A 71,918-nucleotide genomic window follows, 5' to 3' on the forward strand; every position below is an offset into this window, starting at 1 on the left:
GATATGATCTCCATGTATAATACATAAGGGGGGGATATGATCTCCATGTATAATACATAAGGGGGGTATGATTTCCATGTATAAATACATCAGTGGTTCATACAGTGAACTCAGTGTAGTTATTCACCCTGAGGTCATCACAGGGGACAAGGGGGCGCTCTTTACGTCTGGAGGAAAAGGAGCAAATTGGTTCATGCTTTGCTGGATTTTTTGCCTTCCTCTAGATCAGTGATGGCGAACCTTTTTGAGCCCGAGTGCCCAAAACTGCAACACAAGCCAACTTTTTTATTTCAAAGTGCCAACACTGCAATTAACCACTTGCCTACCTGGACGCACTGACAGACGGCACTGATCGGTGGCACTGCTGGGCATCATTGATGGGTCGCACTGATGGGCAGCACTGATGGGCGACACTGCTGGGCACTGACAGGTGGCACTGCTGGGCAGCACTGACAGGTGGCACTGCTGGGCAGCGCTGACAGGCGACATGCTGGGCACTGATGGGTGACACTGCTGGGCACTGATGGATGACACTGCTGGACACTGCTGGGCATCATTGATGGGTGGCACTGATGGGCAGCACTGATGGGCGACACTGCTGGGCACTGACAGGTGGCACTGCTGGGCAGCACTGACAGGTGGCACTGCTGGGCAGCACTGACAGGCGACACTGCTGGGCACTGATGGGTGACACTGCTGGGCACTGATGGATGGCACTGCTGGGCATCATTGATGGGTGGCACTGATGGGCAGCACTGATGGGCGATACTGCTGGGCACTGACATGTGGCACTGCTGGGCAGCACTGACAGGTGGCACTGCTGGGCAGCACTGACAGGCGACACTGCTGGGCACTGATGGATGGCACTGCTGGGCATCATTGATGGATGGCATTGATGGGCAGCACTGATGGGCGACACTGCTGGGCACTAACAGGCGACGCTGCTGGGCACTGACAGGCGACACTGCAAGCAGTTAATCTCACCTCTGGCAGCGTCGGTGTGGCTTCCAACCCAGCAGCTCATTCCCATCCACTCTGAACACGTTGCCCCTGGCCCGGAGCAGTGTGGGAGCAGTGTGGGAGCCTCTTCCTCTCTTCCGCGCCAATCCCCGGGTACATCACCCCTGGTGCCAGAGCCGCATTGGAGCCGTTTCCTCTCGTCCACGCCCACCCTGGCCCCAGAGACATGTGGGAAATGTAGTTTGATGGGGGTCCAGTGTGGACGAGATCTGGATGGCCGGTCCATGCACGCTCATCATGCTCTTCTTCCTGGCGTGCCCACTGAGATGGCTCTGCGTGCCAGCTCTGGCACGCGTGCCATAGGTTCGCCATCACTGCTCTAGATCAACTGTGGGTATAGAATTATAACTTTTTTTTTTTTTTTAATGGTTGAACTGGATGGACTTTTGCCTTTTTTCCACCAGACTAACTATGTAACTATGTAAGGTTCCTATATAGCACTGTCAGTTTCAGCAGCACTTTACACATTTATATTGTACATTCACATTGGTTCCTGCCCTCAAGGGGTGTACAATCTAAGGTCCCTAACTCACATTCATACAGACACATACTAGAACCAAATTATTTACCAGAATTTCTTTGAAGTGTGGAAGGAAACCCATGCAGGCACAGGGAGAACATGCAAACACCAGGCAGGTAGTGTTGTGGTTGGGATTCACACCAATGACCCTAGTGCTGCTAGGCAGAAGTGCTAATCACTTAGCCACTGTGATGCCTTTTCTGCCTATCCCTGCTCTTAAAAGGACAACCAGAGGAAACCCAATACCGTCATCATCCTTTCGTCTCTAGTGGCTTCCCAGTAAATATTTGGGCACTATATAAATCAGTCCTAACAATTCCATGTCTTCCAGGTAGAAAAGATACAACATTGTTTTTGATGATGTGTGGAACATGTAACATGTCCCTTCCAATCACTGTGCGGTTTCATAGAGGGATAGTCAAGAGCAACTTTACATGCTGCAAGGAGCCCTCCTGCATTCCACCTCAGCCTACCAGTAAGTATCATGGCTTTAACTAGCACCAGGTATCCCCAATCAACTATCAAGGCCATGTGCAGTGTATCTACAACACCCCTTCACCCCAAACAATATTGATTGATATTTACAATCAGAACAAGAAAAAAACAAAGAAGAAATTCTTAATTCACAAATCACAAGACCTTGAAGCCAAACGTCTGGTTTCCGGGCACCCACCCCTTTTAGAACCTCTTTTGTTCTTAAAGCCCCTCCCCCAACAATATTTAATACATTTTGTTTATGTGTTTTCTAGATATCCTTAGTCCGGTCACTGAGTCCTGGGTCAGGTCAGTAGTGGGTTACTTTTTGATCTTCTCCCAGCAGTGGGTGGTCTTAGAAGGTGCAGAGAGTGAGAGTTAGAGGACTGATGTGGTGATGTCAGTATCTGATGTAATGCCCTCTACTTCAATACACTTTGAATGTAGGACACCATGGTGTGAAGGTGGGTCTGCTATACTCTACACTCACAATATTTCCTCAGTCTTCCATGTTGAATGATGTTGAGTGCCAATCAGCTTGAAAGACTGAGGACATCTTGTGGCTGGGAGGAGGTAATGCAGAGGACAGCTCCACATTAACTTTTTCACATCTAGCTGGTGCTTTAGCATAAATACATTAATGTACTTTAAATCAGATGTGTTGCCTTGAGACAGCAGGGCCAGAACCTGACCTTTTTTCAGAAACACAACACATAGGACAGTCGTTCCAGTGACAGCGGTCTGAGATGGGATTTCCTTATCTCTGGAGAGTCAGAAAGTTTAGGAAAATCTTCCCAATGCTAAACAGATGGCAAAAAAAACCCTGGCAGGGGTTCTAACCATTCCCTACAAAGGTTTTGGCTTTAGATATACAGTACTTTAACATGTTATATCTATGTATTTAGTATATGTATTCGCTTTGCTTTCAGTTGAACCTGAAAGAACTGCCCCTAAGGATGAGAAGATTAAAGGAAATGGGGTAACCTGCAAGTCCTGCTACACCAGTGCCAAAAGCTGTGACTGCAACACTGTTGTGAATTGCACCGGACAGGAGTTGACCTGTATACATCGGAATATAATAGTGACAGGTACTCTTGGTACTTCTCATGTTTTTAGGGTCTATTAGAAAATGGGGAATGCTAGAAATGATATAGTCCTTTTCAGGCACTTTCAGATTTATGCCTGGTACAGTATATCAGTGCTCCTGGATATAGCTATCAAATGTTGGCTGTGTGTTCCACATTGCCAGAGACAGGAGTTGAACACTATAGGCCCTTCTATCTGTATCGCCCCATGTCGACACCACGGTCACAATGGCAGGAGTAGCAGTGAGGGAATCAACTAATCTACAACAAAGCAGAGCAGGGGCTGGAATTTGCTTCATTAGGGTACTATTAACAATTATCCCAGAATGTACAGAACATGTATAAAGGAACATGCCGAAGAGGTTCCATCACATCTCACTGCTAGTCCTGTGTCAGTACGAAGTAGGGCCCATTTTACTGACTAGGAGGACATGGGATTATAGGGCCCCAACCAGGGGCGGACTGACAACTCATGGGGCCCCCAGGCAATAGGGGATCATGGGGCCCCTGTGTCATTGCCCAAACTCAAAAAAGCCTATTAAAAAGGTACCAGGGGCATCTCATGGGGCCCCCTACTGACCCCGGGCCCTCGGGAAGTTCCCAAGTTTCCAAATGGTCAGTCCACCCCTGGAACTGATGTTCTTTTCCTCTCCTCTCCTTTCCTTTCCTTTCATTTTCTTTCCTTTCCTTTCCCCTTTCCCTTTCTTTTCCTTTTCCTTTTCTTTCTCCTTTCCTTTCCTTTCCTCTCCTTTCCCCTTTCCTCTCTTTCCTTTTCTTTTTTCCTTTCCTTTTCCCTTTCTTTTCCCTTTCTTTTCCTTTCCTTTCCCCTTTTCCTTTCCTTTCCTTTTCCTTTTCCTTTACCCTTTTCTTTCTCCTTTCCTTTTCTTTTCCTCTTTCCTTTCCTTTCCTTTCCCTTTTCCTTTCCTTTCCCCTTTTCCTTTCCCATTTCCTTTCCTTTCCCATTTCCTTTCCCCTTCCCCCTTTCTTTTCCTTTCCCCTTTTCTTTCTCCTTTCCCCTTTCTTTTCTTTTCCTTTCATTTCCTTTCCTTTCCGCTTTTCTTTCCCCTTTCATTTCCTTTACTGTCTCTTTTCCTTTCCCCTTTCCTTTACTGTTTCTTTTCCTTTCCCCTTTCCTTTCCCATTTCCTTTCCTTTCCCATTTTCTTTCCCCTTTCCTTTCCTTTCCCATTTCCTTTCCTTTTCTTTTTCTTTTCCTTTCCTTCTCTTTCCTCTCCTTTCTTCTCCTCTTTCCTTTTTTTTCCTTTCCTCTTTTCTTCCTACCTTCTTTTCCTTCCATTGTTTCTTTCTTCCTATATGTGTTCTGATTTTCCCTTTTTCTTTCTATTTCTTAAGTGTTTCTAGCTCCTGTATCTTTTCAGAATCTCTGGTGAATGTGAATTTGTGTTAGCTAGGGTAGGACAGATTTTATTCAAGAGCACATTATGGAAAGTCCTCTCAAGGACCAGCATCTGGCCTGAACACTATGTATGGCCCACACCTCAAAAGCTGCCTGAAGCTCAATCTAGCAGCCTGATACAGTACTGTCCTATCTTTATGTATTTCAAATATGGCATTTTTCTACCCTCTTAAAATCATTTTTTCTATTTTCTCTGCAGGTGAACACAGCTATGTAATGGCAGTTCGAGGTTGTGCTACTAACCAAACCTGTAAAGCTCCTACCCCGAAAAAAGATGTAAAGAAACAATTTACAATAACCTCTGATTATTCATGTTCCAGTAGCAATGTTCTCCTTCATAGCCCATTATTGTGGGTCCCTTCCGCCATATTCCTTTCGTTTTTCAGGCCCATCATGCTCTGATTAGTCTTTACCACTACAATGTGGTCTACTGAGACCTCTGACAAATCTGCTAAGTGGTTTAAAGTATACATGCTGACAGAAGGAGGGAGCAGAGTGATGACTTGGCCAATCTGTTGCTGTTCCTTAACTGTCCGATCACAGACTGGGAGCAGGGAAGTGACTTGGCTGTATAGCTTAAAATGTATCACAACCCAAGAACAAAAATAATAAAGTATAATAATATATAATATATACCAGTCCTTCAATGTGGTGGCTGCATTATTTTCCTTTTTTAGTACATATTCTGCAAGTACAGAAAAATAAACTGTTGATTACAGAAATCCAGTGTCCTTATAACTTCCTGTGCACCCAAATGGAATCTCAAACAATGTTATCCTTCCAGGCTATCTTCTGTGAACTACATAACAGCTCCAACCTATATAATGGAAATGAGGAGAGGGGTTGGTACTTGTAGTTCAGATTGGGAGTGAGCAGCCTAGGGTGACAATGCTGCTTCTCCATAGATACAGTGTAATGAGTTAACATTGTCCCCTTGGGTCAGGAAGTGCATTACTGGCAGGGTCAACAAGTGAAAATAAAGGGGGGGGAAGCCTGAAAAAGAAAATGAATGCAGCCACCATACTGCATTTTTGTTTTTGGGTTTAGATATGCTTTAAAGTAAAGATAAGAATTTGTCTCCATGACCTAAAGAATTGAAAGCTAATGAAGGCAGACCATGAACCAGGACCTGGGGGGGGGGGGGGGCAGGAGGGGCAGCTGTGCTGAGCACAGTTTTTTGTGTTTGGAGGCACCACTGGGCATCAGCTCATAAAGCACACTCAACTGAACCATACATGAATGTGGAAGTCCCAGTCCAGTACTGGTTCCATTGCTGTAATATGGTGGAAATAAAGGAGAATTTGAAAACTTTTCTACCTACCGGATGGGGAGCTGTAATTGCTGAACAATTTTCATCTTATTTAATAATAAAAAAATAAGATTCATAACCTGGGTTGGAAGTCTTATTTTGTGACTACTGACATTTATTAATAAAGGTCACACAAGGCATTATCATTATGTGCTATGGAAAGCCAAGCTAGAAATGATGGAATTCTACAAAGCACAGGTGCTCTTTACAAAGTGGAAGTTAAAAGTGGAAGTTAAAGTACTTTTTTTTTCCATCTGTAGAAAAGCATATCCTTCATAAGTGTGCCTAACCTTGTCCTTAAAGTAACCCATATTCCTGACATACTGTATCGAGCACCAAATTTTAGTCTTGATCTTGGTAAAATTTCTATTGGGTTGCAATGGTGGTACCACGATAGGATGGCAGTAGCTTTGCCACATCTGGTGTCATCAAGGCTCAGAGTACGTTGTGGAGATGGAACTCTTCCTTCGAGGCATCAGTTCCTCTCTTCCTTCTGTCAGTAGCAAATAATGGAGTATTTTACTATATCACAGAGTTACAACCCATATTCCTAATATACTGTATCGGCACCAAATTTTAGCCTTGATCTTGGTAAAATTTCTATTGGGTTGCAATGGTGGTACCACGATAGGTTGGCAGTAGCTTTGCCACATCTGGTGTCATAAAGGCTCAGAGTGCGTTGTGGAGGTGGACCTCTTCCCATGAGGCATCAGTTCCTCCCTTCCTTCTGTCAGCAGCAAATAATGGAGTATTTTACTATATCACAGAATTACAACCCATATTCCTAATATACTGTATCAGGCACCAAATTTTAGCCTTGATCTTGGTAAAATTTCTATTGGGTTGCAATGGTGGTACCACGATAGGATGGCAGTAGCTTTGCCACATCTGGTGTCATCAAGGCTCAGAGTACGTTGTGGAGATGGAACTCTTCCTTCGAGGCATCAGTTCCTCTCTTCCTTCTGTCAGCAGCAAATAATGGAGTATTTTACTATATCACAGAGTTACAACCCATATTCCTAATATACTGTATCGGGCACCAAATTTTAGTCTTGATCTTGGTAAAATTTCTATTGAGCTGCAATGGTGGTACCACGATAGGATGGCAGTAGCTTTGCCACATCTGGTGTCATCAAGGCTCAGAGTACGTTGTGGAGGTGGAACTCTTCCTTCGAGGCATCAGTTCCTCCCTTCCTTCTGTCAGCAGCAAATAATGGAGTATTTTACTATATCACAGAGTTACAACCCATATTCCTAATATACTGTATCAGGCACCAAATTTTAGTCTTGATCTTGGTAAAATTTCTATTGGGTTGCAATGGTGGTACCACGATAGGATGGCAGTAGCTTTGGCACATCTGGTGTCATCAAGGCTCAGAGTACGTTGTGGAGGTGGAACTCTTCCTTCGAGGCATCAGTTCCTCTCTTCCTTCTGTCAGCAGCAAATAATGGAGTATTTTACTATATCACAGAGTTACAACCCATATTCCTAATATACTGTATCGGGCACCAAATTTTAGTCTTGATCTTGGTAAAATTTCTATTGAGCTGCAATGGTGGTACCACGATAGGATGGCAGTAGCTTTGCCACATCTGGTGTCATCAAGGCTCAGGGTACGTTGTGGAGATGGAACTCTTCCTTCGAGGCATCAGTTCCTCTCTTCCTTCCTGTCAGCAGCAATTAATGGAATATTTTACTATATCACAGAGGTACAATCCACATGAAAGACCCCAATGGGAATGGGAACTTCAAAATATGACATCTCCTCCGTCTGGGTCTAAGACAGAGGTGTCACTATAAGGGCATGTTTTGAGAGGCTTTCATTAACTTTAGAATTGCTTCTCTACCCATACAAGTGATTGGGAATACAAAAGAAGCTGAAGCAGCTCAACAGCAGGTCAACGTCTGGTCAACTGAATTTTGAATGAGAAGCATCCTAAACTGATGTTCAAAACATACTGCACTTGCCCACTGAAGATGGTCAACACAGGCCCTAAAAATGTCTACGAGTTGGGGATCGTAGATTTTTGGCAAATGAGCTATGGTCACAAGCTCATATTAGGTCAATTTGATTGATCTAATATGGCCATGTGACCATAATAGGTCAATGATGTCATGAAATCCTTGCCCCCTTGTATACATGCCACTGTAGAGTAATTAGGACACTACAGGCAATGACAGCCAACTCGTAGGTTTGGCCCGAACTCAGTTCTGACTGTGCCCAAACTCATCCCTTGTCTTGAGCAGGAGTATGTGTCCAAACAGGAGAAGTTTTATTCTCCCCTTCAATGGATCACAGTCTACCTTTGTCAAAGCAATGAGGAAAACACATATACCCCTAAATCCCACCTCCAAAACACTCACTAAGCTATGGTGTCACGCAGTCATTTAAAAAACTGCAGGTTGAGGTAAATGTTTGCAAGGAAGAGGTAAGAGCTTGCAAGGATAAACAGATTCGCCTTAGTACCAGTCAGGGGCGGACTGACAACTCATGGGGCCCCCGGGCAATAGGGGATCATGGGGCCCCTGTGTCCTTGCCCAAACTCAAAAAAGCCTATGAAAAAGGTACCAGGGGCATCTCATGGGGCCCCCTGCTGACCCCGGGCCCTCGGGCAGTGCCCGAGTTTCCAAATGGTCAGTCCGTCCCTGGTACCAGTGCAGCGTGGAACATTAGAAAATTTGAGACTGGATGATGCCTGAAAAAATATGGCTCTGTCCTTCTCCACCATTTGGGTCTAAGCCAGAGGCACCACTATAGGAATGTGTGTTGGTGGGCATTTTTTAACTTCAGAACTACTTCTCTCCCCATTTATTTATTATTATAGGTACTTATATAGCACCATCAATTTACACAGTGCTTTACATATATATTGTACATACACATCAGTCACTAACCCTCAAGGGGTGTACAATCTAAGGTCCCTAACTTACATTCATACATACACATACTAGGGCCAATTTAGATAGGATCCAGTTAACCTACCAGCATGTCTTTGGAGTATGGGAGGAAACTGGAGTACCTGGAGGAAACCCACACAGGCACAGGGAGAACATGCAAACTCCAGGCAGGTGGTGCCGTGGTTGGGATTCAAACCAACAACCCCAGTAGTGTCAGGTGGAAATGCTAACCATTTAACCACTGTGCTGCCCAAGTCAACTCTAGGTCAGCTTCCGACCCTTCTTCACCATTTGGGTCTAAGCAAGGGGTGTCACTGCAAAGGCATATGACGACAGGCTTTTGTCAATTTAAAAACTACTTGTTTCCCCATACAATTCTATAGGAATGCTGGAGCAGCCGAAGCAAGTCAACTGCAAGTCAACTTCTGGTCCTTCTCCACTGTATGGGTCTAAGCCAGGGGTGCCTTTGTAAGGGTGTGTGTCAATGGGCTTCTCTTAATATAAGAACTGGTTCTCTCCCCATACAAGTCTATGGAAATGCAAAAGCAGTCAAGCAGGTCAACATCTGGTCATACTCCACCACTTGGGTCTAAGCCAGGTATTATAAGGGCGCGTGTCAACAGGATTTTTGTTAACTTTGAAATTGCTTCTGTCCCCATAAAAGTCTATAGGAATGCAAAAGAAGCTGAAACAGGACAACTTCTTGTCTTTCTCCACTGTTTGGGTCTACGCCTATAAGGGCATGTGTCAACTGGTTTTTTTTGTTAGTTTTAGAACGTTCCTCACCATACAAGTCTAGGAAGCAAAAGCAGCTGAGGCAAGTAAACTGCAGGTCTTCTTCTGGTCAACTGAACCTGCAATTGATTCTGAATGAGAAGCATCTCAAACTGATTTGCAACACACACTGCACTTGCCAACCAAAGATGGTTGGCACAGGCCCTAAGAAAGTCTATGAGCTGGGGATCATAGACTGCGGACACATGAGCTATGGGCACATGGTCATATTAGGTCAATGTCATTGACCTATGTTGACTATGTGACCATATTAGATGATATTATGTCAAGGGGAGTACTATATTCTCTATCGGTGGTAATAAATACTTGGAAATGTTACACTTTCTTCTTTACGTTGCATTCATGCACTTCATACCAAAACATATAGCTGATGTTAGGTCCACTCTCATCAAATACACCCCCCCCCCTTTCCCCAGAAAGATACTGTACCAGCTACACTAACTTGGAAAAATAATTTTGAGGCCATTTTAAGGATTTCACTCTCTGCTGCCTCTTGAGCTCTCCCTCCCTAGCTGCATCATTCCAAGAAGCCAACGCCCTGAACTTAATTAAAAGGACAGTCAACGAGTCCAGCATCTTCTCTTCATCCTCTTCTGCAATCATGGGGAGCTACGTTCTTCTATTCACCTGCATCCTCTCCACTTTGTTGGCCACCGGTAAAAAACTTTACTGTTACTTATTTTATGTCTTGGAGAATGTGTGACGACCTGTTGCCGTGCCGAGCCTTATAGCTGCAGTTCTGAATTTTAAAAGATGAACTAACGTGAAAGGCATCTTGCAAAGATCTTTAACCCATGCATTGTATCCCCTTATTCCTGATACTAATTGATTTTGAATTTTGCAAAGACTGACACTTTTCTTGAGCTGCTTATGCAAAATTTGCTTAAAGAAAATTAACTTTTTTTTTAAATTTGTGATTTTTTTCTTTATTTGGGGTAGTCTATTTTTTAAATTAGGGTTTTATTTATAAATGTTTTACACAGTTTTTAAATGAAATTTAATTGTAAAAAAAATTTGAATCCTGGGTGAAAGTTGTGTGCTACTTGTTGTGTTGTTGTGCTAAACAGACCCGCTTAGAGTTCTTTGTATGTTTAACCCTTTTCTGTATGCTGTTGCATACGTTTTTTTGTTTTACTTTTTTTCACAGTTTTTTTCTTCTTTTTGTGAAATAAAGGGCAATATTCCACGCTAAAATATTTTTCTATTAAAGGTAAACACCCCAAAGCCTATTGTTTTCATGTTCTAAAACAAGGGTGTGTTTGTTCCTATTTGGGGCAGTTTCATTAAATTTATTTGGGGGTCTAGTTATAAATGGTTCACACATTTTTTTTAAATGCAGTTTAATTGAATATGTGAATTTTGGGTGAAAGCTGTGTGAATCTTGTTGTGCTAAACAGACCCGCTTAGAGTTCTTTGTTTGTTTAACCTTTTTCTGTATGCTGTTGCATACTTTTTTTGTTTTACTTTTTTTCTACAGTTTTTTTCTTCTTTTTGTGAAATAAAGGGCAATATTCCACGCTAAAATATTTTTCTATTAAAGGTACACACCCCAAAGCCTATTGTATTCATGTTCTAAAACAAGGGTGTGTTTGTTCCTATTTGGGGCAGTTTCATTAAATTTATTTGGGGTCTAGTTATAAATGGTTTACACATTTTTTTAAAATGCAGTTTAATTGAATATGTGAATTGTGGGTGAGAACTGTGTGAATCTTGTTGTGCTTTACTTTTTACTTTACTTTTTTTCACAGTTTTTTTCTTCTTTTTGTGAAATAAAGGGCAATATTCCACGCTAAAATATTTTTCTATTAAAGGTACACACCCCAAAGCCTATTGTTTTCATGTTCTAAAACAAGGGTGTGTTTGTTCCTATTTGGGGCAGTTTCATTAAATTTATTTGGGGTCTAGTTATAAATGGTTCACACATTTTTTTTAAATGCAGTTTAATTGAATATGTGAATTGTGGGTGAGAACTGTGTGAATCTTGTTGTGCTAAACAGACCCGCTTAGAGTTCTTTGTATGTTTAACCTTTTTCTGTATGCTGTTGCATACGTTTTTTTGTTTTACTTTTTTTCTACAGTTTTTTTCTTCTTTTTGTGAAATAAAGGGCAATATTCCACGCTAAAATATTTTTCTATTAAAGGTAAACACCCCAAAGCCTATTGTTTTCATGTTCTAAAACAAGGGTGTGTTTGTTCCTATTTGGGGCAGTTTCATTAAATTTATTTGGGGGTCTAGTTATAAATGGTTCACACATTTTTTTTAAATGCAGTTTAATTGAATATGTGAATTGTGGGTGAGAGCTGTGTGAATCTTGTGTGAATACATTTAAAAATAAATAATAAAAAAAGACCCTCAAGTGCTATTTGTATTTTTGTTTTTTAACCTTTTTTTTATGTGTGCTGTTGCATGACATTTTTAAAAAATTTTTCCACTGTCTTTTTTTTGGGGGGAAAACAATACTTCAAACAAAAATGTTAGTTTATTTTACAGGGGTACACCCTCAAAGCCTAATGTTTCCAGATTATAAAATAAGGATGTCCTTATTTGTATTTAGGGAAGTTTAAAGTGGTTGTAAAGTCTGAAGCAGGGGCAGACTGACAGCTCATGGGGCCCCCGGGCAATAGGGGTACATGGGGCCCCTGTGTCCTTGCCCACACTCAAAGCACACCCAAAAAAGCCTATAAAAAGTACCAGGGGCATTTCATGGGGCCCCTTACTGACCCCAGGCCCTCGGGCAGTGCCCGAGTGCTCGAATGGTCAGTCCACCCCTGGCCTGAAGGTTTTTTACCTTCATGCATTCTATGCTTGAAGGTAAAAAACCTTCAGTACCAGGGGCGGACTGACCATTTGGAAACACTGCCGGGGTCAGTAAGGGGCCCCATGAGATGCCCCTGGTACCTTTTTATTAGGCTTTTTTGAGTTTGGGCAAGGAAACAGGGGCCCCATGATCCCCTATTGCCCTGGGGCCCCATGAGTTGTCAGTCCGCCCCTGTTCAGTACACATCTCCCACTGCAGCCTCCCCCAATACTTACCTGTTCCCGATCCAGCAGTGTGCACGAGAGCAGCTGCTGTCCAAGCACTTTTCCTCCTCATTGGCTTAAGGTGGGAATACACGATTAGAAAATCGACTGATCGGTCCTCCGAGGACCTAGAGGTGTTCGTTCGTTGGTTGAAATCGTGGCCCACATTAACCAATCTAAAAAAAATCGTTCGTCGGGCAATACGTAGTGCTGATGTCTTCCGTACAAGTGGAAGTGATGCGGTGTGCATGTGACCTTGTAGCCACGCCCTTCCGGCCAGAATGAGCGATCTACACAACGATTAACAGCAATGAGTATAATATTGTTTATTACATGACCTATATACATAAATAGTGATACATAAAATATAATCTGCAGAATTCTGGTTTCATCATCTCATTAGGCCGATCTACTTTTAACATTTGGATTTTTTGTTCGTGTTTACGAAGATTCCTCGGACATAACCATCTGGGCCATCTTCTGGTTCCGTTCATGCGTGATAGCGCTTGATAGATTTTTTTCCGTACGACCGTCATACCACCGCGTAGAAAATCGGTCATTCGTATGCGAAACCACTAAATTTTTCACTGTTGTTCAACCGGATTTTTTCCTTCACAATATCGTTATCGGTTAAAACATCCCGCTCATCAACGAAGAGGAAAATAGTTTGATCAGGGGTTCTGTGAAATTTTTTGGACAATTTTCTTATTGTGTGTACAGGGCATTAGAGATGGCAGCGGGATCCAAGTGAAGGGAAATCTCCTCAATGGGTCACAGATGGCGAAAAAAAAATCTGACAGGGGCTATAACCCTTCCTTGCTCTGTCCTAAATGAAAAAAAAACATTTTCCCTATAGTTCTACTTTAAGTAGATAACAAGACCTGGTATTCCCATTGAAGACCATAAATTCTGCAAGCCCACCAAAGCCAACTTGGATGGTTAAGGCACACGAGACGGCTAATATAGTTACATAGTTAGTCTGGCTGAAAAAAAGACAAAAGTCCATCCAGTTCAACCATAGAAAAAAAAAAAGTTAGAATCCTACATCCACAGTTGATCCAGAGGAAGGCAAAAAAAACCCAGCAAAGCACGATCCAATTTGCTCCTGCTGGGGAAAACATTCCTTCCTGATCCCCCGAGAGGCAATCGGATATTCCCTGGATCAGCTTTACCTATAAATGTTATATCCAGTTATATTCTGTGTATCCAAGAAAGAATCCAGGACTTTCCTACAGCAATCCACTGAGCTGGCCACAACCAACTCTGGAGGGAGTCTATTCCACATTTTCACAGCTCTTACTGCGAAGAAACCTTTCCGTGTTTGGAGATTACATTTCTTTTCCTCCAGAAATAATCCAGTAATAATATTTATAATCCAATACCCACAGTTGATCCAGAGGAAGGCAAAAAAAAACAGCAAAGCATATGTTTTACAAATGTGGAGAATCTTGAAACAGGTGCTCAGCAATGAATTTGCTGTGATCCAATCATTAGCCCCTTTTTCGTTGCGTTTCACAAGAAAATGTTGGGGATTTTTTTGTGACTAATTCTAGGCATTGCTATATATTTTACATAGTTACATTGGTTCATCTTGGACCAAGGTAACTATGTACTATATACCACACCTGGCAGGTGCCCTGGATGCTGGAAATCACTGAAGTAGGCACCGCTATTATACTTGCTTCTGGGTCCCACGCTGAGCAGCTGCACTACCATTTGAGAAACCGCCCGCTTGGCAAAAGCTCTATTCAAAGACCGCTTTTCCTGTCTCTGAATGAATGGATGGGGGAGAGAAAGAGAGGGGTGGTGACATCACTCATCCCTTTGATAACGTGCTGGTGCACGAAACATGTCAGGGAGGAGCCTACCATAGTGACGTCAGACGACCACACGGAAGGCCGGCGGCCATTTTAGAAGTTCTTTAATACATGTGAGTGCTTTTGTATTTCCCTACTCTGCTGGACATTGGATTAATAAAATTACTACACTATCAGTACTTCATCTGTCTCTGGCTTGGTTTATACGAGCCTCTAAGGTGGAGATTTCCCCAATTCTTTATGTTACTGATCTGATGCTTGCTTGAAGCTGTCCCTGGGAGCAGTCCTGTGAGTGACTGGAGTTGCCTTGTGTGCTTATGGTGTGCCAGATGACTCTGCCATCCTCGCCTAGACCTAGATGACCACTTTTGTATATATATATACAGTCAGGTCCATAAATATTGGGACATCGACACAATTCTAACATTTTTGGCTCTATACACCACCACAATGGATTTGAAATGAAACAAACAAGATGTGCTTTAACTGCAGACTGTCAGCTTTACTTTGAGGGTATTTACATCCAACTCAGGTGAACGGTGTAGGAATTACAACAGTTTGCATATGGGCCTCCCACTTGTTAAGGGACCAAAAGTAATGGGACAGAATAATAATCATAAGTCAAATTTTCACTTTTAATACTTGGTTGCAAATCCTTTGCAGTCAATTACAGCCTGAAGTCTGGAACGCATAGACATCAGCAGACGCTGGGTTTCATCCCTGGTGATGCTCTGCCAAGCCTCTACTGCAACTGTCTTCAGTTCCTGCTTGTTCTTGGGGCATTTTCTCTTCAGTTTTGTCTTCAGCAAGTGAAATGCTCAATCAGATTCAGGTCAGGTGATTGACTTGGCCATTGCATAACATTCCACTTCTTTCCCTTAAAAAACTCTTTGGTTGCTTTTGCAGTCTGCTTTGGGTCATTGTCCATCTGCACTGTGAAGCGTCCAATGAGTTGTGAAGCATTTGGCTGAATATGAGCAGATAATATTCCCGAAACACTTCAGAATTCATCCGGCTGCTTTTGTCAGCAGTCACATCATCAATAAATACAAGAGAACCAGTTCCATTGGCAGCCATACATGCCCACGCCATGACACTACCACCAGCATGCTTCACTGATGAGGTGGTATGCTTAGGATCATGAGCAGTTCCTTCTCCATACTCTTCTCTTCCCATCACTCTGGTACAAGTTGATGTCGGTCTCATCTGTCCATAGGATGTTGTTACAGAACTGTGAAGGCTTTTTTAGATGTCGTTTGGCAAACTCTAATCTGGCCTTCCTGTTTTTGAGGCTCACCAATGGTTTCCATCTTGTGCTGAACCCTCTGTATTCACTCTGGTGAAGTCTTCTCTTGATTGTTGACTTTGACACTCATACACCTACCTCCTGGAGAGTGTTCTTGATCTGGCCAACTGTTGTGAAGGGTGTTTTCTTCACCAGGGAAAGAATTCTTCAGTCATCCACCACAGTTGTTTTCCGTGGTCTTCCTGGTCTTTTGGTGTTGCTGAGCTCACCGATGCGTTCCTTCTTTTTAAGAATGTTCCAAACAGTTGTTTTGGCCACGCCTGATGTTTTTGCTATCTCTCTGATGGGTTTGTTTTGTTTTTTTTTCAGCCTAATGATGGCTTCACTGATAGTGACAGCTCTTTGGATCTCATCTTGAGAGTTGACAGCAACAGATTCCAAATGCAAATAGCACACTTGAAATGAACTCTGGACCTTTTATCTGCTCATTGTAATTGGGATAATGAGGGATTAACACACACCTGGCCATGGAACAGCTGAGAAGCCAATTGTCCCATTACTTTTGGTCCCTTAACAAGTGGGAGGCACATATGCAAACTGTTGTAATTTCTACACCGTTCACCTGATTTGGATGTAAATACCCTCAAAGTAAAGCTGACAGTCTGCAGTTAAAGCACATCTTGCTCGTTTTATTTCAAATCCATTGTGGTGGTGCATAGAGCCAAAAATGTTAGAATTGTGTCGATGTCCCAATATTTATGGACCTGACTGTATATATATATATATATATATATATATATATATATATGCACATATCTTTTGCGCTTCTGGTGAGTGCATTCATATTACTGGCCCACACCATAGAGATCACCAGCACAGAGCACGGATCACCATTATGCTTGGACTTTATTTGCATTTATACCAAAATACACCCTTTAGTCACTTTATATTAATTTACTATATTTGTTGGATACGTCATTTCATGACGACTCACTATTTAACACTTTATAGCGCTGCATTGCGCCCACTCCATTTATTGTATTATTTAATTAGTGCTATAATTATTGTTGTTTATCATTGATTTTTTAGCGCTGCATTTATATATGTATTGGATTGTTTGGAGGTTCAGAGGTTTTACCTTTTATGTCAGCTGCTTTTCTGGTCTTGCGCTCGAATACAATTTTACAATATACGCTCTCAACTTTGTCCAATCAGAGAACGCTTAATTAATTTAAAAAATGCTAAGCTTTCCCTGAATGGTGCCCATACTGAGCGGCTGACCTCCTGTGTTCACAATGCATCAGGCTGGTTACTGAGCACAGGACCCAGAACCAAGTGGAGATCACTGTAGTAGTGGTCTAGTAACAGTGTCTATTTCAGTGATTTCCAGCTTCCAGGGGCATCAGCCAGTTATGGTATATACCAGCAATGGGCAAACTACGGCCCGCGGGCCGTATACGGCCCGGCGGACCTTTTAATCCGGCCCGCGGAGCGTGATAAAAAAAAAAAACAGCCAGGGCAGGCAAACATTGGCTGTCAGGATGTGTGTTGGCGGGGCAGCGTGACGAACGTGAGGGGAGGGGAGCTAGGCTCCTCTCACAGTCCGCCCTGAAGACCGGAACCGCGCGGGAGCACGGCGAGAGGAACGCGCGGAGCAAAGGTAAGTAAATTGACACAGGGGGGACTTGGCTTACTACTTGGGGGGGAATAGTACTGTGGGGGATGAAATACTATATGAGGGATGAATTAATATGGGGGATGAATTAATATGGGGAATGAATTACTATAGGGGGGATGAATTACTATGGGGGATGAATTACTATATGGGGGATGAATTACTATGGGGGATTAATTACTATGGGGGATGAATTACTATATGGGGGATTAATTACTATGGGGGATGAATTACTATGGGGGATGAATTACTATATGGGGGATTAATTACTATGGGGGATGAATTACTATATGGGGGATGAATTACTATATGGGGGATTAATTACTATGGGGGATGAATTACTATGGGGGATGAATTACTATATGGGGGATGAATTACTATGGGGGATGAATTACTATATCGGGGATGAATTACTATGCTTACTATGGGGGAATATTACTATACTTACTATGGATCGCATGGTAGTGGCTGGGCCGGCCAGCAGCTAGTGGGGGGCATAAAAGTTTTGTAAAATAACTCTTTTTATGCTTTTCTACCTTAAATTAATCTAAACATTTAATGTTACAAATTTTAATTTAATTTATATTAATTCACACATACACATCATTTATCTACTCTTGGTCCGGCCCCCGGGTCCAATATATGAACCCATTGCGGCCCTCAAGTCAAAAGGTTTGCCCACCCCTGGTATATACTGTACGTAGTTACATTGGTCCAAGCTGCACAAATGTAACTATGTATAATAGACCTGGAATTCTTTTTTGATGCAAGTAACAATTGGGTAACTTTCTTCTTTAAATAAAAACTGAATAGAACTCTTCATAATGTTGCGATGTGCCATGGTCGGTGAGTCAGAGAATTTCCATTCCTTATTTGAATAAAGGAACAAAGTTTAGTTTGCTCAGCATTTCATTCTTGGCCGTGCAGGGAATCTGACCCCGCCTCTCCATACACTGACGGAAAGTCTGACTTGGGAAGGAGTCAATTCTCAATTAATTACATGTTTCAGTATATGATACTTCAGCGTCCCCTTCCCTGTGAAAACTCCCTGGCTTTGTCTGAACATTCTTCTTTATACTAGGAATGAATTTAAATTAGTAACACTTGCAAGAGGACGTAGCAAGGAGATGACTGTCCCGAGTGCTGCCAAAAATTGTGAAGAATGGGAAAAATGGTTTTTGAAATGCAACTTTTTTTGGAAAAAATAGACTTTAATGAATTTGAATGCACAAAAACACAATATAATACCGATTGATTGTTAAAATATGAAAGATGATGTTATGCTGAGTAAATAGATACCAAACATTTCACGCTTTACGTGAACACCCATGCATGCGCCAAACTACGGTACCTAAAAATCTCCATAGGTGATGATTCAGTAGCCTTTACAGGCTACCAGTTTAGAGTCTGGCACTAGAATTATTGCTTTTGCTGTGACGCTCGCAGTGATACCTCACATGTGTGATGTCATCGCTATTTACATGTGTTCGTTCACCTTTGCACATGAGCATAGGAAACGCTTTAAAAAATTGTAACCTTATTATTTATTTTATTTAACTTTTTTTTTTTTTTTTTGCTCAACTTTATTGCTATAACGGGATGAACAACATTCCTTGTGACAGTATGACAGGTCCTTCATCTGGAGAAATCCAGGGTCTGTTAGACCCCAGACCTTTCCTCTGGCCTTCAAAGCAGCCAATCAGATACAGATTGATCTGATGTGCAGCTTCACTGGCCCATAAGAGCCCAGTAACCAAAGAAAGAAGAAAACTGGAAGTGACAAAATCCTTGTTTCTGACATCACAGAGGAGGAGTGGGAACTTCCATTCCTACCATCCTTCTCAGTGAATGCATCCGAGGTGGTTGCATCAGTACTGGTCTCCCCGACGGAAGAGCCAGGTAAAGGTGGTGGTCTATATACGTATGGCAGTCTATATATGTATGGTGGAAGTAGTGGTGTATGTAGGTTTTGTGCTGCCCTAGGCACCATGAAAATTGCCACCCCCCTGTGTAGAGAGCCTGACACTGACCAACGCCACCCTCCCACCCCCACGGAGGAGAGAGCCTGAGACATTGACCAACAACACCCCACCCAAGAGAGCCTCCCACCATTGCCCACCATCAGGGCGGACTGACCATTTGGAAACTTGGGCACTGCCCGAGGGCCTGGGGTCAGTAGGGGGGCCCCATGAGATGCCCCTGGTACCTTTTTCATAGGCTTTTTTGAGTTTGGGCAAGGACACAGGGGCCCCATGATCCCCTATTGCCCGGGAGCCCCATGAGTTGTCAGTCCGCCCCTGCCCACCAAACACCGCCTTCCCCACTTGGCGAAAGAGAGACTCACACCTTCACAGCTCAGGACATCCAGGAGAATGAGAGTGGGGCTCTGGCCCGCAGCCTCTCTCAGATCCCACCTGGTCCAAATGCTGTGTGTGTCTATTTTTCCATCCCTTCTTCCAGGGGGGCAGTGCTGTACCCTAGAAAAGTGCCACCCTAGGCAAATGCCTTGTTTTCCTTGTGGTAAATACGCCCCTGGGTGGAAGCGGTTAAATGCTTTTCAATACAAGGATGTACATCTACTTTGTGTGCATCAAATCTCAATACAAATCCTGATATTACTTTGTAAAATGGTAGTGACATCATCACTGTGCAGATAGCAGAGCTGTGGGTGGGGTCCAGCAGTTCCTACTACCACAGACTGCCTGCAGAAAACTAAAGGAGTGGGTGGAGATAAGGCCAGTCGCCCTGTACAAGGAGAGAGCAGCAGTGACTGGTCTTTATTACAGGAAGGACACGTTTCACACTGGATTACTGCACAGCTCTGGAAGAAATACACAAAACACACCGAAATTTAACTAACAACACACACGATTCTTAGATTTGGACAATATTTGCTTATCCTGGAGTTTAGCTTTAAAATTAAATTCCACAATAAAAAAGTGAGAAGGGTTAGGTCCTTTGTCAGATTTTAATAGCTGTGCGGATGGAGAGATTTTCCCCTCCCTTCCTTCTCAGACAGGGATAGAAATAGAGAAAAATATCTACCCAAATGTGAAACAAACAGCAAAACAAACATTTAACCTGTTCCCTATCCAGAAGGAGGTAGTTATTAATGTAACACTATCCTATCTTAAATTAGGTGTCAATTAGAGGTAAGCTTAGGGGCCTACAAGCTCTGCCTTGCTAGAGGGTCTGCAGTGACACTGGGACCTGGATTGGAGTGTCTGGAAGAACTTCAGAGTTTTGAAGAGAATGGTCAATGCCTGAACACTGCAGGAACTCTGTTGGCTCATCCAGAGGGTTCATGTGCTACAGCTGTTATGGTCAGGAAAATGTACAGAGCCCTGGTCTGTCTTGAAGGTGACTTTTTGCGCCAGCTGTAAGTTGAGATTTGTGCAATTTGTCAATTGTTCTTTTGGGTGTATTGTGCTTTAACCTTCTTTCACTGGAGTTTGATGGCCTTTAATTGACTCTATTAATTGTCAAAAAGTGACTGGTGTCCATTTCTTTACATCTTCACTACAGGTCACGAATCTTAGACCAAAGTGAAATGTCAACCTCTGGAGACCCCTACTAGTGGGTGGGGGGTCCTACACTTGCATTTGTGTGATTGTATTAGGGGCATTCAAATACTGGTAAAATCCGTGGTTCATCCCAAGCAAATGCCATGGTTCCATCCTCCAACACCTACATCTCTACAGGACATGGCAGTGATTTAGGGTTTGAAGGATGGAACCACGACATGCAAAGGGGGACATGGGGATTGACACTTCCAGAAGTAATAAATACCAAACAGTCTTACAGAGGTTGCAGCACTGAAGGGATCAGAGGTTGGAGACATGGGCCACCAAATAGGTAATCATGTAAATATTTCTATTGCGGAGAACTTTCAGAAGAATTTTTCTTCAACCTGACAGGGTTGCTTTAAATCCCAACTCCAGATTTACTTTTCAAAATAAAATGTATTATTTCCCCCTCCTCTCCTGTGGAAAAACAATTCTAATGCACTACTCACCCTTTCCACACACCAGTGCTGCTCTCCACGTTCTTCTCTGTTATCCCACTTTTGGGCCAAATGATGCCAGCATCATCCAATTCCTTCCTGTGAGCCAAGGTTGTCAATAACACATGCCTTGGGCTAGCCGAATCATGCATTATGGGTTCACAGTGTAGGCAGGTGCAGTCTACTTTCTCCACTGCAGATTGTACTCAACAGCAGCGGCATTGCAGAGGGAGAGGAAATCAAGAGGAAAATGGTTCCTCTATAGTTACCTAGGTCACTGAGGGAGCTATTCAACTAGATTCTGGCTCCCCACGTGACCCTGGTGGCCATCTTGGGTTCAGGCAGAGTCTATTCATTACCCCTGGCTTTCAGGTTTGGCACCTACTTCACGTGTGGATAGAGTAGGGACAGATCACCCATCTGTCAGGGACAGTAATTAGCACCAAGGAGAGGTTCTAAACAAGTAGGGAAAGAGCAGGGACATGCCACCCTTCAGGAAGCCTCACAATTTGGACCAGCCAGGCTAAATTCTGCCCCTTGAGACAGACGCTGTCGGTGCATTGAGGCCTACTGTTATACTCTTTGGTACGACATTCTGTGAGTGCGCCTGGTCAGGATGTCTCCCTGCCGGTTGTGCTTTGTTGAACTTTAAATTCAGGTCTGCAACTGGACTCTGAGTGTTTACTGCCGCTGCACCACGCTACACCTCCTCAATACAGTCTAATGCTGCACAGCTTGAGTGCTGTTCTGCAAAGGATTGGAAACCACTCATTGCTTAAAGTTTGGAAGAAAACCATGCTTGTCAAATGATCATAATGAAAGACACCTAGAATTAAGCTATGTACATTTGAATTTTTTTTAAAACATTTGGTGGGGAGAGGGTTGCAAGGATGGGGGAAGGACTGGGGAGTGGGTTTTACCCCGGAATTGACTTTTAAAATCAAATGCTATAGCTAAAAGCAAAAGGTATGTAGGCTCTGTGATTTATATTTGGTTATCAGCTCAGTAGAGAGTCATAGCTGCTCATTTTGTCATACATTATTTCTGCCTTTGGTTTCATTTCCTTTCATTTTACAGGATTCTCTTTATCATGTATTGTGTGTGATGGGGAAGATGAGAGGTCCTGTAAAGGAAGCCCAACTACATGCCCTTTAGATTCTGAATTCTGTGTGGCAATTTTGAAGTCCACTGCTGAAGGTAAGTGGGAAAAACCAGCTTTAAAAAAATCATTTTTTCAGTGCTGCAATTATCCAACCACTTTTAACTTTATTTTGATTACAAGATTCAAGAATGTATTTTATACAGAATGCCAGGGATAGGTCCTGGATGGGAGGTATGTGCCCCTATTGTTTTGTTTGTGGTCCCTTTAAGGGTGATGACAAAAGACAGCTGGAGTACCCAGGGATTCTCACCTATGCAGGGTGAGGGTGCAGGGGAGATCCAGCAGAGAGAGAATACTGATTGACAGTTTTCTCAGCATTGTTATGGGTCTTGGAATTTGGAGACTCAGAGGGATTTCTGGTGGGAAAGAGCCTCCAACCCTGATTATTGGTATCTTGGTGATGTAAGGGTTAACCTGCCTGCAAGATGGGGCAGAAAAGAGCAGGACACAGTCAGGAGGTGTTCATGAGGTGTAGTGTGAAGCAGGAGAAGAAGCTCTTTGATGTTTGGTTATTGAGATACTACTGAGCTATGGTGACATTTTCTTTGGATCCCTGGAGCAGTTGGGGACTTTAAACCCCATCAAAGGACAAGGTTATGCTGGCGATGAGCCGAAGATTTACTTTGTTCCATAGATTGTTTTGTTTTTGCAAACTGACAAATAAGCAGTTTTTGCAAGCCTTTTTAAAAACTAAAGACTGTTTGCTTTTACATGAACATCTTGCTTGTGACCTGGAACCCCCAAATATCACATCTGATACATTTATTTCAGTGCAGCAGTGATTGGGAGCTACGTTGTTTTGGTGCATTTCAATTGTTACCATGAGCTGGTGTTTGAAGGTAGTTGACTATAGCCATGCTATCCAACTAAACATTGGTGCTTCTCCCTCAGGTATTAACCACTGCAGTTTGCCATCCAAAGTTTAAACCTTCCAGTTTGAAAGCCGTAAAATTTTCGTAGTCCCAAAGGTCCACAGTAAGAAATTGGACTGCAGACTTTCAAATTTGCCAAAAGCTCAACCTGAGGAAATGGCCTTTCCTTAAAAACCTGTTTCTTTAGAAGGTAGGGAATGCCTAACGTGGACCTTTGGCATTGCAGATGTTTCAGTTAATTTCCATTGCAATTTGGAATGTTTGGTGGTATAGCTGACATACATTGTAGCAGATAGCTTGGTTGTAGGCCAATGGAAAAATAAAAAAATGCCCACGGAACTGGTCCCCCATGTGACGGGCGCGGCGTCAGAACCCAGCCCTTCTCACCAACTTGTGACCGAAGGACTAGCCAATCTAAAACCGCGCTGCTACTTGCGTAACAATTCCACTCTCAGCTACACCCTGCACAAAGATTTTCCAGCTCACTGGACCCCAATCTAGGTGCCAGCAGCCTGAGAGTGATTGTTACTGGGTCAGGGTAATTACGCAATTAACCCTTCACACTGCCACCACCATCTTTTTACAGAGAAGGAGGAAACTCACAAATCTTAGCCGTAACACTATGATGTTTGAATAAGTATCTGTATACACACTGTCACCGCAGACAGATGTATCCAGAGGTTTTAGAACACACAGTAGCACTCTTCAGAGACAGGGATTCTTAGTTTGCATTAAAGAGCTTTAGAAACAGTTCAACACTTTTCAGAAAATAGGATTTATTACTAAAAAGGTCAAAATGGTGCAATAAAAATATTTACAGAAAAGATGTAGCCAATATATATATATATATATATATATATAAATAGAGAGAGCAATAACACAACAGAGAGATAAAAGAAAGAAGTTTAAGAAGGTAGGATACTTGCAGAAGTCCTTGGTTTAAGCAGAGTTCAAGTGCCCTGAACAAAAAGGTGCCTTTTCTCCCAAAGTTGGTTCCTGATGTTAAAAGGGAGAATCTCTTCTTCTCTCTCTCCAGGCATGACAGCCTTTTCTGGTGTCCCAGCAGGGGGTGTCTACAGAAGCCAAGGGCCAATCGCCTCATTTGTTAGGTGGAGACCGAGGCTGTGACCCAAATCCCTCCCAACTTTATACCATGGTCGATAACCTTCCATAGGTGCATGCAGCAGCCTAGCCACTGGCAGGTTAATATGTAGAACCATATTTTGAATGTCTAGACACCAAATATGACATATCTGGCTGTGACGGATAACAAGATATCGCTTTATACTCTCTGGTAGACATTACCTAGAGGTGTAAGGTATCAGGAGACTTGTATTAAAATGACCTATCTGAATATATGCTTTGTTTTATTGTATCTTGTTCCTGTCGGGATTTATGAATTTTTATGAAAAAGTGATACAAATGGGATGTACGTTTTACTGCCACTCATGAATGCTTTTCATGTCCAGTGACTGACTGATTTATAGCTTTATGACCAGGCCAAGGCAAGAGTCTGACAGATATCATGGGACCAGCTAATTGGGTTTATAACCATGAAGCATATCCAGCTGTGCCTGATGCATTTGTGACCCCAGTATACACACACACCACATGCCATTCAAAAAAGTATGATACAAGATGGTGGATTGTAGCAAAATGGTTGTCCGTGTCCAATCGCCACACCCCACTTTACTATGTTCTTGCTCCTGAAGACCCCTAAGTCACTACAGGGCACAGTGGTGACTTAGGGGTCACCAGATGGATCCATCAGGAGCAGCAGAGGTTCAACAGATCTACACTCTTAGAAGTTTGGCTTCCTAGAGACTTTAGCGAATGGTTTCTATTTATTAGGATGGTGTTCCACTGCAAGGGCAGTGGGAGAGGTGAGCCTTTATGTTCTTCTTTGAAAGGAAACCTTTTATTTACCCTTTTGGTGACCGAGTTACAGTGGAGTAAAATAGTAATTGGGGAGATTTCCTCTCTCTTTCTGTTTCTGGCAACCCATGTGGAAATTAGAGAAAATATCCCCAATGGGAATCCAAACAGCGAAACAGCGATAGTTTTCCTTTAAGTGAATATACTATAATCAAGTTGAGTCTGAGATGCTACATACCCCTTTGACATATCTTGTTTTCTCTCTCTTTTGACAGGTGGCCAGGAAAAGAGGCAGTACAAGAGAGTTTGTGGGGAAAAATCAATGTGTTCTGAGAAGGAAATTTTTACCTATTCTAATGGAGTAATAAAAATAAGCAGTTCCTGTTGCGCTGTCAATAACTGCATTCCTCCCATGCCTGTGTGTAAGTATAACATCCTTGGTTGAATTTCATCTGAACAGTCATATGCACTACCATAGAAACCATTTGAGATTGCCTGTAAGACCTGATTTGACCTGATTCTTATGTTTCACCTGATATTTAAGTTGCCTGTTGGTGAAAACTGGTATTGCAGTGTGACTAGCAAATACAAAAACTCAAAATTAGAGCTTGAAGTAGAATGATAGCCTCCCATTACAGAAGATGCAGAACGTAATTATAATTTCATCTTCACTTACAACTTTCTCTTAGTCTTTATGAAAAGTCCCACAAATATTCATTGAACCTGCCAGTCCACATAATGCAGCTTCCTGCGATGGTGAGGCAGTGATGCTACACTGCTCATGAATTCAAAGCAGAGTTGTCACTCTCATGTAGGCAGTGCCTGCTTGCACTACAATGGGATCCAAAGATGGGGGGGCTATGGTTGTCACCATAGTTGCTGTCAGGGATGGACTGACCATTTGGAAAGTCGGGCATTGCCCGAGGGCCCGGGGTCAGTAGGGGGCCCCATGAGATGCCCCTGATACCTTTTTCATAGGCTTTTTTGAGTTTGGGCAAGGACACAGGGGCCCCATGATCACCTATTGCCCGGGGGCCCCATGAGTTGTCAGTCCGCCCCTGGTTGCTGCTGATTCTCATGCCTGTAACTTGTCAGCCAGTATCTGGCTACTGGCCACTGCTTTTTGGATAGACAGCACTGCCTCTGTTGCTGAATCCCTCCTACTATGAGCTGCAATGTCTGGGAGGAAGAACATGTGAGCAGGGCCGGGACAAGGGGTGGGCCCTGGGTGCAATGTTTTACTGTATCAATGGGGATGTCTTCCTTCTTTTTCAAGGTTGACAGGAGTAGTGACAGAAGCATCACTACTCCTCTCTGCCCAGCTCTGGGAGTGATAAGAGGAGGAGAGAGCCGGGAGGCGATGCAGGCTGTGTTCTCTCTCCCCCACCTCCTTCCTGCAAGTGCAGTGATCATGTATTCAGAAGCCCTTTTGTCAGTTTGGCATTATTTCCCTGGGCATTAGATGATCTTGTCCCAGCACTGCATATGAGACACAATTAGAGAGGTCATAAGAGGCAAAGTAAATTTGTTTTTGAAGATTGTACATCAAATAGTAATTGGATTTGGTACTTTATTATACTGCCATACAGGATACTTTAATTTTAAGTAATTCAAATGAGACCTGAACTGTGCCCAGGCAAGCATAGGCCAAAGGGCTATAACCCAGTACTGACTGCTATCCCCTTGCAGCTGATCACTGGTTTTCCATGCTTTGTTCTGTATTGTGTCTCTGTGTGGAGGAGGCCATCTTAGTAGAGGCAGGGCTTTACATCCTCATGTCAAAGCTGCCTACTGACGACAGATTATCTGCTGACTACTGGGAAATATTCATTGAATAAGACCACACCAAATATGGAAGAAGCAGGGAGATCCTTGTTCTGCAGGTCCTTAGGTACAGCTTTCTCTCCATCAAGCAAAACTGCCATCAGAACAGTAGTGACATCACCAAATCTTACTCCAAATCTCTTAAGATATTAGTTAGATGCAGCAGTGCCTAAAATGACCTCGCACTGCAGATAAATGGCTATAAGGGTTTAGGCACAGACTTGCCTAGGCATTTTTCAAGAGGAATGTAAGTCAAAAAGTAAATTATTCAGGGTTCTGCAGAGGTACAGTTAACATTTCTAAGAAAGCTGGTGTGTTCTACAACCCATCCTACCTGTCTGCATGTAAGAAAGTGGTCAGTCAATGAAAGCATAGGTCATAGTATAGGACACTTATAAATCTTCCCTATGTTTGGGCAACTTTGGGTTAGATGCTTAGAATTTTAAAAATGCATTCCTGTAAAGCACAGCAGAACCTTTATAAGCCAAATGGTATCTGCATATAGCAATGTTATAATAGAAGAGTGAAATCACATTGACCAAGTGTACCCATTTTAACCACCTTCAATTAAAATAATAAATTGCACTCACATAGATAATAGAATGCAGAGCCTATTGGGTATATAACAATTTAAACTGCACTCCCGTGGCCAGTGGCTAGGTTTAGAAAATCATCAGCTTCCGTAGATGTTAACATTCAAAGGAGCGGTCTAGACTGCAGTGCAGACTAATGAAGTTGAGGAATCCACATAATGTGCCTCACCCCTATGAGTACATTGATGAAGGGGAGGAACCCCTAGAATGTGTCTTGTCCCTCAAGGTACTCTGATGAAGGGGAGGAATCCCCATAACGTGTTCTGATCCTAGGAGCAGAATAACGAAGGGGAGGAACCCCTAGAATGTGTCTTGTCCCTCAAGGTACTCTGATGAAGGGGAGGAATCCCCATAACGTGTTCTGATCCTAGGAGCAGAATAATGAAGGGGAGGAACCCCTAGAATGTGTCTTGTCCCTCAAGGTACTCTGATGAAGGGGAGGAATCCCCATAACGTGTTCTGATCCTAGGAGCAGAATAATGAAGGGGAGGAACCCCTAGAATGTGTCTTGTCCCTCAAGGTACTCTGATGAAGGGAAGGAATCCCCATTACATGTTCTGATCCTAGGAGCAGAATAATGAAGGGGAGGAACCCCTATAATGTGTTTTTTGCCCCTTAAGGTACTCTGATGAAGGGGAGGAATCCCCATAACGTGTTCTGATCCTAGGAGCAGAATAATGAAGGGGAGGAACCCCTAGAATGTGTCTTGTCCCTCAAGGGACTCTGATGAAGGGGAGGAACCCCTATAACGTGTTCTGATCCTAGGAGCAGAATAATGAAGGGGAGGAACCCCTAGAATGTGTCTTGTCCCTTAAGGTACTCTGATGAAGGGGAGGAATCCCCATAACGTGTTCTGATCCTAGGAGCAGAATAATGAAGGGGAGGAACCCCTAGAATGTGTCTTGTCCCTCAAGGTACTCTGATGAAGGGAAGGAATCCCCATTACATGTTCTGATCCTAGGAGCAGAATAATGAAGGGGAGGAACCCCTATAATGTGTTTTTTGCCCCTTAAGGTACTCTGATGAAGGGGAGGAATCCCCATAACGTGTTCTGATCCTAGGAGCAGAATAATGAAGGGGAGGAACCCCTAGAATGTGTCTTGTCCCTCAAGGGACTCTGATGAAGGGGAGGAACCCCTAGAATGTGTCTTGTCCCTCAAGGTACTCTGATGAAGGGGAGGAATCCCCATAACGTGTTCTGATCCTAGGAGCAGAATAATGAAGGAGAGGAACCCCTAGAATGTGTCTTGTCCCTCAAGGTACTCTGATGAAGGGGAGGAACCCTTATAACGTGTTCTGATCCTAGGAGCAGAATAATGAAGGGGAGGAACCCCTAGAATGTGTCTTGTCCCTCAAGGTACTCTGATGAAGGGGAGGAATCCCCATAACGTGTTCTGATCCTAGGAGCAGAATAATGAAGGGGAGGAACCCCTAGAATGTGTCTTGTCCCTCAAGGTACTCTGATGAAGGGGAGGAATCCCCATAACGTGTTCTGATCCTAGGAGCAGAATAATGAAGGGGAGGAACCCCTAGAATGTGTCTTGTCCCTCAAGGTACTCTGATGAAGGGGAGGAATCCCCATAACGTGTTCTGATCCTAGGAGCAGAATAATGAAGGGGAGGAACCCCTAGAATGTGTCTTGTCCCTTAAGGTACTCTGATGAAGGGGAGGAATCCCCATAACGTGTTCTGATCCTAGGAGCAGAATAATGAAGGGGAGGAACCCCTATAATGTGTCTTGTCCCTTAAGGTACTCTGATGAAGGGGAGGAATCCCCATAACGTGTTCTGATCCTAGGAGCAGAATAATGAAGGGGAGGAACCCCTAGAATGTGTCTTGTCCCTCAAGGTACTCTGATGAAGGGAAGGAATCCCCATTACATGTTCTGATCCTAGGAGCAGAATAATGAAGGGGAGGAACCCCTATAATGTGTTTTTTGCCCCTTAAGGTACTCTGATGAAGGGGAGGAATCCCCATAACGTGTTCTGATCCTAGGAGCAGAATAATGAAGGGGAGGAACCCCTAGAATGTGTCTTGTCCCTCAAGGGACTCTGATGAAGGGGAGGAACCCCTATAACGTGTTCTGATCCTAGGAGCAGAATAATGAAGGGGAGGAACCCCTAGAATGTGTCTTGTCCCTTAAGGTACTCTGATGAAGGGGAGGAATCCCCATAACGTGTTCTGATCCTAGGAGCAGAATAATGAAGGGGAGGAACCCCTAGAATGTGTCTTGTCCCTCAAGGTACTCTGATGAAGGGAAGGAATCCCCATTACATGTTCTGATCCTAGGAGCAGAATAATGAAGGGGAGGAACCCCTATAATGTGTTTTTTGCCCCTTAAGGTACTCTGATGAAGGGGAGGAATCCCCATAACGTGTTCTGATCCTAGGAGCAGAATAATGAAGGGGAGGAACCCCTAGAATGTGTCTTGTCCCTCAAGGGACTCTGATGAAGGGGAGGAACCCCTAGAATGTGTCTTGTCCCTCAAGGTACTCTGATGAAGGGGAGGAATCCCCATAACGTGTTCTGATCCTAGGAGCAGAATAATGAAGGAGAGGAACCCCTAGAATGTGTCTTGTCCCTCAAGGTACTCTGATGAAGAGGAGGAACCCCTATAACGTGTTCTGATCCTAGGAGCAGAATAATGAAGGGGAGGAACCCCTAGAATGTGTCTTGTCCCTCAAGGTACTCTGATGAAGGGGAGGAATCCCCATAACGTGTTCTGATCCTAGGAGCAGAATAATGAAGGGGAGGAACCCCTAGAATGTGTCTTGTCCCTCAAGGTACTCTGATGAAGGGGAGGAATCCCCATAACGTGTTCTGATTCTAGGAGCAGAATAATGAAGGGGAGGAACCCCTAGAATGTGTCTTGTCCCTCAAGGTACTCTGATGAAGGGGAGGAATCCCCATAATGTGTTCTGATCCTAGGAGCAGAATAATGAAGGGGAGGAACCCCTAGAATGTGTCTTGTCCCTTAAGGTACTCTGATGAAGGCGAGGAATCCCCATAACCTGTTCTGATCCTAGGAGCAGAATAATGAAGGAGAGGAACCCCTAGAATGTGTCTTGTCCCTCAAGGTACTCTGATGAAGGGGAGGAATCCCCATGACGTGTTCTGATCCTAGGAGCAGAATAATGAAGGGGAGGAACCCCTAGAATGTGTCTTGTCCCTCAAGGTACTCTGATGAAGGGGAGGAATCCCCATTACATGTTCTGATCCTAGGAGCAGAATAATGAGGGGGAGGAATCCCTGAAATGTATCCCCCCTAGGAGTACACTGATGAAAGGGAGTAAACCCTGTAACATGTCTTGCCCATAGAAGAAGACTGATGAAGGGGAGAAAACCCTGAAATGTTCCCATCCCTAGGAGTACACTGATGAAGGGGAGGAATCCCCAAAACATGTCCTGTCCCTAGGAGTATTGATGAAGAAGGGGAACTTTTAGAATGCGTTGCATCCCTAGGGGTACACAGTTGAAGGAGAGGGACCCCCTTAATGTGTCCTGCCCATCGTAGTACATTGATGAAGATCTGGAATCCCCAGAATACATCCTGTTTCTTGGGAGTACACTGATGAAGGTGAGGGATCCCCATAATCAGGGCCGTGAATAAGGGAGTACCACCAGTCCTTCTGTATGGGGCCCAGGCCAGCGGTGAATTGGATGTGGGCATGGAGGGTGATTGGCACAGCGGGTGGGAGGCAATTACTTATTCTCCTCTCCCTCCTCCCCTTTCAGCTGCTGCAAAGAGTCATACAGGGGATCGCTTACAGTAATTGTGCCCCCCCCTTCACCCATCATCTTCCCTGTCCACCATACGATTGCCCCTGTGTGCCCTCACCCCTTCAGTGCTGCTGGTTTCCCTCCTCTCCTTTCCACCAGCAGCTGCATGTACACAATAGGGTCCTTCAGGATGGAGAGTGGGAGAAAGGTCTTGTAAATGTCACATTTACCAGCCCTCTCTTTCCTGAATAAACACAATGAGTGATTGCTACCAATCACTCACTGTGTTCATTTATAAATGAAGCATAGTAAACTGTGTTCGTTTATAAATGAAGCATAGTAAACTGTTTTTTGTTTCTGGGCTTTTTTTTGGGAGGGGAGCCCTGGCAGGTTGGCTGTATGAGGCCCCCCCGTGGTTTCTAACAGCAGCCCAGCCCATAATGTGTCCCAGCCCTAGGAGTACATTGATGAATGGTTTTAATCCCCAGAATGCCTTCTATCGCTAGGAATACACTGATAAAAGTGAGGGATCCCAATAATGTGTTCATCTACATTGATGAAAGGGCAGAATCCCCGGAATGTGTCCGGTCCCTAGGACATAGGCAGAATTGGGAGGTATTGGCTGAATCTTGGGGTGTGATCACATCATCTGGGGGGCTTTTTGGTTCCTTTTAGCTTACCTCACCCTAATCTGTCTAGTTATGCTGTCAAAAGTGTACTTCGATTACTCTAAGAATTGTATTCTGACCTGTATCTTTTTTTCATTTCAAGTGCCACAGACTAAAACAGAGAAGAACGGGGTGTCCTGTTTGGAATGTCGAGGTTCTGGGGACACACCATGTACTTCAAGCACCCACAGATACTGTTCTGGGGATGAGAATAAATGTGTCTCATTACGTATTGAAACAAGTATGGCTTTCTACACATTTTCTATCTTTCTTATGCTTGGGACTAAACCATCACAATTTAAATCTGAACTCCAGGCAGATATAAAAGGCACACATTAATGCAGCTCTAAATTACTCATTAATAATTACTAAATGTTTTTTTTTAATGCAATCAATGTAATGAAAGTACTTGAATTTTACTTGGTATCAGCCTCTTACATCACAGCTGCCTTCCAAACTCTTTCATGCTTAGGGATGGGAGAGTTGGGAAGACAAATATTCATATGATGGGACTAATTAAGCATTGGGCTATCTCTAAAGAATGATGTTCTCCACCACTTAGAATGGATTGTGGTGCCACCTAGATAGAGATGATAAGAAGCATTTTCATTCAGGGCTGGATCTTGCCTATCAGATCTAGGGGTGCAGTAAAATAAAAAAAGGTCAGGGCCTCAGGGGGCATAATGTCAATGGTTTGACAGAGATGCATGGAACCATTATTCCCTGTTCACCCGGCACGCTTCTGTACCACAGAGTCACAACCCTGAAGTAACGTCTGACAGGTAGTGCAGAGGAGGTGCAGATGAACAGAGAAAACTAGAATGTATAAGGATGATTAAACAGAACCTGTGCCCCTTTATATCAGGTTTTCTTATCAGAGTCCCTCCCTAAATCAGACCCCTTACATAAAATGTCTACATCAGAGTTAACCCTTACATCAGTACCTCCCCTTGAAGTTCCCCCTTGCATCAACTGTCCTCATCAGAGTGCCCCCTTACATCAATATCTCCCCTCGAAGTTCCCCCTTACATCAACTGTCCCCATCAGAGTGCCCCCTTACATCAATACCTCCCCTCGAAGTTCCCCCTTACATCAACAGTCCCCATCAGAGTGCACCCTTACATCAATACCTCCCCTCGAAGTTCTCCCTTACATCAACTGTCCCCATCAGAGTGTTCCCTTACGTCAATACCTCCCCTCAAAGTTCCCCCTTACATCAACTGTCCCTATCAGAGTGTACCCTGACATCAATATCTCCCCTCGAAGTTCCCCCTTACATCAACTGTCCCCATCAGAGTGCCCCCTTACATCAATACCTTCTCTCAAAGTCCCCCTTACATCAATACCACCCCTTGAAGTTCCCACTTACATCAACTGTCCCCATCAGAGTGCCCCCTTACATCAATACCTTCTCTCAAAGTCCCCCTTACATCAATACCACCCCTTGAAGTTCCCACTTACATCAACTGTCCCCATCAGAGTGCCCCTTACATCAATATCTCCCCTCGAAGTCCCCCCTTACATCAACTGTCCCCATCAGAGTGCCCCCTTACATCAATACCTCCTCTCAAAGTCCCCTTTACATCAACTGTCCCCATCAGAGTGCCCCTTTACATCAATTTTCCCCATCAAGTCTCATTGATCAGTTTGATGCACTCTCAGAGATCTGGGAGAGGGAGGGACACAACTAAAATCTGGGGGGACCCCCCTAGCTCCGGGTCTGTTTTCATTTATTAAAACTTTTGTTTCTTTTGGGGTAAAGTCAAAGTTCTATTTATCTGATCCCTACAAGCATGGAAGCCAACTGTCGCATTGGCTGGGACAGTCCTGTGTCTTGGACCGTGTGTCCTAGGCAATGTGCAGCAACTCGATATGGCACCGTGTTTGTGGGTCTGTGAGGGGGAAGCCCCTTAATTAATTAGAGGTGGCGTTTGCGTGAGCTTTTTGTATCTTTTTAAAGTGGTAATAAACTCCCTTTTTTGCCTTGTTCCTATAATAAGGTTTGCCTGTAGGTGCCGTAAATAACTCCTAAACATGAAAGGAGATATAGTCGCCGATGACGTCACCGGTGCATGCGCTCTGAAGGAACGGCATGCCCGTGTCATTCCTTCAGAGCCCTGTGCTGTAAACAGAGCCCACATGCACGCAGGAGTGACGTCATCGCGGCTCGGCCAGTCAAGCAGCCGCAGCCAGCAACCCTGGAAGAAGACCGAGTGAAGATGGATTCCCTGTCAGGGGTGACAGGGCGCGGCTGAAGGGATCCTTTTCATAGGTAAGTCTGTTGTGATGTGCTAGTATACGGTGCATGCTAGTAGTTACATAGTTAGTCTGGCTGAAAAAAGACAAAAGTCCATCCAGTTCCCCCATTACAAAAAAAAAGTTATAATATATATATGTAAGGGCAAAAATGTTATTAAAAAAGAGTTACAAACATGTTATACCTACCTGCTCTGTGTAATGATGTTGCACAGAGCAGCTCTGGTCCTTCTCTTCTCAGGTCCGCATCCTGGCTCCTCCCCCCTGCCGCAAGTCCCCATAGCAAGCTGCTTTCTATGGGGCACTTGGGCGTGCTCGCTCCCGAGCCGGCTCTGTGTGTCCATTGACACACAGAGCGGGGCTTGGCCCCACCCTCTCTCCTCACTGACTGTGACTGACAGCAGCAGGGGCCAATAGCTGCTGACTCTCTGTTCAATGAGGAGAGAGAGAGATGAGAGAACTGCTGCTCTTGTGTACATCACTGGATGGATCAGGCTCAGGTAAATATTTAGGGGGGGGGGGATGCATGCGGAAGGCTTTTTACATTAATTAAACCCACAACATTAAAAACTATCAATAAATTCTGTATTACACGCTGTTCATACTCACTCAGTCACTATGGGATTTGTTTTCTCTGTTCTGCAAAAAACCTGGTTGATCCTGCTGCTCTCTGTCTCCCCCTCCTGCCCATGTCCCCGCTGCAGTTGGGGATTTTGCAGAGCAGTGTTGGCAGCTACTGCACATGCTCAGTTTTCAGTGTATTTTCTACCCTGAGCATTTCCTCCCTATCACATCTGAGCAGCCTATGTGACTACAGAGTCACACAGGTGGGCGTATACACGGTGGTGAATGACAGCCCACTCCCTCCCTCCCTCCTCCTCCTCCTCCATGCCCACTAGCCAGCTAAACACAATGGAGGTGGGATATTAGATCTTAAATGATGGAGGCTTCACCTCTCTCACCTCTGTTATTATACAGTATACGGAGGGGCGTGACACAACCTGTGACTGGCAGATATCCACCCACACCACGTTATTGCCTAAAAATAATAAAGATTTATTTCAAATATATGCTTGTATGACAATTTAAAACAGGTTATTGATAATAATTGTTTATGTCTACTCTTAACATGTGATCAGTAGCAGAGGACTAGAAGCTCCTCCTGCCACTGTTTCCCTGCACACAGGCTGGGAAAGAGCCGGGTCATGTGACAGACGTATGTCGATTAGGAAAGAAAGTACTTGGATTGTTTTTTTATTAAAATAATTGCAGTGCCGTCATCCATGTACAGAAAAAGACGGGAAAATGTAAATTAAAGTGTTATTAAACCCGGGACCCTGCATTCACTATATCTGGTCTCCCCTGACCCCGCATTCACTATATCCGCTCTCCCCGGACCCCGCATTCACTATATCCGCTCTCCCCGGACCCCGCATTCCCTATATCCGCTCTCCCCGGACCCCGCATTCACTATATCCGCTCTCCCCGGACCCTGCATTCACTATATCCGCTCTCCCCGGACCCCGCATTCCCTATATCCGCTCTCCCCGGACCCTGCATTTACTATATCCGCTCTCCTCGGACCCTGCATTCACTATATCCGCTCTCCCCGGACCCTGCATTCACTATATCTGGTCTCCCCGGACCCTGCATTCACTATATCCTCTCTCCCCGGACCCTGCCTATCACTATATCCGCTCTCCCCGGACCCCGCATTCACTGTATCCGCTCTCCCCAGACCCTGCATTCACTATATCTGGTCTCCCTGGACCCTGCATTCACTGTATCCGGTCTCCCAGGATCCTGCATTCACTATATCAAGTCTCCCTGGACCCTGCATTCACTATATCTGGTCTCCCTGGACCCCGCATTCACTATATCCGCTCTCCCCGGACCCCGCATTCACTATATCCGGTCTCCCTGGACCCTGCATTCACGTTATCCATTCTCCCCGGACCCTGCATTCACTATATCTGCTCTCCCCGGACCCTGCATTCACTGTATCTGCTCTCCCCGGACCCGGCATTCACTATATCCTCTCTCCCCGGACCCGGCATTCACTATATCCGCTCTCCCCGGACCCTGCATTTACTATATCTGGTCTCCCCGGACCCTGCATTCACTATATCCGGTTTCCCCGGACTCGGCATTCACTATATCCGCTCTCCCCGGACCCTGCATTTACTATATCTGGTCTCCCTGGACCCCGCATTCACTATATCTGCTCTCCCCGGACCCTGCATTCACTATATCTGGTCTCCCTGGACCCTGCATTCACTATATCTGGTCTCCCCGGACCCCGCATTCACTATATCCGCTCTCCCCAGACCCTGCATTCACTATATCTGTTCTCCCCAGACCCCGCATTCACTATATCCGCTCTCCCTGGACCCTGCATTCACTAAATCTGGTCTACCCACAGTACACAGAAAATGAAAATGCAATACTTTTTGGAAATATAAACTGCTAAATACCTTTTTTTATCAGCAGTATAAATCATCAGTCTTGTGATTTGTATCAGTTTCACTGGTTAAAACTTGTAGGAGGAGTTTTCATTCTGCTCTAGGAGGATGCAGAACCCCTGACCTCTGTCTGGATAGTGCTGAGTGGCCCTGTGCTGATCACATGCACTCTCCCAAGAAAAAGTGAGCATGTGCAGAGTGTCTCCACACAATATGTCTTATCAGGAGATAAGAGGGGGACACTGGAAAAAGGGGAGGATCAGAGAAGACAGGATCAAACAGCGTTTTCACACAAGGATTAACCCCTTAGGTTCCACAGTGAGTATAACAAGCAGGCTTTACTGTATCTACAGACTGATTGTACTGTTGGGGGTTTACTATAAAAGGTAAAAAAAAAAAACCTTCTGCCTTTAGAACCACACTAATATGTTACAGTAAGTTGTTTTTTATGAGATTTTAGTGACTGGCGATGCTTTATAGTAATGTAGTTTTATATTTACTCCACAGATCCGTCTCCCAATACATTTCTCGCAGGTTGCGGCACACCGGGATTGTGTACAATAAAGGAGATGGACTTTAAAACCGGAGACACAGCGCAAGCGATGAAGTTCACTTGCCTCACCGGGAGCGGGAGCCTCCAGTACACTCGTAGTCTGTTTTTGCTGATTTTCACTCCCATGTTCCTTGTCAAAGTCTTGGCATAAACCCACCTAGAGAGCTAAAAGAAAATATATGTACAGTGGTAAAAAAAAAAACTAATTCATAAAACATCATGTACACCTAAACAATGGACTATTTTCTGTCTTTTTGGTTGGTTAATCGCACCGTTTTGTTGTATCAGTTTGATAACTGCAAGGAAAAAAAAACAGTGGTTGATCCTGCCAGAAATCTGGGAAGCTGATAACTTCCCATGGCCTCTGTCTTTGGCATGGTCTTCTCAGTTAGTGGACTACAAAACATCTCCCTCTATGGTGTAGAGAAAAGGAGAGGGGGAGGTGTTCTGCAGTCCTAACACACTTCCCTTTCCTACATAGATATGGTGATTGAGAGCTCAAGGAAAGGAAAGAATAGTGGAGTCATCTAGCGCCCAGGGTGAAGGTGCCGAAAGGTGCCCCCCTCCAAAACGTATGAGCATTATGTGTCTAAAGAAAACCCCCTCCCCCGCAAATAAAATTCAAGCACATCTAGCGCCCAGGGTGAAGGTGCCAAAAGGTGACCCCCTCCAGGGGTGGACTCACAACTCATGGGGCCCCCGGGCAATAGGAGATCATGGGGCCCCTGTGTCCTCGCCCACACCAAAAAAGCCTATGAAAGGTACCAGGGACATCTCATGGGGCCCCCTACTGACCCGGGCCCTCAGGCAGTGCCCGAGTTCCCCAATGGTCAGTCCACCCCTGCCCCCCTCCAAAACGTATGAGCATTATGTGTCTAAAAAAAAACCCCTCCCCCGCAAATAAAATTCAAGCACATCTAGCGCCCAGGGTGAAGGTGCCAAAAGGTGACCCCCTCCAGGGGCGGACTCAAAACTCATGGGGCCCCGGGCAATAGGGGATCATGGAGTCCCTGTGCCGTCGCCCACACCAAAAAAGCCTCCAAAACGTATGAGCATTATGTGTCTAAAAAAAAAACCCTCCCCCGCAAATAAAATTCAAGCACATCTAGCGCCCAGGGTGAAGGTGCCAAAAGGTGACCCCCTCCAGGGGTGGACTCACAACTCATGGGGCCCCCGGGCAATAGGAGATCATGGGGCCCCTGTGTCCTCGCCCACACCAAAAAAGCCTATGAAAGGTACCAGGGACATCTCATGGGGCCCCCTACTGACCCCGGGCCCTCAGGCAGTGCCCGAGTTCCCCAATGGTCAGTCCGCCCCTGCCCCCCTCCAAAACGTATGAGCTTTATGTGTCTAAAAAAAAACCCCTCCCCCGCAAATAAAATTCAAGCACATCTAGCGCCCAGGGTGAAGGTGCCAAAAGGTGACCCCCTCCAGGGGCGGACTCAAAACTCATGGGGCCCCCGGGCAATAGGGGATCATGGGGCCCCTGTGCCCTCGCCCACACCAAAAAAGCCTCCAAAACGTATGAGCATTATGTGTCTAAAAAAAAACCCCTCCCCCGCAAATAAAATTCAAGCACATCTAGCGCCCAGGGTGAAGGTGCCAAAAGGTGACCCCCTCCAGGGGCGGACTCAAAACTCATGGGGCCCCCGGGCAATAGGGGATCATGGAGTCCCTGTGCCGTCGCCCACACCAAAAAAGCCTCCAAAACGTATGAGCATTATGTGTCTAAAAAAAACCCCCTCCCCCGCAAATAAAATTCAAGCACATCTAGCGCCCAGGGTGAAGGTGCCAAAAGGTGACCCCCTCCAGGGGTGGACTCACAACTCATGGGGCCCCCGGGCAATAGGAGATCATGGGGCCCCTGTGTCCTCGCCCACACCAAAAAAGCCTATGAAAGGTACCAGGGACATCTCATGGGGCCCCCTACTGACCCCGGGCCCTCAGGCAGTGCCCGAGTTCCCCAATGGTCAGTCCGCCCCTGCCCCCCTCCAAAACGTATGAGCATTATGTGTCTAAAGAAAACCCCTCCCCCGCAAATAAAATTCAAGCACATCTAGCGCCCAGGGTGAAGGTGCCAAAAGGTGATCCCCTCCAGGGGCGGACTCAAAACTCATGGGGCCCCCGGGCAATAGGGGATCATGGGGCCCCTGTGTCCTCGCCCACACCAAAAAAGCCTCCAAAACGTATGAGCATTATGTGTCTAAAGAAACCCCCTCCCCCGCAAATAAAATTCAAGCACATCTAGCGCCCAGGGTGAAGGTGCCAAAAGGTGACCCCCTCCAGGGGTGGACTCACAACTCATGGGCCCCCGGGCAATAGGGAGATCAATGGGGCCCCAGTGTCCTCGCCCACACCAAAAAAGCCTATGAAAGGTACCAGGGACATCTCATGGGGCCCCCTACTGACCCCGGGCCCTCGGGCAGTGCCCGAGTTCCCAATGGCAGTCCGCCCCTGCCCCCCTCCAAAACGTATGAGCATTATGTGTCTAAAAAAAAAACCCTCCCCCGCAAATGAAATTCATGCACAATGGGGGCTATAGAGTACTACAGGGATCGCATCATCGGGGGCCCTGCACTAGAGATGCCACTAGCTGTCAGACTGCCACTGCACAGTGTTTGCTTACCTGCCCCCTACCCACATTATTTGCTGGGAGGAGATGGGGGGGGTAAACAAACACTGCACAGTGGCGATCCGGCAGTCCCGATCCAGGAAGAGCTGCAGTGCAGGAGAGGGAGCTGGAGGGGGAGAGAGAGCACAACCTGTCCCTCCTCCCAGCTCTCTCCTCCTCTCCAGATCTGTCTCCTTCAGAACTAAGCTGACAGGAGTAGTCAAGCTGCCATTACTACTCCTGTCAGCTTGTAGGTAGGAACTCTCCATGCGGTGCCACCCAACTTCACATGATACCACCGTGCCCAGGGCTGCCGCCCCTCCTGCCCACCCCTTGTCCTGGTCCTGCTAGCAGTCAATATGTTTTTTCCCTGGGAGCACCATCCCAAACAATAAAAATACTTACAAGACAATCCCTACGGCTATAATATGGACTTTTAATGTGCCCACAGGGGGGAAAAATATTACCACACAATAAATCCTCCTATAAAGACATGGAGGTCGACTTTTAATCACCATGTATTTTTTGCCTTCTTCTGGATCATCTCTGGGTATAGGATTGTGTATGTGGCAGGTTTTTTTTTTTTTTTGGGGGGGGGGGGGTTCCTATCAATAAATAAAATAAATAAACTGTGTTCAAGAAACACTCATTTATGTTCAAATATTTTTGTTTTTTAATTTTTTTATTGATTCTAAATTTTAAAAAAAAAATTTTGATTGTTTGGGATCTATTGTACATGTTTGTAGAAGTGCAAACAAAGCTGGGTATAGAGAATGGCTGATTGTGATCTACAGACGCTTCTTTTCCGACCGTTCCGCCAAAACATTGAAGAAAATTGGAATGTTATTCATATATGGCAGTTCTGTTTTATTTTTGTTTTTTATATTTGTTTTCTTTTGGGTGGGGGGGGGGGGTTGTTCTATCAATAAATAAAAGAAATAAACTGTGCCCAAGAAAACACTCATTTATGTTCAAAACATTTTGTTTGTTTTTTTATTGATTCTGAATTTTAAAAAAGTGTTGATTGTTTGGGCTAATTATAGAATATATAATATATTAATAAACAATAATAAATATAAATTATATCATTTATATTTATTATTTACAAACTGTATAGGGTTTATTTCTTTTATTTATGACCAGCGCTGCATATTAGTCTTTTTTTTACATTCTCATAGGTTTTTGATTAAAAAAAAAATAGCTTCTTATAATATATATATATATATATATATATATATATATATATATATATATATATATATATATATAGGATCTTCCATTGCTGACTTGCATTAAAAGGCGTGATGCGATCTCTATGCTTGTGCTTTGACAGGTCCCTTTATCCATAAAAAAAAAATTCTCTATTAGAGAAAACGTTGATCAGTGTGAATGCTGTTTTTAATTTTGTACTTCTTGTTTGAATTACTTTAGAAATAAAACTGAATACTTTTATTTTTACCTGATATGTTGCCTGTTGAGCGTCTACCTTTCACAATATGACCACTAGATGGCACTGTCCAATGAGATGTCAAAGGAGGGCAGTAAAATGTTGTTCTGAGCTCTTCAAACACCCTGATATAGGGTGACAACGCTCTGTCCTTGTTATAGGGTGACAACGCTCTGTCCCTGTTATGTGATGACAACGCTCTGTCCCTGTTATAGGGTGACAACGCTCTGTCCCTGTTATGTGATGACAACGCTCTGTCCCTGTTATAGGGTGACAACGCTCCGTCCCTGTTATAGTGTGACAATGATCTGTCCATGTTATAGGGTGACAACGCTCTGTCCTTGTTATAGGGTGACAACGCCCTGTCCATGTTATAGGGTGACAACGCTCTGTCCATGTTATAGGGTGACAACGCTTTGTCCATGTTATAGGGTGACAACGCTTTGTCCATGTTATAGGGTGACAACGCTCTGTCCCTGTTATAGGGTGACAACGCTCTGTCCATGTTATGGGATGACAACGCTCTGTCTCTGTTATAGGGTGACAACGCTCTGTCCCTGTTACAGGGTGACAATGCTCTGTCCATGTTATAGAGTGACAACGCTCTGTCCCTGTTATAGGGTGACAACGCTCTGTCCATGTTAGAGGGTGACAACACTCTGTCCCTGTTATAGGGTGACAACGCTCTGTCCCTGTTATAGGGTGACAACGCTCTGTCCATGTTATAGGGTGACAACGCTCTGTCCCTGTTAGAGGGTGACAACGCTCTGTCCCTGTTAGAGGGTGACAACGCTCTGTCTCTGTTATAGGGTGACAACACTCTGTCCCTGTTATAGGGTGACAACTCTCTGTCCCTGTTATAGGGTGACAACGTCTGTCCATGTTATAGGGTGACAACGCTCTGTCCCTGTTAGAGGGTGACAACGCTCTGTCCCTGTTAGAGGGTGACAACGCTCTGTCCCTGTTATAGGGTGACAACGCTCTGTCCTTGTTATAGGGTGACAACACTCTGTCCCTGTTAGAGGGTGACAACGCTCTGTCTCTGTTATAGGGTGACAATGCTCTGTCCCTCTTAGAGGGTGACAACGCTCTGTCCCTGTTATAGGTGACAACGCTCTGTCCTTGTTGTAGGGTGACAACGCTCTGTCCCTGTTATAGGGTGACAACGCTTTGTCCATGTTATAGGGTGACAACGCTCTGTCCTTGTTATAGGGTGACAACGCTCTGTCCCTGTTATAGGGTGACAACTCTCTGTCCCTGTTATAGGGTGACAACGCTTTGTCCATGTTATAGGTGACAATGCTCTGTCCTTGTTGTAGGGTGACAACGCTCTGTCCATGTTAGAGGGTGACAATGCTTTGTCCATGTTATAGGGTGACAACGCTCTGTCCTTGTTATAGGGTGACAACGCTCTGTCCATGTTATAGGGTGACAACTCTCTGTCCCTGTTAGAGGGTGACAACGCTCTGTCCCTGTTAGAGGGTGACAACGCTCTGTCTCTGTTATAGGGTGACAACACTCTGTCCCTGTTATAGGGTGACAACTCTCTGTCCCTGTTATAGGGTGACAACGCTCTGTCCATGTTATAGGGTGACAACGCTCTGTCCCTGTTAGAGGGTGACAACGCTCTGTCCCTGTTAGAGGGTGACAACGCTCTGTCCCTGTTATAGGGTGACAACGCTCTGTCTCTGTTATAGGGTGACAACGCTCTGTCCATGTTATGGGGTGACAACGCTCTGTCCATGTTAGAGGGTGACAATGCGCAATTGTCGGTTAAAGTAATGCAGCGCCGTAACGCAAAAAATGGCCTGGTCAGGAAGGGGGTGGGGGAACCTTCTGGAGGGCGAGGGGTTACATCTACCGATGATTGGGTAGGCACGTAAAAAGAATCCAGTGCCATTATTTTTACGCACGGCATCCAAGATATGTAAATGCTATTAATGTAGTTGCTGGACATCAACTTCTCAAGGTATTTACTTACCAGCGCTGCGCTGCGCCTGCTCAAGCCATCTGATGACATGGAAAAGCTTTCATACTTTAAATGGAACATGTCACCCCCCCCCTCCCCCCCTCCTCTGGGTCTATCTATGCCAACACACAGGAATAAATTATAACGTAGTACAGACAGCTCAGGAAACAGGCTCCACGCTCTTATAATAGTTCAGGACCTCCATGACCATGTACCTTCTAATTGCCGGCATTCTGTCCACCCTTCTAGCAACAGGTAAGTTGTCTCTCGAAACATATATCGTATCTGTATTTCATCTTCTTTCCGGTATTTTAATTGATCATTTCAAATGATATCATGCACTTTATTTCAAAAACATTTCTCATTTTTTTTAAACTGGTTACAAATAAGTAATCAGATTTTTTTTTATTTTTTTAAATTTTTCCCTGCTCTCCTTTTTAAAAATTATCTACAAAATTAATTATTACAAAAAGGTTCATATAAAAATACAGGTGTTTTTTTTTTTTTTCATTTTCCACTGATAATGAAAAGGTTAAAAGGCAAAAACTGGTTACAAATTAGTTATCAAAAAAAGGTTCATATATAAATACAGATTTTTTATTTTTTTTTTCACTCCTCTCCTTTTTAAAAATTATCTACAAAATTAATTATTACAAAAAGGTTCATATAAAAATACAGGTGTTTTTTTTTTTTTTCATTTTCCACTCATAATGAAAAGGTTAAAAGGCAAAAACTGGTTACAAATTAGTTATCAAAAAAAGGTTCATATATAAATACAGATTTTTTTTTTTTTTTTTCACTCCTCTCCTTTTTAAAAATTATCTACAAAATTAATTATTACAAAAAGGTTCATATAAAAATACAGGTGTTTTTTTTTTTTTAATTTTCCACTCATAATGAAAAGGTTAAAAGGCAAAAACTGGTTACAAATTAGTTGTCAAAAAAGGTTCATATGCAAACACAGATTTTTTTTTTTTTAATTATCACTCCTCTCCTTTTTAAAAACGATCTACAAAATCAATTATTACAAAAAGGTTCATATAAAAATACAGGTGGTGTTTTTTTGTAATTTTTTTTTTGTAATTTTTCATAATGAAAAGGTTAAAAGGCAAATACTGATTTTTTTTTTAAATTTCTCACTCATCTTGCTTTTTTTTTTTTTTTAATTGACTAAAATTATTTAAAATTAAGTTATGATTTAAGACTCATTTACAAATACAATGTTTTTTCCATTTTTAAGTTTTCACTAGTCTACTTTCTTATTAGCTACAAAATTAGTTATCATGAAAAGGTTCAGTTGCAAATATTTCAATTAGGATTCATTTACAAGTACAATTTTTTTTTTCCTTTTTTATTATTTATTTATTTCAGGTACTTATATAGCGCTGTCAATTTACGCAGCACTTTACATATATATTGTACTTTCACATCAGTCCCTAACCCTCAAGGGGCGTACAATCTAAGGTCCCTAACCCTCAAGGGGCGCACAATCTAAGGTCCCTAACTCACATTCATACATACACATACTAGGGCCAAATTAGACAGGATCCAATTAACCTACCAGCAGGGGCGGACTGACCATTCAAGGAGTCGGGCACTGCCCGAGGGCCCGGGGTCAGTAGGGGGCCCCATGAGATGCCCCTGGTACCTTTTTTATATGCTTTTTTGAGTGTGGGCAAGGGCACAGGGACCCCATGATCCCCTATTGCCTGGGGGCCCCATGAGTTGTCAGTCGTCCCTGCCTTCCAGCATGTCTTTTGGAGTGTGGGAGGAAACCGGAGTACCCGGAGGAAACCCACGCATGCACAGGGAGAACATACAAACTCCAGGCAGCTGGTGTTGTGGTTGGGATTGCGAACCAACGACCCTAGTATTGCCAGGCGGGAGTGCTAACCATTTAGCCACTGTGCTGCCCTATTTTTTTACGTTTTCTCTAGTCTACCTTCTTATTAGTTACAAAATTAGTTATTATAAAAAGGTTCAGTTGCAAATACAGATTTTTTTTTCATTTAGTATTCATTTAGGATTCATTTACAAACACAATTTTTTTTCCTTTTTTAAATTTTCACTAGCCATGTTCTTTGTTATATAGCTACAAAATGAGTAATCGTGAAAAGGTTCAGTTGCAAATACATATTTTTTTTTTAATTATTATTATTTATTTATTTCAGGTACTTATATAGCGCCGTCAATTTACGCAGCGCTTTACATATATATTGTACATTCACATCAGTCCCTAACCCTCAAGGGGCGTACAATCTAAGGTTTTTTTGTTTGTTTTTTTTAATTTCTCACTCATCTCTTTTTTTTATATTTGATAGAAAATTAGGTATTAAAGGTTCATTTACAAATACCAGTTGTTTCTTTTTACTTTTGTAAATTTCCACTAATCTACTTTTTTTAAATTAGCCACAAAATTATTTATCATGAAAAGCTTCATATGCAAATTCAGATTTTTTTATTTTCTCTCCTTTGTTCTCCTTTTTTAAAAATTTGCTTCAAAACTAGGTATTATACAAAGGTTCATTTACAAAACAGGCTTTCAGTCTTTTTTTTCCTTTTGCAATTTTTTCACTTACATCCTTTTTTGCAAAAACAATTTATCAAGAAAAGGTTCATAGGTGAATAAAGTTTTTGTTTGGTTTGTTTTTTTTCTGTTTTTCTTTTCCATTTTACACTCATCTTTTCGAAATTAACTATAGACTTAGTTACCACAAAAATGTTAGCATGAATATTAAAGATTAAATATTTATTTCAGGTACTTATATAGCGCTGTCAATTTGCACAGCGCTTTACACATATATATTGAACATTCACATCAGTCCCTAACAGGGGCGGACTGACAACTCATGGGGCCCCTGGGCAATAGGGGATCATGGGGCCCCTGTGTCCTCACCCACACCAAAAAAACCTATGAAAGGTACCAGGGGTATCTCATGAGGCCCCCTACTGTCCCTGGGCCCTTGGACAGTGCCCAAGGGTCAGTCCACCCCTGGTCCCTAACCCTCAAGGGGTGTACAATCTAAAGTCCCTAATTTACATTCATACATACACAGATTAGGGCCAATTTAGACAGGAGCCAATTAACCTACCAGCATGTTTTTGGAGTGTGGAAGGAAACCGGAGCACCTGGAGAAAACCCATGCAAGCATAGGGAGAACATGCAAACTCCATGCAGGAGGTGCCATGGTCAGGAATCGAACTCATGACCCATTTGCTGCAAGGCAGACATGCTAACCACTAAGCCACTGTGCCGCCCCTCAATTGTTATTTCAATTGTTTACAACTAAGATCTGGAATCTGGAATTTTTCCTTTTATGGCACAGGAATTTTGTAAATATATATATACTTCATATGCAAATACATTTTTTTTTTACATTTTTCGCTCATATTTTTTTTTTTAGCTCTAAACTTAGTTACCACAAAAATGTTAGCTTGAATATTAAAAATGAAATATTTAAAAATTTATAAACTTTAAATATTTTTTTTTTTCTATTTTAATTGTTTTTACAACTAAGAAAAAAAAATCTAGAATTTTTCCTTATAGGGCTGTACATTCTCAAAGGTGTGCATTTTTTGTTTGTGTTGTAACTATTGTAAATAGGATTAGTACCGTTTCAAGTCTGCTCTTAAATCTCCTTTTTTTAATTAAATTACTGGAAATAAATGTTTAATACAGGATTGGAATGAAGATACCGGTGTTTTAAATAACGAATAACATTTAATGAGAAAGCGAATTTAAAAACTGGACATTTCTTGCATTGTTTTTTTTTTTTTTAAATCAAAATAAACACATTGGAATTGTACGCAGGAAAAGCAAGGGACCAGTCATCGCATTCGCATTCCTGACGGGTTGGTATGAAGGGATCCCCCTGCTGTTAGTCATTCATGAGTAGATGTTGTAGTAATGCGTTGACATGAGAGTCCGTTCCTTTCTGGTGTTAATAATTTGGAACTTTTTGTATTTCTAAGGGCTCATCTCTATTAATGCGTTTTTTAAACGTTATTTACGTGCATTGCTACATGTAATATTTTAAATGGCATCTCAATACCAAGGCAACACACCTGCATTGTAGTTTGCCGCAATGCACTAGGGTCACGTCCCGTTTTAGCACGTTAGGGTGTGTTAAAAGCCCATTCATTTCATGGGCTGCTTTAATGCAATGTCCATTAACGTGCGGCATAACGCGTATTAATGAGCATGCGCCAACGCACTGACAGGAGGTAAATGGGCTCTAAAAGTCTGCATGAATATATTCCTGGCATGTCAAAATTTTAAGCAAAGAGGAGAGGAAAGAACACTCTGGATAGACCACAAAACATTTATCACCACCCCAGCCACCTTCTGGATACCTCCTTCCTGAGATTGGCTGGAGCAGGATAAATATTCATGCTGGTCATTTGACTCTCCTTTTCCTATATTCTGGAAGTTTCTTCCAGAAGCAGATGAGAGAGGTCAGACACAATGTCCGAGGAGCTGACTGCCACCCAACATCCACAGGTAGATCATCATTGAGGGGGATTAAAAGATCCTTATCCAAACCAGGATTTCAGGACAGTACCCTCCAGCAAAAGTCTATTAGCAATCGCTCTCAGCCCAGCTCCTGCTGAACCTTCAACTGCAATCCTTGTCTTGGTAGTTCTCTTTCAGGAGCAACAGCCCCAGGAGAACTGGAACCCTCCCTGGAGAGAAAAGAGTACTCTTGTTAGGCCACCGAACATTTATCACCTCCCCAGCCACTTTCTGGATACCTCCTTCCCGAGATTGGCTGGAGCAGGATAAATATTCATGCTGGTCATTTGACTCTCCTTTTCCTATATTCTGGAAGTTTCTTACAGAAGCAGGTGAGAGAGGTCAGACACAATGTCCCAGGAGCTGACTGCCACCCAACATCCACAGGTAGATCATCAGTGAGGGGGATTAAAAAATCCTTCTCCAGACCAGGATTTCAGGATAGTGCCCTCCAACAAAAGCCTATTAGCAATTGCTCTCAGCCCAACTCCTGCTGAAGCTTCGACTGCAATCCTTGTCTTGGTAGTTATCTCTCAGGAGCAGCAGCCCCAGGAGAACTGGAACCCTCCCTGGAGAGGAAAGAACACTCTGGTTAGACCACCAAACATTTATCACCTTCCCAGCCACCTTCTGGATACCTCCTTCCAGGGATTGGCTGGAGCAGGATATATATTCATGTTGGTGACTTGACTCTCCTTTTCCTATATTCTGGAAGTTTCTTTCAGAACCAGGTGAGAGAAGCCAAACACAATGTTCCAGGAGCTGACTGCCACCCAACATCCACAGGTAGATCATCATTGAGGGGGATTAAAAGATCCTTCTCCAGACCAGGATTTCAGGACAGTGCCCTCCAACAAAGTCTATTAGCAATCGCCCTCAGCCCAGCTTCTGCTGAACCCCAGACTGCAATCCTTGTCTTGGTAGCTCTCTCTCTCAGAAGCAGCAGACCCAGGAGAACTGGAACCCTCCCTGGAGAGGAAAGAACACTCTGGTTAGGCCACCAAACATTTATCACCTCCCCAGCTTCGTACCCTAAAGGGCTCAAAACTGATCACTTCCAGGTTCAATCTCTGCAGAAGACATCAGAGAATCAGTGTTCTCCCAGCTCCTCCTGCTTGTAATGTTGTGGTCTTGGGCTTCTAGGAGGAGCCCAGGAACCAGGGAATGGTGGGGTCCAGTAGAGGAAGAGCACCACCCATGAGGTTAGGTAAAAGTTGTATGACTGCCCAGGTCACTTTTGCAGAAAAGCAAGGAGCCGACAACTGCAGCCATGAGCTTGTTGTAACTCCTTGAATCTCTGGATGTACTGGACATGGACAAGAGCTCTTCACGAGAGCAGAAGATGTTATGCCTACATGACAGGTGCAGGACATAGCACTGACTGACTGTACTGTTGCACGCACTTGAACCACTTATGACTGTTGGAACTGAGCCATCCTCATAAAGATATCCATTGCCATGCAGATTTACAGACCAAGAATGCCAGCAATGACATGGTCCTTATAGAACACCAAGGGACTCAACCACAAAAATGAAGGGGCTGCCCTCATCAATCAATCAAAACCCCAATCGGAACACATACATACTACATTCGTTACTACAGACGGTAGTCCCATTTTTGGCTTGCTACCATTCTGTACTCTGTGGGGTTTATTTAATAAAGCTGGAGAGTCCAAAATCAGGCTCCCTTCTGCATAGAAACCAATCAGCTTCTAACCTCAGCTTGTTCAATGAAGCTTTGGCAATGAAACCTGGAAGCTGATTGGTTTCTATGCAGAAGGGAGTCTGATTTTGGACTCTCCAGCTTTAGTAAATAAACCCCTGTATGTCAACAGTTCACTGTGAGGACGGCTGTGATGGTCCACTGGCTTCGGTGCCAAAGGATTGTTGGTAGGAGGCCAATGTATATCCAGTGTTACAGGCCAGTGAGATACCACACCCAGCCAAATTCTATTTGGAGAATAGAGAATGCAATTCAGTCGCATAACTTAAAGGTTAAACTTGCCCGCCACCCACTACAACACAACCTGAACAGATCGCGGAAACTAGATCTGTAATAAACAACAAATAGACCGAATGTCCCAGATAAGGTGGACTTCACGTGTCTACCAGAGCTTAATACTAAAGGATGAAATTGTGTTGTGGTTATGCTGGAGCTTTGGGGATTTAGGTATAGAGCGTAAAAAAAGTGTATGATGGGCATATCTAGTGTTCGGCCATGTTGGAGGTGTAGTGTTCTATGTATAGGGAGCTCTTGTGAAGAGCTCTTGTACATGTCCAGTACATCCAGAGATTATATGATGATCATGTCCAGTGGTCGGCCATGTTGGTGTTGTAGTGTTCTATGTATAGAGTGTAATAGAATTGTATTATGATGGTGTCAGGTGGTCAGCCATGTTGGGGGTGTAGTGTTCTATGTATAGAGTGCAATAAAATTGTATTATGACCATGTCCAGTGGTCAGCCATGTTGAAGGTGCAGTGTTCTATGTATAGAGAGTAATAGAATTGTATGTTGATGGTGTCCAGTGGTCAGCCATGTTGGAGTTGTAGTGTTCTATCTATAGAGTGTAATACAATTGTATTTTTATGGCGTCCAGTGGTCGGCCATGTTGGAGTTGTAGTGTTCTTTGTATAGAGAGTAATAGAATTGTATTTTGATGGTGTCCAGTGGTCAGCCATGTTGGATTGTAGTGTTCCATGTATAAAGTGTACTAGAATTGGCATCCAAAGGAGAGTTCCAAAGCGAAAGCCACTGCTGACCAAAAAAAACACAATGGCTTGTCTCACATTTGCCAAAAACAAATCTTGATTATTCCCAGGACTTTTGGGCAAATATTCTGTGGACTGATGATACAAAAGTTTAACTTTTTGGAAGGAGTGCTTCCCATTACATGTGGCATAGAGGTAACCACAGCATTTGATAAAAAGAACATCATCCCAACAGTCACACATGGTGGTGGTAGTGTGATGGCCTGGATCAGAGGTCTCCAAACTTTCTATACAAAGGGCCAGTTTACTGTCCTTCAGACTTTAGGAGAGTAGAGAATGTCCCAGCGTCAGTAGGAGTGAAAAAAATTACATAGTGCTTGTAGTCAGTAGAAGAAGGAATAGTGCCCCATCATAGGTATTAGTGGGAGGAATAGTGCCCCATCATTGGTGTCAGTGGGAGGAATAGTGCCCCATCATTGGTGTCAGTGGGAGGAATAGTGCCCCATCATAGGTATTAGTGGGAGGAATAGTGCCCCATCATTGGTGTCAGTGGGAGGAATAGTGCCCCATCATTGGTGTCAGTGGGAGGAATAGTGCCCCATCATTAATATTAGTGGGAGGAATAGTGCCCCATCATTGGTGTCAGGGGGAGGAATAGTGCCCCATCATTGGTATTAGTGGGAGGAATAGTGCCCCATCATTAATATTAGTGGGAGGAATAGTGCCCCATCATTGGTGTCAGGGGGAGAAATAGTGCCCCACCATTGGTATTAGTGGGAGGAATAGTGCCCCATCATTGGTGTCAGTGGGAGGAATAGTGCCCCATCATTGGTGTCAGGGGGAGGAATAGTGCCCCATCATTGGTATTAGTGGGAGGAATAGTGCCCCATCATTGGTGTCAGTAGAAAGAATAGTGCTCCATCATTGGTATCAGTGGGAGGAATAGTGCCCCATCATTGGTGTCAGTGGGAGGAATAGTGCCCCATCATTGGTGTCAGTGGGAGGAATAGTGCCCCATCATTGGTGTCAGTGGGAGGAATAGTGCCCCATCATTGGTATCAGTGGGAGGAATAGTGCCCCATCATTGGTGTCAGTGGGAGGAATAGTGCCCTTTCATTGATGTCAGTGGGGTGAATGGTGCCCCATCATTGGTATCAGAGGAAGGAATAGTGCCCCATCCTTGGTATTCGTTGGAGGAATTGAACCTAATTGTTTCTATCAGTGGGAGGAATTGTTCCCCATACATGGTGCCAGTAGAAGAAATGGTGCCTCCTTGTTGGTGTCAGTGGGAGGAATATTACTCCGGGGGTCGGATAGCGGCAAGCATAGGGCCACATTCGGCCCACGGGCCGCAGTTTGAAGACCACTGGTCTGGAAGGTCACAACCTGGACGAGGTGCCATAATTGACGGAACCATGAATTCTGCGCTCTACTAGAAAATCCTGAAGGAGAATGTCCAGCCATCAGTTCCTCACCTCAAGCTCAAGCGCACTTAGGTCACGCAGTAGGGGGTAATTACTTTTTCACATAGGGCCAGGCAGATTCGGACAGCTTTTTTCACTGAATAAATGAAACCATCATTTAAAAACTACATTTTGTATTTGCGCGGGTTATCTTGGCGTAATATTAAAATTTGTTTGATGATCTGAATTATTTAAGCATGACATGTGCAAACAAAAAGAAAAATAATTCAGGAAGGGGGGAAGCACTTTTTCACAGCACTGTATGAAGCAAAATGCCGAAGATAGGAAACGAATCCCGAAAAGGAATCGGTTCAATATAACGAATCTGACGAGACGAAATTCTACAGAATGAATGCAAACGAACATTGCCGCTGCGCACATGTCTACTAAACACAGCCAGGGCCTGCGCAGGCATCAGGATTGACATGACTTTGTCATCTTTGATCTAGTAGCTCTGACCAGTGGCGTCCGCACGCGGTGACAGCGGACCCGCCCGACGAAAAGGTAAGTTGTAAAGCAAGCCGACGATACCCGCAGGATGGATCGGACCCATCCTGCGGGGATCGTCGGCTTTCTCTAAAACGTACCTTTTCGTGGAGCGGATCCGGTGTCACCCCGCATAGGTTGCATGCCGACGATCCCTGCAGGATGGATCGGATCTGCGGATTGGGGAGCATAATGGATCGGAGTCCGATCCATTATGCTCCCTAATCCACAGATTCGATCCATTCTGCGGGGATCGTCAGAGGGGGTGTCACCGAGTGTTATCGCACGGGGTGACACCATCCCTAGGGACGCCCCTGGCTCTGATGCTGGAGGACACCTGAACAAACATGGTGCTGTCTTTCTGGAGTGAAAAGCAGAAGGTGGCATTTTCGGGGGGGAGTGCTGTGATCTCCATGAGAAGTAATTAATATCTGGAAGTGTTACGATAACACATTATTTTTTTTCATCAGACGCCCGGTTTGAGTTGACCAGGTGCAGGGGGTGCGCGCCGCACCGGGTGACACCTATCGCACGGGGTGACACTGGACCCACTCCACGAAAAGGTAGGTGTAAAGCAAGCCGACGATCCCCGCGGGATTGATCGGATCCATCCCGCGGGGATCGTCAGCTTGCTTTACAACTTACCTTTTCGTGGAGTGGGTCCGGTGTCACCCCCCCCCCCCGTATAGGTTGCATGCCGACGATCCCCGCAGGATGGATTGGATCTGCGTATTGGGGAGCATAATGGATCGGACTCCGATCCATTATGCTCCCCAATCCTCAGATCCGATCCATCCTGCGAGGATCGTTGGCTTGCTTTACAACTTACCTTTTCGTGGAGCAGATCCGGTGTCACCCCGTATAGGTTGCATGCCGACGATCCCCGCAGGATGAATCGGATCTGCTTATTGGGGAGCATAATGGATCAGACTCCGATCCATTATGCTCCCCAATCCTCAGATCCGATCCATCCTGCGGGGATCGTCGGCTTGCTTTACAACTTACCTTTTCGTGGAGCGGATCCGGTGTCACCCCCGTATAGGTTGCATGCTGACGATCCACGCAGGATGGATCGGATCTGCGGATTGGGGAGCATAATGGATTGGAGTCCGATCCATTCTGCTCAATCCGCAGATCCGATCCATTCTGCGGGGATCGTCGGAGGGGTTGTCACCGAGTGTTATTGCACCGGGTGACACCAACCCTAGGGACGCCCCTGGCTCTGACCCTGGAGGACGCCTGAACAAACATGGTGCTGTCTTTCTGGAGTGAAAAGCAGAAGAAGGCATTTTCGGGGGGGGGGGGGGGGAGTGCTGTGATCTCCATGAGAAGTAATACCTGGAAGTGTTACAATGACACATTTTTTTTTTTTCACCGAACGCCCAGTTTGAGTTCACCAGCTCGGTAACAGGTTTATGCAAAATCAGAAACCCGGGAAATGTAAAAGAATTATTTCCACCACTAGAGGACCCTCTGCCTCTCTTCTGAGGGTCTGGACTCTAAAGCATTTCCTATGGTGTTTGGACGCCTGTTCCCGGCTGTGGGATCTGTCCCCTCCCCCCTCAATAATCACAGCAGGTCATGTCCTCCCGAGATATGAATTCTTGTTGATCTCATTACAGTGACTCTGTGTACTGGGCGGCCGCGGTGCCGATTCCCGGATTCTGCATCAGGCTAATGGAGGACGCGGCCTCCGCTCACATCTAGGGCTGCGGGCATGAAACAAAATAATTATCGGCCTTCACAGAGAGTAAACGTTTCCTTGATTGAAGTAATTGGAATTTAATCTGAATTTCCAGGCAGATAAAAAAGACGCACATAATGGTGCCCTGTATTTATTAATGCATCATTACATTTATATCTAACTTTTTTTTTCTTGGGAGGGTACATGTGGTCAGCACAGGGCAAATCAGCACTGTCCAGACAGAGGGTCAGGGGTTATGCAGCCTCATAGGACAATCAGGGGAGAATGAAAACTCCTCCACCAAGCTTTAACTAGTGCTCTGCTGGACACTGATAGAAATCAAATGACTTCTCTATACTGCTGATGAGAAAAGGTATTTAGCAGTTTATATTTACTAAAATAATTGCATTTCCATATTCAGTGTACTGTGGGAGAGCGGATATAGTGAATGCAGGGTCCAGGGAGACCGGATATAGTGAATGCGGGGTCCGGGGAGACCGGATATAGTGAATGTAGGGTCCGGGGAGAGCGGATATAGTGAATGTGGGTTCCGGGAAGACCGGATATAGTAAATGCTGGGTCCGGGGAGAGCGGATATAGTGAATGCAGGGTCCGGGGAGAGCTGATATAGTGAATGCAGGGTCCGGGGAGAGCGGATATAGTGAATGCAGGGTCCGGGGAGAGCGGATATAGTGAACGCAGGGTTCGGGGAGACTGGATATAGTGATTGCAGGGTCCGGGGAGACCGGATATAGTGAATGCAGGGTCCGGGGAGACTGGATATAGTAATTGCAGGGTCCGGGGAGACCGGATATAGTGAATGCAGGGTCCGGGGAGAGCGGATATAGTGAATGCAGGGTACGGGGAGAGCGGATATAATGAATGCAGGGTCTGGGGAGACCAGATATAGTGAATGCAGGGTACAGGGAGAGCGGATATAGTGAATGCGGGGTCCGGGGAGACCAGATATAGTGAATGCGGGGTCTAGGGAGAGCGGATATAGTGAATTCAGGGTCCAGGGAGAGCGGATATAGTGAATGCGGGGTTCGGGGAGAGCGGATATAGTGATTGCAGGGTCCGGGGAGAGCGGATATAGTGAATGCAGGGTCCGGGGAGACCAGATATAGTGAATGCAGGGTCCGGGGAGACCAGATATAGTGAATGCGGGGTCCGGGGAGAGCAGATATAGTGAATGCAGGGTCCAGGGAGAGCGGATATAGTGAATGCAGTGTCCGGGGAGAGCGGATATAGTGAATGCAGGGTCCGGGGAGACCAGATATAGTGAATGCAGGGTCCGGGGAGAGCAGATATAGTGAATGCAGTGTCCGGGGAGAGCGGATATAGTGAATGCAGGGTCTGGGGAGGCCGGATATAGTGAATGCAGGGTCCTGGAAGAGCGGATATAGTGAATTCAGAGTTCGGGGAGAGTGGATAGAGTGAATGCAGGGTCCGGGGAGACCAGATATAGTGAGTTTAGGGTCCGGGGAGACTGGATATAGTGAATGCAGGGTCCAGGGAGACCAGATATAGTGAATGTAGGGTCCGGGGCGATTGGATATAGTGGATGCAGGGTCCAGGGTTTAATAACACTTTAAGGGTAGGTCCAGGATGATTTGGGCTCAGAGGAAGTGGGTTGAATGTGGGTGAGACTAAGGACTAGTGGCAGGACAACGTACTGCTGAACATATGCATCACTGAGTGGCACTCACTATGCACTTCCAGCAGAGACTGAGCTGTCAAAGACAGTTCTCAGTCCCCACTAACGATCAGTAGCCAGCCAGACCAACTCCCATTCATGTGACCACTGGGACAGCCAGTGGCAGTGGTCAAATGATCGCCGATCCTTCCCACCCTCCGGCCCTATAGACCCTAATAAGTGGATGCCTGGACCGGCCTGGAAGGGGTTAATAGAGGGTTTACTCAGGACCTGGACTTTGCAGAGCATTCTAAAGAGACAGTCCAGCAGTGACAGGGCCATCAGAGTGAGAGATGGGTCATTCAGCTGTGTGTGTAATCTGAGCTTCAGTTACTCAGGTTCACTAGCAACAGGCTTTTTTTAGCCTTATGGTGGAAAGAGCTCTACCTGCTGGCAAAAAAGTGAACTACATAATGAATGCCAGATTACTGGATCGCATTTGGGCAACAGTTATTGGGTGATTTTCTCGAGAGATTTAAGTTATTAAAAACATGGATCCTTATGTAAACACATATTTTTTCTTGGATTACATATAATTAATAGACGTTACCAGCCTTACCAGGCTAAGTTTGGTAAATAAATAACTCATCTTGAAAGCAGACCTGTGCTGCAAATTAAACGACAGGCAAATAGCTTAATACATGGATTAAATGTGTACTGTATATGGGATCTGCTTTACCTGCCAACGAAGTTATATTTTCTGTACATCCTTCTCTGAGATTTACACTGCTCTGCCACACAGCACAGCACAGTCTTGCAGGGGAAGATACCTGATTGTTCTCTTATGCAGTTCAATAACACCTACAGGTCTTGTCCCTCCCCCCAGCCTGTGAGTGGGCACTGAAAGGTGAAGCAGCAGATTTATTTTGCTCTTTACTCTTATCAGCATATCAGAGCTCAGCCTGGGGGTGGAAAAAGCAGCGCCAAGAGCCAATCAGCACAAAGGTGTGCTGATAGGAGGGGAGGGCAGAGTGACAGAGACATGAGCTCATCAATCTGCTGCTTCTCCTTTCACTGCCCAGTCACTTGCAGGGGGAGGAATAAGACCTGTAAGTGTTACTGATCTGCTGCAGTGATAAATGAGGTCTTTTGAATGCAGAGCACACCGTCTGCAATACGGCACACAGGGGACAATGCTGGTGGGACTGCACTGGGTGGATATTCCAGTGTCTGGTGTGAATGAACCTTTATTTTGTGTGAACAAACCCTAAGCACCCCAGAGAAAGCACTGATCACACACCTAGGGGTACTGAGGGCCAGAGATGCTGAATAAGACTAAAATATACTAAAACGTTCAGTGCTGGACAGGTCGCCATTAATTCCCCTCCCCCTATATCACAACATTAATATAAGTGATTGTTGCTGCATGACAGATGTAATTTATTAAACCAAACACGAATTCTTCTGCGCTCAAGGACCCAGGCGGGTGGCACATAGATGGAACCAGAACTGGACAAACACCGACCACCAGTGCTTCAAAGGTTGTGCAGCTCCAAACAAGGCTGGGGAAGCCCGACCAACACTACAGAGCGAAATAAAAACGAGAAGCGCACAAACCTTGCGCATTACCTCAGTAAAAAAAAGTGAGAGTTCAGTCAGCTCTGATGAAGAAGGTTTGGCCTTCGAAACGCGTCAGCTGAACTGATTGCTTACCCCCACGATGGGACTCGCGCTGGCTCTCTATCTCTGAAGTCCCTGTGAGGACTGACATGCCTGATTTTATTCGCTGTTTGTGAGTACCTTTCTGATTAATAAATTTGTGTTTACTGAGGTAATGCGCAAGGTTTGTGCGCTTCTCGTTTTTATTTCGCTCTGTAATTTATTAAACACCTGGCATACTATTGTGTCAGTGCAGTGTACACAGAGGGCATTATACAGAGTCCTCCGAGCTCCTATTACTGGGATTTCTCTGTACAAACAGCAAACGTCTGTGTTATTTGTGTGTAAAGTCTGCACCTGCTGAACAACAAATACATGTTTTCTGATGTCCAAGACAGAGTTTAAACATTTATTATTCCTTCCTTCCTTACTAATTCCCTCTATTTCCTTCCTCACTGTCTCCCTTCCTTCCTTCCTTCCCCATTCCCACTATTTCCTTCCTTCCTTCCTTCCTTACTAATTCCCTCTATTTCCTTCCTTCCTTTCTTCCTCATTCCCTCTATTTCCTTCCTCCCTGTCTCCCTTCCTTCCTTCCTTCCTTCCTCATTCCCACTATTTCCTTCCTTTCTCATTCCCTTTATTTCCTTCCTTCCTTTCTCCCTTACTTTCTCATTCCCTATATTCTATTCTTGTCCTTTCATTTCCTTTCCTTTCCCTCCCTCCCTCCCTCCCTTCCTTCCTTCCTTTTTTTTCATCCTCCCTTCCGTCCTTTCTCATTCCTCATTCCCTTTCTTCCTTCCTTACTTCTTTCCCTTCAAGCTTCCTTCCTTAAACTTTTCTCCTTCCCTCTATTCTTTCCTTCCTTCCAACCTTCCCTCCTTTTTCCTTCCCTCCATTCATCCTTTACTTTGGATTCCTTTCCTTTATACAGCAAATTTTTATTTTACTTAATATTTCTACTACTACTTTTAATACTTTTCAGCCCCAAAGAAGGGGACTCTCAAAACCCCAGAAACATGTTGGAGTTTTCCTGGTGATTTAAAGAAAAATATCCGTCTGGTCTTTTACATGTGGAGTGGTGCCAATATTTTTTCTTTCTTTCTTTCTTTCTTTCTTTCTTTCTTTCTTTCTTTCTTTCTTTCTTTCTTTCTTTCTTTCTCTCTTTCTTTCTTTTTCTTTCTTCCCTCTTTATTTTCATTTATTTATTTATTTCAGGTACTTATATAGCACCGTTGATGTATGCAGAGCTTTACATATATATTGTACATTCACATCAGTCCCTATCCCTCAAGGGGTGTACAATCTAAGGTCCCTATCTCACATTCATACATACACATACTAGGACCAATTTAGACAGGAGCCAATTCACCTACCAGCATGTCTTTGGAGTGTGGGAGGAAACCGGAGAACCCAAAGGAATCCCAAGCAGGCACAGGGAGAACATACAAACTCCAGGCATTAGTGCTGTGTTTGGGATTGAAACCAGCAACTCTCTTTCTTTCTTTCTTTCTTTCTTTCTTTCTTTCTTTCTTTCTTTCTTTCTTTCTTTCTTTCTTTCTTTCTTTCCTTCCTTCCTTCCTTCCTTCCTTCCTTCCTTCCTTCCTTCCTTCCTTCCTTCCTTCCTTCCTTCCTTCCTTCCTTTCTTTCTTTCTTTCTTCCCCATATACCAATAGATTGGAATTTCACAATGTACATAGAATTAAGTATTTTAAAACATTAAAACATTGCAAAGATCATTTACATTGGGCAAATCTTTGTACTTGCAAACTGGAAAACAAAATCTAAAATGACTGATGTTCCCTCTTTAAAATACATGGAGATAGGTATTGTTCAATATTTTGCAACACAAAGGTAACTTTCTGCTACACAACCAAATTATGAAAATAAACAAGATGAGTGAAGATCTTAGTTTCTTTGGCAGCCAGTAGGGGGCAGCGGTGGTTCATCTATAGCTTGCACAAAATGGCATTTTCAGTGGTTCAAACCTCAAAACAAAAGTGTAATATATTGCAGCTAACCAGTCCCTAAATGTAGTGGCTGCCTTAATTTTTTTTTTTCTTTAATTTCACCATAAGATCCTGCCATACTTCCTGTCCAAGAGTGACAACAGTGTACTGTATCCATGGAGGAGTAGCATTGTTGTCACCCTAGGACAGGAAAACAGAGCACCTCCACCACTGCTATTTTTATAGGGGAGGTGTTCTGTAGACCAAGAGGAGAACTGAGCTGGCCTGATAAGACTGCTTGAGAGTTCAGTGCAGGAAAAAAAGGGGGGGGGGGGAGAAAACTGGATCAACGGGTACTTTTTTTTCTTAAAGCTTTAACAAAAGACTTGTAATGGGAAACATTAAATGTTGGGTTTTGCATAATGTTTAATAACAGTGTTATTTATTGTAACTTTGTTCTTGTTGTGCAGGTTACTCCCTGACTTGTATAGAATGTACGGTTGCAGGGGACAAGGTCTGCAATGGATCTTCCGAAGTTTGTCCTTCTGGGAACTATGCCTGCCTGTTAACCCGCGCAGTAAACACTATGGGTATGTCGAATATAAGTATAGAACAAAAAAAAGAATTTGCCTCACTGTAGGTATAAATTGCATTGATGTTAACCTCCTTATCAGTCTGATTATGTCCATATTTCTGTGCTCAAAGCGGTATATTTTTTTGCATAGAAATATGTATTTTTTTATTGTAGGCCTGTAATTTTTAGGAATAACTCACTGAAATCTGTCTGAACAAGAGTCTAGTAAACATCCCGGGTAGGATAAAAATTGAAACACGAAATCATAAATTATAATATAATAAATAATCATAAAAAATAATAATATAATAATAATAAGTTTAATTCAATAATATAATCAAACCAAAAACACTGAAATGTGAAATAGAGCGCCAAGTTCGCACAACGCTGAGCTCAGTCGCAGAATCGTTTTCAGTGTCTGATGAGGAATTTCCCCCACGAATCATTATCACTCAATTCTGCAAGTGGTTCTGATTTACTATCGCTGTTCTCTAGCCGGTCTAAAACCGCTTTTGATCTAAAGGGACGCTTTTTGGACACCATGGACGTTTCTCAGTTTCAAGGTAGAAAGAACAGTAAAAATGCAGGCAGGGCGCAGGACAAAGCACTCGGGACAAAATGTATGTGAAATGGTTTGATACAGGAATGGAATACTATGTGATTTTAGTGTATTTAGTGAATGTCACTTTTACAATTTTCAAATTTCCCGCCAGTTCCGTCCCCCGTACGTCCCAATGTCGCAGGGAACGGAACACAGAAGACAGATCCCGGCATCGGGCAGAGGACATTGCAGGGGATGCTGCAGGGGGGACATCGCGGGAGCGAAGGACAAGGTAAGTGAAGAAGAGATCCTGGAACAACACTGCAGGGTATTCCCGAGTGTAGCTCGGGGGGGGGGGTTACCGCTTGTGGTACTGAAACTTTACCCCGAGCTACACTCAGGAATACCACCAGGGAGGTTAATGTCAAGGGACACGCTCCTGCCAGTACACAGGATACTCACTTTCATGGTGGCACCATGTGCTTGGCTGCATGCCTCCATCATGCCCCATGGTTGAGATGTGGGGAAGCATGCCAACTCTCTAACCCTTTTCTTCCTGACTTCCATGTGATCACCCAGCCCGTTGGGATACTTTAGCATGGGACCTTCCAAGTTCCCAGCATACATTGCCTTAGGGGATACCCAGTATGAAACACATCAAGAAAAAGAAAAGAACGTACCCATCTCAACTTGCCAGCGAGTTTGCCAACAACCAAATTAACCTGTCTAACAGTATGCGTTAAAAACAGGGGTTTAGTTAGCACACATTTGCAAATACATACATAAGCCACAGAGCCACGTCATGGCACCCCGATATTCTGTGGTCCTAACTCTACAAATTTTGAGATCCCCCATAGTAGAGGCACATGCATTTAATGGATAGATCAAGGGCAGGTGAACCTGAGGGAGCCCACCCCTCTTAAAGGCACGGGAGCACACTGATCACCCAGCATGCAGCACAATGGCAGCCAGGGTGTTTTTGAGAGCCCCCATAGTAGAGGCACACTTTGTAGAAGACCCCATTGCAGGCCGCCATGCACCAGTCTATTCCAAGGAGACATTTCCATCTGTGGTCAGAATAACTGAATGTCCACCCAATGACTGCCTTTGCTTTGCTCAGTAGAACATTTACAAGCAGCTCATTCATCCTTCCAAATGGAGGCAGCATAGCTTAGGTTATGAACTCCATAAAGGGCATCGCATTGCAATAGGAGAGGAGAAACCTGTGATCTCCAGAGGGCTGTCCAAGAGTCCCATGTTTTTTTTTTTTTCAATGCAAGCTGTGTTGGTGTCTGAATTTGAGTTGGCATCAGCCTCTTGCTGTCCCTGCACAGCAGAGCTCAGACTGGAGGAGTGGGAAGCCACACAAGAAGCCAATCAGTTACACTGCATTGTTTATGTCATAACAAAGAAATGTGGATAGGACAGAGAGGGCTGAGTGACAGTGAGGGAGTAGGTCGAGGCAGGCAGCAGGCAACAGAGTAGTTGGGTCTGAGCAGAGGTCTAGACAGGCGACAAGCAAGAGAGTATGCAGGTCTAGGCAGGGGTCAAAGCAGGCGGCAAGCAAGAGAGTAGAAGGGTTCAGTCAGAGGTCTAGGCAGGTGGTAAATAAGAGTGTAGTCGGGTCTGAGCAGTGATCAAGGCATGGGGCAGGCAAGTTAGTAGTCTGATCTAAGCAGAGGTCTAGGTTGGTGGCAAACAAGAGAGTAGGCAGATCTAGGCAGGGGTCAAAGCAGGTGGCAGGCAAAAGCATAGTTGAGTCTGAACAGAGGTCAAGGCAGGCAGGAAGCAAGAGAGCAGGCAAGACCATGCAGTGGTCAAGGCAGGCAGCAGGCAAGAGAGCAGTTGTTGCATAGCAGACGTCTAGAAAGGTGGCAAGCAAGAGAGTAGGAAGATCCAGGCAGGGGTCAAGACAGGCAACAAGCAAGAGATTAGCTGAGTCTGAACAGAGTTCTAGGCAGGTGGCAAGCAAGAGAGTATGCAGGTCTAGGTAGAAGGCAAGGTAGACAGCAGGCAAGAGAGTAGTTGGGTCCAAACAGAGGTCTAGGCTGGTAGCAAGCAAGAGAACATGCAGGTCTAGGCAGAGGTCAAGGTAGACAGCAGGCAAGAGAGTAGTTGGGCAAGAACAGAGATCTAGGCAGGCGGCAAGCAAGAGAGAAGGCAGGTCCAGGCAGGAGTCAAGGCAGGCGGCATGCAAGAGTTTAGTTGGGTCTAAAGATAGGGTCAAGGCAGGTAGCAAGCAAGAGAGTAGGCGAGTGGCAGGCAAGGGAGTATTTTTGTCTAAAGAGAGGGTCAAGGCAGGCAGCAAGCCAGTAAGCAGGTCCAGGCAGGGGTCAAGACAGGTAGCAGGAAAGAGAGTAGTTGAGTCCAAACAGAGATCTAGGAGGGTAGCAAGCAAGAGATGGGCAGGTCCAGGAAGGGGTCAAGGCAAGTGGCTGGCAAGAGAGTAGTCAGGTCAATCTGAGTTGGCAGAAAACTGGCAGGTAAGTATTATAGCACTTTTGTTCTCAGGTAGCTGGTAATACAACACAGCACCAACCACTTTAAAGGCTGGATTTTAAAATACCCTCCTAGTCAGAGGACTCACCTGTGAAGTTACTGGGATTCCTGGAAGTCCTGGAAATAGTAGAGAAATCCTGAAAGATGCAGCAAGGATCCTGTGAGTACTGGAGGACCTAGGAATCCTTAAAAACCTAGAACACCCAGCAGGGATCCATTGAGTATTCTAACAAGCGATCATGTGCTAAAAAAAAGGACATGTTGATAGAAGGAGCGCGCAGAGTGACAGAGAGATGAGCTTGTTAGTCTGCTGCTTCTCCCTTCACTGTCCAGTCACAGGCTGCTGACCTGTAAGTGTTACTGAACTGCAGCAGAGAAAGTTCAGGTCTCCTCCCCTGCCAGACAGGACTGCGCTGTATGTCAGAGCTGTGTAAATCGCAGGACTGGATGGACAGAAATGCAAACCTTTTGGCAGGTATGTACTCAGCTGTCTGCCTGGAGTTTGGCTTTAAATCAAGCAGCATCTTAGTAGTACAAAGAACAAATAACTAAAACTTGTAGTGCAAAAAGGTGACATAACTGTTTCAATCTTCGGATTACAGTAAAGAAGACCTGTTCCTTTTCTTTTCTCTTGTTTCCAAGGTGAAATGGTGACTATGAATTTGTACATCAGGCAATGTGGACCAAGAGAACTTTGTTTAAAGACTGGAAGTATAAGTGTCCCCAATGGCAGATACTTGACCAGCATCACCTGCTGTGACACCGACAACTGCACCCCTCCCGAGCCCAACCGTAAGTTCCACTCTCAGGATACAGTAAAGTAGCTCTAAACCCAAAAATGAGATCCCGTCACCTTTTAGGAGTGTCTAATTACTGTCTGTGCTGGCCCAGCTCCTTCGCCCCTCCTCTCACCTCCTTACCTAAGCAGTATTGTGTAGGTCAACATCAGGAAGTCATTCCAGAGCAAATGTGCAGCCAATGCCAAATGCAATGCAACATAATGCAGAATTATCTACCTTCAAAAACGCATTCGTTTTAGCTGAAGACACATCTGGGATTTTTCACATTTTATACATGCACTCCAATTTTCAATATATAAACTGCTTCAACAACCTCTCTTCCCGGGCCCCATAGCAGCTACCTCAACTGCCCTTGCAATAGTTACTCCACTGCATAGAGGGAAGAAGAGCGACAGAGACAGGGTGACTAAAACAGATTTTGCTGGACTCAAACTTGGCTTTCTTCATATACAATTTGGTGGTAACTCTTGCCAACTTGACCCCAGCTCCTCGAAAAACACGAAGTAGGTGGATAGTGCCACAAAGCGGGAGCCTCCGAAGCTTAGAGTGGACAGAAGGGATAGAGAGCCAAACAATCAGCTCAAAGGTCCATGTGTCTATATTCATGCCAAGGACGCAATAGTCATTGACAGTAACAGCTCAATGGTTGCGTTACCAGCAATGCCATTACCATTATTATTATCATTATACAGGATTTATATAGCGCCAACAGTTTTCACTTTACAAAATAAAGGTAGATAGAACCGTTACAATACAATTCAATAAAAGAAGATTTGAAGGGCCTTGCTCATGAAGCTTACAATCTAAATGGGAGGGGCCACTGAGCTCTTTACATTTTCCTGTTTTCAGTTTAAGATCTTATTCCAGGAGTTTTTATCAGAGTCCATATAGGAACTGTAACAACTAAGCTCAAGCCCTGATGAAGGGAGCGTCTTTGACCTCCGAAACACGTTGGGTACTGTTTTTCTACTGAACGTTACCTCAATGTCAAGAACTGGACTTTTGAGCTGATCATTTCATTCTTTCTGTTCACAGAGACATGGGATAGGCACCGAATCTGACCAAAAACTGAGATTTCATGTCTGTAGGTGCCCATGGCATTGCCGATAATGAAGTTCAACCTCTTAGTGGACCCTTCTAGCTCCCATTGATCACAATTCTCAACTGACCTCGAAGGAAGAGACTTGGGAAGGCAGGAAGATTGGTGCTGGAACCTTAGGATTCTCTATTGGTATGGGAAATTGAGGTGGCATTTGGGGTGGTAAATTGAGGGTATAATATTTGGATTCTCAACTGGCAGCTTTTCTACACCAAAGGATTTCCATGGTTTCCTGGGCTTATGCCTCATTGACCTGCAATGGAAGATGGTTTGAGTGCAGTGGATCTGTTTCACTCTACACCAAAGGATTTCCATGGTTTCCTGGGCTTATGCCTCATTGACCTGCAATGGAAGATGGTTTGAGTGCAGTGGATCTGTCTCACTCTACACCAAAGGATTTCCATGGTTTCCTGGGCTTATGCCTCATTGACCTGCATTGGAAGATGGTTTGAGTGCAGTGAATCTGTTTCACTCTACACCAAAGGATTTCCATGGTTTCCTGAGCTTATGCTTCATTGACCTGCAATGGAAGATGGTTTGAGTGCAGTGGATCTGTCTCACTCTACACCAAAGGATTTCCATGGTTTCCTGGGCTTATGCCTCATTGACCTGCAATGGAAGATGGTTTGAGTGCAGTGGATCTGTTTCACTCTACACCAAAGGATTTCCATGGTTTCCTGGGCTTATGCCTCATTGACCTGCAATGGAAGATGGTTTGAGTGCAGTGGATCTGTTTCACTCTACACCAAAGGATTTCCATGGTTTCCTGGGCTTATGCCTCATTGACCTGCAATGGAAGATGGTTTGAGTGCAGTGGATCTGTCTCACTCTACACCAAAGGATTTCCATGGTTTCCTGGGCTTATGCCTCATTGACCTGCATTGGAAGATGGTTTGAGTGCAGTGAATCTGTTTCACTCTACACCAAAGGATTTCCATGGTTTCCTGAGCTTATGCTTCATTGACCTGCAATGGAAGATGGTTTGAGTGCAGTGGATCTGTCTCACTCTACACCAAAGGATTTCCATGGTTTCCTGGGCTTATGCCTCATTGACCTGCAATGGAAGATGGTTTGAGTGCAGTGGATCTGTTTCACTCTACACCAAAGGATTTCCATGGTTTCCTGGGCTTATGCCTCATTGACCTGCAATGGAAGATGGTTTGAGTGCAGTGGATCTGTTTCACTCTACACCAAAGGATTTTCATGGTTTCCTGGGCTTATGCCTCATTGACCTGCATTGGAAGATGGTTTGAGTGCAGTGGATCTGTTTCACTCTGAAACGCATTGGATCCATCTTTTCTCTTAATTCGTATCAGGAAATCTGTGAAAAACTCCTTGGAATTCATAGGTCCAGTCCATGAAAATCCATAGAATAACTGCCAGTCTAGAATCCAAATACTTCATCAAAATACTATCTCAAATTCCCTTACCAATAGGATAACCCTAGGTTTCCAGTGGACAATGAATTCCTGGTGTGGCACTCAGCTCCACTGAAGAATGAAAGTCAGAGAGAGAGACGAAATAAAACTTGTGTAGCAAAGCTTTATGTGATTTTGTTCTTCTGTTAGTTCCGGAAGTCTCGATAGCAAAGAACGGCATGAAATGCCCAGCTTGCTTTGTTCCAAACGCCAAGTCATGCGACAAAGTGACCTCCATGGATTGTATTGGAAATGAGACGATATGTATCACCCAGATCACCAATCTTAAAGGTAGGTGCTGATGCCTCCTTTTCATCATTTTTAATCCACGTGCAATGTACTTTTGAATGTGCTTAGAACTTGAACTACTCCAGGAAGAGTTGATGAGGGAGGGGCTAGAGCACAGGGGGAGGAGATAGATCACAATGAGGGAGGAGCTAGAGCACAGGGGGAGGAGATAGGGTACAATGAGGGAGGAGCTAGAACACAGCTCCTCCCTCATTGCATGCATTGCAGGATTATTGGTGATCTGAGTGTGAGGTATGGCAAAGATGCAGTCTGGAGTATCTGTATCTAAAGAGGAGCAGAAAACACATGTTGCTCACTTGCATTCTGAGTTTAATGTGTTAAACAAAAAAGGATCCCATTTTTCAGATACTGTAATTACCTTCTCTATAGTGGCAGTGCAGGCCACATGGAAAAGCACATCAATCTGTATTCAAGAATTACCATTACTAACATATAGGTTGCTAAACAGAGAAAGTGCGCATCACGCGTCAGAACAAACACAAAACTGAATAAAGATAGTATAAACAAAGTGTGATTGTTCGGTATTTAAAGAGGAGACAAAAAAAGTTGCTCACTTGCGGGGCGGACTGACAACTCATGGGGCCCCCGGGCAATAGGGATCATGGGGCCAATTTGTCCTTGCCCAAACTCAAAAAAGCCTACCAGGGGCTCAAAAAACTCAAACTCAAAAAAGGTACCAGTGGCATCTCATGGGGCCCTCTACTGTCCCCAAGCCCTCGGGCAGTGCCCGAGTTTACAAATGGTCAGTCCACCCCTGCTCACTTGTATTCTGAGTTTAATGTGAGCTTGTTGGTTGTCCGGTATTTAAAGAGGAGACCGAAAACACGTTGCTCACTTGCACTCTGATCCCTGCACAGGCTTAGTCCAGCACAGCGATGATGTCACTGCAACTTTTTAGGGTGATACCTAGGTTTGCAAAGGCATTTAATGCACCCAAAAGTGACTCCTTTTTGGCCGTTGAGGAATATATTTCTATGAAAGTTTCTGTGCCTGGAGTTTAGCTTTAACCCGACTGTAAGGAAAATCAGAATAGTGGGACTGTGATAGTACGCGGGCAATCTGACACTAACTGACACTTTTTGGGAACTGACTAACTGACTGGTGACACTAATACAGTGATAAGTGTTAATACTATTCACTGGCACTGTAGTAATGGGTAGGGAAGGGGTTAAGATCTAGGGGCAATCAAAGGGTTAACTGTGTGCCTAACAATGTTTACTATGTGTAAAATGTGCTGCTTTTACCAAGCGATGTGCCTGTTTTTACTCCCTGCTTTAACCCGCCTGTAAAGAAAATCAGAATCAATATGGTTATATCTATAACCCCTTTTTTTTTTTTTCCACAGGGCCTGTCCCTTCTTCACAAGTAGCACGTGGCTGTGCCACCAAAGGGCTGTGTGATCCAGTCCACCAAGTGTGGAACATCAACAAGTCGGTTGTGGATTTGGAAAATATCTGTGCGAACTGCGGCCATCGCCTTCAGGAAAATATTCTCGCGCTAATCTTTTCTATTTCTGTCTTTTGGAAACTCCTGGGCTAAATGCCAATTCAGCAAGCATTTCAAGTCCGTCCATTATGGCGGCCAATGGGAAGGCCTGAGATGTATATATTGTGCTTGTGTTCAAAGACGTGCTGCAAAATCTGCTTGTATATTGTATTTAGTTAGGTTGGGTATCCGTCGTCTCATTGGTGGATAGTAAGTACATTCATTTTGATAAATACGCCACATTTTTATTTGCATCTCTCCAGGTGACTTAACCCTTTGCATCCCTTTAACCCCTCGCCCTCCTGAGGATTTCCCCCCCTCCTCCTGACCAGGCCATTTTTTGCGATACGGCGCTGCGTTATTTTAACTGACAATTGCGCGGTCATGCAACGCCGCACCCAAATTAAATTTATGCCCTTTTTTTCCCCTTAAATAGCTTTCTTTTGGTGGTATTTGATCGCCTGTGCGGGTTTTTTTTTTTTTTGCTCTATAAACAGAAAAAGATCTAAAAGTTTGGAAAAAAAACAATTTTTTTAACGTTTTGCTATAAAACATATCCAATAAAAAAATGTTCAAAAATCAAATTTCATCATAAATTTAGGCCAAACTGTATTCTGCGACATGTCTTTGCTAAAAAAAAAAAAATCCCAGTACGTGTAAATTAATTTACGTGAAAGTTATAGCATTTACAGAGCTTTCTTTCAATGGTATTTGATCGCCTGTGCGTTTTGGGGTTTTTTTGCACTATAAACAAAAAAAAACTGGAAATTTAAAAACAAAACTATATTTTTGACGTTTTGCTATAAAACATATCCAATAAAAAAATGTTAATCAAATTTTGGCATAAATTTAGGCCAAAATGTATTCTGCTACGTCTTTGCTGAAAAAAAAAAAATCACAATACGTGTCGGGGGAAGTGCCGATTTTGAGGTGCGATTTGTATAGACATCTGACATGCAAATGTATGTGCAAATCGCACCAAAAGTGGCGCATGTACTAATTTAGAAATCGGTGCGGCTCCGACCAAGAAATTTACGTCCTTTTTTTCCCATAAATAGAGCTTTCTTTCAGTGGTATTTGATCGCCTGTGTGTTTTGTTTTTTTTTGCGCTATAAACAGAAAAAAAAACAATATTTTTGACGTTTTGCTATAAAACATATCCAATAAAAAAATGTTAAAAATCAAATTTAAATATATATAAATTTAGGCCAAAATGTATTCTCCATGTATTTGCTAAAAAAAAAAAAATCCCAATACGTGTAAATTAATTGGTTTACGGGAAAGGTATAGCGTCTACAAATGGCGGTATAGATACTGGAATTTAAATTTTTTATATACTAGTAATGGCGGCGATCAGCAACTTATAGCGGGACTGCGGCGGGCATTCTGACACTGGGGGTGGGAACTGACTAACTGCCACTGACATCCCCAGTGACACCAATACAGTGATCAGTGCTAACAAAAAGCACTGAAACTGTACTAATGGCACTGGGCAAGCAAGGGTTAATATCTGGGGCGATCAAAGGGTTAACTGTGTGCTGTGTTTTACTAGGAAGACATGCTGCTTTGTATGTCTCTGCTGTGCAGAGACATACAAAACAGCATGTCTATGCTGACAGCAGAGAGACCTGTGTTGTTTACACACAAGTCTCTCCCCTGTCAGCTTTCCCTGGCAAACACCGAGTGCTGGCCAGGAATCATCGGTCGGGACCCGGTGATTGACATCTCTAGCCGCAATAGTGGTGCGGGTAGGGGGGCACGTGTGTGCTGCCTACCCAGAAATGCAAATCATGTATATTTATATGATTTTGTGCAGCCCTGCCGCCCTGTAGCAGTATTTCTGGTTAAAAAGTAACTCCACTTGTGTGGGTGAAAAAAAAAAAATAATATAGCGTATACAATTGCGACATACTGTAGTTGAATATTAATAAAAAATGACCTTTCCATTTCAATCTGCAGCCGTGGTAAATTTCTGCAAAATGCAACCTGGAGGCGTTCTGTACACAGATGGCATACAGATCGCCTCCCAGAAATGCCATTTCCTGCTTGTGTGATTGGCTCCCTGATTTTCCCAGAAACCTGCACTAAGATACAGTACAAGTCAGATTTTGGGCATCCCCTGCAACAAAAATGGCATTTTTGTGAGATTTTCCTAAAGGGAAATCATGTCTAAAGGGATGCAGACCCTGCCACTTTCCTTTACACCCCTGCAGATCCAGAAGCTGATTGATAATTATATAATCACTCCCATGTGTTTGATTTGCACATGGACACAAACAAACAAACAGCTATATCTTCAGAAAAAAAAAGTATGAAATTTCAAAAAAGTTGGTAAAATCCCTGCAATGCGTATAGATCACCCAGAGGAGAGTGTGTTTTTCTCAGCATAAGTGGAGTTACTCTTTAAACACTGGTGGGTGGGAAAGATTGGCCAATCACTTGACCACTGTGGAAGCCGATCCCGCCAGCTGCTGATCATTAGCGGGGACCAAGAGCCGTCTTCCACGGCACGGTCTGTGTGCTGGGAGTGGGCAATGAGCACGCTCTCAGCACAGAAACATTGGCCACCCAGCGGGGCATATGTGTGGCATATGGGTGTTCAAGCCCACCCTTTTGCCACTGCAAATATGAGATAGGTGATCGTAAAGGGGTAAGACTGGAAGCATGGCCTGCAGTGCCTGCATGGTGCAGTGATAGGTGATCGTAAAGGGGTAAGACTGGAAGCATGGCCTGAAGTCTCTCTAGTTCTACTTTGTTATCCAGTCTTTATCAGTTGAATTTATGGAATCTCAATAGCTTCTTAAAGTGAAACTGAACCAGAAGCTGTGCCCAAAAAAGTCATACCCACAGGTATGTCAGTTGCTAAAAATATTGCAGCCAGTATAACGCTTCGAGACTGCAATGATTGGTGGCAGTCACAGTGCCAGAACACGTGAGTACTGCATGTTTTTCTACAGGGAGCAGTTTTTTCAAGTTTTTTTTTGAGTCACTCTAAATATTCCCATTATGTTTATGTCTTATGCCAAAATATATTTGCATATCTACACAATAAAGATAGCACATTGTACAATATAATGCAAAGTAATCAGCTATGACCCTATATAGATAGGTGAGTGAGACATTGCATGAAATAAAAAAATGGTGTGGGTGGGGTATTGTTTGATCCCATTGCTGTACCTAATTAATATACACTGTGCAAACATTACCTGAACACAAAACAACTTTTGGAAAATAATACATTTTTGTTACCCAAGCAAAAAGCCTGTTATACTTTTTTTGTGAGTTTTCATGTCTATATTATTAGTAATGCTAAATCTTATGAATTTATATATACTGAAATGCATTGCATTGGTTAAGACAGGGATGTACAAACCTATGAGGACTTATCTCCACAAGGCTACAAATTTTGTAATAATCAGTAAACATGTCTAAAAGGCCTTTTTTTGGTGGTTGAGAGGAACAGATAAGACTAGCAGAAAATCATGTGCAGGCAACTATTTTAAATTTAATTTCATAATAAATTTGTAGTGTTCTTTTGAAAATTGTACATAATAAAATTTGAGGGTTTTACATATATTTCTACGTGTTCCGCTTTGCGCCGGTAAAGTCCAACTTTACTCTTTTTATAGGGATGAGCAAAATTAAGATTTTCATTTCCCTGAAAGTTTGGCAAAAAATCACGTAATAAAATTTTGACAAAATGCATTGGAGTCCACTTTCAGTTCCTGAATGTAACTTAGTATTAGCCTCTGTAGTCTCGGTCCTAAGCCAAGCCCTGGGCTGGTCCTTGGATGGATTTATGCA

The 71,918-nt window shown here is 44.0% G+C and overlaps 3 protein-coding genes across 3 annotated transcripts in view; all 3 read left to right on the forward strand.

Annotated features, from left to right (window-relative positions):
- Window positions 1-5,903, forward strand: part of LOC149469653 (uncharacterized) — a 19,929-nt gene extending 14,026 nt beyond the window's left edge. Inside the window, exons 3-5 of the mRNA XM_089668862.1 lie at window positions 1,872-2,015; window positions 2,944-3,102; window positions 4,715-5,903. Coding sequence (XP_089524988.1) covers window positions 1,872-2,015; window positions 2,944-3,102; window positions 4,715-4,917 — 506 coding nt within the window. The 3' untranslated portion in view covers window positions 4,918-5,903. The remainder of the gene's footprint in view (window positions 1-1,871; window positions 2,016-2,943; window positions 3,103-4,714) is intronic.
- A 4,116-nt stretch (window positions 5,904-10,019) lies between these two features.
- Window positions 10,020-37,500, forward strand: LOC149469654 (phospholipase A2 inhibitor NAI-like). Its single transcript, XM_089668863.1, has 5 exons — window positions 10,020-10,174; window positions 22,359-22,478; window positions 25,466-25,612; window positions 32,098-32,235; window positions 37,220-37,500. The coding sequence occupies exons 1-5, from the start codon at window positions 10,120-10,122 to the stop codon at window positions 37,414-37,416; spliced, it is 657 nt and encodes a 218-aa protein (XP_089524989.1). The 5' UTR covers window positions 10,020-10,119; the 3' UTR covers window positions 37,417-37,500.
- Window positions 37,501-43,431: 5,931 nt separating this feature from the next.
- On the forward strand, window positions 43,432-71,374 carry LOC149469655 (phospholipase A2 inhibitor and Ly6/PLAUR domain-containing protein-like). The gene is made up of 5 exons (XM_089668864.1): window positions 43,432-43,547; window positions 59,860-59,979; window positions 63,646-63,795; window positions 66,471-66,611; window positions 67,975-71,374. Exons 1-5 carry the CDS (start codon window positions 43,496-43,498, stop codon window positions 68,166-68,168), a joined length of 657 nt encoding a protein of 218 aa, XP_089524990.1. The 5' UTR covers window positions 43,432-43,495; the 3' UTR covers window positions 68,169-71,374.
- The last annotated feature ends 544 nt before the right edge of the window (window positions 71,375-71,918 follow it).

This window comes from Staurois parvus, unplaced genomic scaffold, assembly GCF_062004578.1.
Source record: "Staurois parvus isolate SC_StPar_1 unplaced genomic scaffold, SC_StPar_1.0 ptg000065l, whole genome shotgun sequence".
NCBI lineage: Eukaryota > Metazoa > Chordata > Amphibia > Anura > Ranidae > Staurois > Staurois parvus.

Bases quoted from the DNA above. Each gene is read 5' to 3' on its own strand.
- LOC149469654 (XM_089668863.1), top strand. From the start codon at position 10,120: ATGGGGAGCTACGTTCTTCTATTCACCTGCATCCTCTCCACTTTGTTG. The intron at 22,479-25,465 runs GTAAGTGGGAAA...CTCTTTTGACAG, and splicing joins TTTGAAGTCCACTGCTGAAG to GTGGCCAGGAAAAGAGGCAG. The intron at 25,613-32,097 runs GTAAGTATAACA...TTTCATTTCAAG, and splicing joins CATTCCTCCCATGCCTGTGT to TGCCACAGACTAAAACAGAG.
- LOC149469655 (XM_089668864.1), top strand. From the start codon at position 43,496: ATGACCATGTACCTTCTAATTGCCGGCATTCTGTCCACCCTTCTAGCA. The intron at 59,980-63,645 runs GTATGTCGAATA...CTTGTTTCCAAG, and splicing joins CCGCGCAGTAAACACTATGG to GTGAAATGGTGACTATGAAT. The intron at 66,612-67,974 runs GTAGGTGCTGAT...TTTTTTCCACAG, and splicing joins CCAGATCACCAATCTTAAAG to GGCCTGTCCCTTCTTCACAA.